We start from the raw sequence: 72089 nt of genomic DNA, 5'->3' as shown, positions 1-72089 counted from the left end.
TTAGTTTATCAATTTGGGAGTGGAGCGGTGTGGTGGAACTTTATAAATGGCCCATATTAAATTAAATGAAGTCAGATAGCCAAATAGTCAAAAGTCCCCAGATTAGTCCTCTAGTCAGATTAGCCCCCCAAATTAGGCTAGTCAATTTAAAAATATTTTACACAACCAAGGGGTCAAGATGGGGAAAAGAGGAGAACAAAATAGGTGCAGGGCTGGTGACCTAGAAAATAACTGAGATTGGAAGTAGGAATCCATCAAAAGACTAAAATAATGGCAATAATAATTGGTGATGATGATGACAAACAGATAAATATGATAGATATAGATAATAGATGATAGATAGATAGATAGATGGATGGATAGATAACCCCAAAGGTAGAGACCCACCCTTGGGCCTAGGGGAGCCTCAGCTCAAGTCCCTCAACCCGGGTCCTACTGCTTGTAAGTTTTGTTCTAACCAATCATTGCCATAACTTTATTCATTTTTGTACATTAAAAAAATAAGTGAGTTCAATAAATGAGAAAGATAGAGTATGTGATCCAGAAACTCTGAGTCAGTTTTTGCCCATTAACCGACATTATCATCTCCATATGTATTGTCTCATCTCTTGTCCCTTCTCATGGGATACCACCGTACCTAAGCTTTGGAGGAGTAATAAAATCAAGATTATCATCCAGCACAGCACTTTAAACCACATGTTTGTTGAATACCTATCCACAATGGGATGTCAGCCAACCAATCAAGCACAAACTGAACAATCTTTATGTCCCAGGATTGACTTAGAATTGTCTTTCCTGAATATCTGACCATAACCACTAGATCATATTAGTTAGATTCTGCCAGCACCACTTTACCTCCTTCCCAAAGATTTGAGTTGGTCAGTCATACAAGGTGAAAGTCTTTTGCAAAGATACCTAAAGGATGAAGGACAGATTTCCTGCACATCATTGCTTCTCCACATAATCAAGATTATAAAGAATATTACTCCACTCAGAGAAAGTCATCATTCTTTCTTCTTTACATGAAGTTAAAAAAAAAACAAACCTAAATCCCAGTTAAATGGACATGAGGGTGTCAGCTCTCCCAAAAGTAAAGAAAACCCCCGCGGAATCCAATGGGACATTAACATGCAATTGGTTTTAATAACCCCAAACTGCACTAAGACCTTTGGGACACCCTGTAAGATACCCATAAACTACATTCCCTCCATACTTTCTACCCAAGGCCATTCTATATTTACTCTGGGAAGTGTTGAGCTGATAGAGGCCCAGCCCTTGCCAAACATAGTAGAATAGTCATCAGGACTAAATAGGACTTAGTCTTAACAGAACTAATCTCTTCAGGGGGCCATCTATTACTCCAAGAGTTATTAGTTATCTAGATTATGGGGAAATAAAAATGTGTTCCCCCAAAAAAATGTTCCCACTGTTATGTTATCCTGATAAGTATAATTTCATCAGGCACTATCTAGAACAGGCAATGTTAATCTGGGTTCACCATCACCTAAGGATCTATGGATAGTTTTCAAGGGATCCATGGACTTGGGTGGGGAAAAAAAGACCTCTTTGTTGTCACTAACTTTTCCTTTCCTTTGTAATTCTATATATTTTATTTTATACATTTAACATCATTCTGAGAAAGGGTTCATAGGCTTTACCTCAGACTCCCAAAGGGGTCCAGGACACAAAAAAATGTTATGAACCTCTGACTAGAATATATTTTCCCAAGCTCTTTTCCATATAACCCCTAAAAAATACACATACAAATTCCTAATATATACCTTGCCTGGTTTTTCTTGTCTAATGATAAAGCAATCAAAACAATAACATGATGAAAATAATAAAAGAATAGTAGTAGGATTATAATACTAAAACAATAATAATTAAAGGAATAAAGAAAAAATATAAATGTTAGTTTTCTTGCTAGGCCCATATTATGTATCCCTCTAACTTTTTATCTTTAGCTTTTTTTTAATCTTTATTTTTTTAACTTTTTATCTTGCAGAGTACAATCCATATTTGCCACCATGCCTGATGATTAGGGATATGCAATGTTGATTTTTAAGTTCCCACACTCAAGCAAGTTCTTTGGCCATGGTGGAATGAAAATAGGGCCCCTCTCTAATTCCAGTACTCACAAAATTCCCCTCAAGCAAAACAGTTCAAACCTTTGTCCAGGCAGAGTTTTCTCCTTCCATCCTCCTTAGCTGTCAGGATTCCCTATACCCATTGGTAGATATCCATGGTGAGTAACTTTTTAGGAGCCATTTTTCACTCATAGGCACTATCTGAATTTAATCACCAGGCAACAATAAGGGTCTCTAAACTGATCTTTATTCAACAGGAAGAGGTAGGCTCTGATGAACTCCACAAGCACCCTGGAGATTATGACACTCCATCCTTATGAAGTAACATGCTGAAGAATTTCCAAATTGTCTGTTTCTCAGTGAATAGATGACATTCCTATTTGTTCTGCCTCAGTCTGGGTGTCTAAGCTGATTCACTCTTTAGCAAATTCAGATTAGTTCAAATTCAGTGACAATGAGCTCCAAGTTCCTACTGATATTCTATTTCACTGTATTAGTCATATGATTTAAGTAATGACAAAATGCAGGAATACCAGACTACATTCAAATTCTGGCAAAAATAATGTTTGAATCAAAGAACTTGGAACCTTATAGATCATATGGTCTCATTTTAGAGATGAAGAAACTGAGGCCCGATGATAATGCTTTTTCATACAATTAGTGACTGGAGTCAAACCCCAGTCTAAGACCAACCTTCTAGATAACCAGACCAATTCCCTCATTAGGAACAAGATCATCTTGCCTCTTACCTTTTGTCAAGGTTTGCGTCTTGGTCCCTTTGTCATTTCTTCTAGACATCAGGATAATTCTTTTAACTTTTTTTTCTATTCTCCTACTTCACAGGTAGATAATATTGGTTAAAAAAAAAAAGTACTTAGCAGGGAAGCTAGGTGGCACAGTTGATAAAGCACCGGTCCTGGATTCACGAGGACCTGAGTTCAAATCCAGCTTCAGACACTTAACACTTACTAGCTGTGTGACCTCGGACAAGTCACTTAACTCTCATTGCCCCCGAAAAAAAAAAAAAAAAAAAAACTCACAAAACAAAAAAAAAAAACCCACAAAGTTTTTAAAAATTGATGTCAAAATTTGTTTTTACGTGTTATTTAGAAAATAAAATTCTAAACAGAAAAAAGAGTACTTAGCATAATGCCATGCACATAGTAGGTACTATGTAAATGGTTTATATTTTTTCCTTTCCTATCTAAGATAATAATTTCCTACACAGTCTACCTTCCACAGGATGTATTCCAAAGAAATTCTGACTAATCTTGTATATGGATAGGTGAACACTAAAAACAAACAAACAAAAAACAGATTCTAAGAGACCTACCAAATTCTACTTGTAAATAAATATCTGAGGTTTTAGTTTCTACTCTGAAACGCAACCAATGAGATAAGAGCAGAAGCTTTCTTGGGGAAAATTTAGTTGGGGATGGGACAGAGCTATAGCAGCACAAAGGACAGCTTGACCACAAAAATCCTCACTAATCTTCACCCCCAAAAGAAGAGATAACCCATTTCTCTTTGGCACCCTCAGGATTAAAGGGAAAGATGGAATCTAAGTAAGGGAAACTATAGCAATGGATTACTGGCCAGGGTGTAGTCATGCTAGGTGGCACAATTGGATGAACAGTGAGGTGTGGGGATGGTGGACTAAACTAGCAAAAATCATGCAGCCAGAGGAGGAAGTATGCCACTACATATGCCAGCACACTGGAACAAAAAGCCCATGTTCTCCAACGTTAATTATGACTCTGGAAAATAGTTCCTGTCTATAGAGGAGGGATCAGTTATCTTTGTTAAGTGAATAAAAACATATTGGAGCCAGGTGGTGAAGAAACAGTACTGTAACTAATAAATATTAAGAGACATTTTAAACATAAGATCTAAAAGCATTTTGCATTCCATTCTTAGATTAAAAATGTAAGTTTCCCTTGATGGGAAAGTGTTCAATTTGGTCTTTTCTGCCAGAATTACACTAGTCTACAATCCTACTTAGTGACTATAATTAACCTAGTATTTCAATTCTTTATTGGAACACTCACTTTTGATTAACAATCCAAACATGACAGCATCCCATTTAACCACTCTTTGACCTTATTTCAAGAACCCCAATGAAAATACTTTACACATGCACATGACAAGCATAGGAGAACAATTCTACTCATCTGTGCTATTCAACTTCAGATTTTTTTTTTATCAATGACACCAAAGGAAAATATAATAAATTTATCTATCACAATTTGAGAGCAGTGGCCTTAATTAACAGCTTAGGTATATGGGAATTAAGGTTTTGTTTGACTTTAGTTCAGTTTTCATTCCCCTTCCAGGAATGCATACTTTTAGTTACTTGTGAAAAGCAAGGCCTCCTTAAAAATTAGGAAAAGCAAAGGTATCATTAATGCTTGGAATTTTTGGCTGGAAAAAAAAAAAACATGGCTTCCCATTTATGCAGAGTTGCACTGGTCATGTAAATCAAGCAAATTTTCTTTGGTTCTACAGATTTTTTAAAATCATGTTCTTTTTTTAATCAGCAGAACCCTATTTTCTCTCCCTTCTACCCCCCAAACCCATAAAAGGAAAACAAAACCAAAAGCTTTGTAACAAATATGCACAGTTAAACAAATCAAATTCCCTCATTGGCCATATCCAAAGAAAAGTCTCAGTCTTCACCCTGAATCCATCAACTGTCTGTCAAAAGGTAAAGAGCATGCTTCATCGTTGGTCCTCTGTAGTCATAGATGCATCCAGGTGGCATAGTAAGTAAAGCACCTGCTGGTCCTGGAGTCAGAAAGACTCATCATCACTATCCTGCATTCAAATCCAGCCTCAGACACTTACTAGTTGTGTGACCCTAGGCAAGTCACTTAACCCTGTTTGCCTCCATTTCCTCATTGTAAAATGAACCAGAGAAGAAAATGGCAAACCACTTCAGTATGTTTTCTAAGAAAACTCCAAATGAGGTCACCAAAAGTTCGACAAAACTGAACAAGAACAACAATGGATGATTATTGCCTTGATCAGAATTTCAAGGCCGTTTGTTTATATAGTGTTGTTGCTGTTGTATAAATTTTTCTCTTCTGATCATTTCATTCTTCATCAGTTCATAAGAGTTTTTAAAGTTGTTCATTTTATAATAACAATGTTATAGTATGTATTGTTCTTTTACTTCTGCTTACTTCATTCTGCCTTAAATCATACTCTTTCCATGACTCTTTTAAATCATCTTTCTTCTCACTTTTATAGCATAATACTATCCTATTACATCCATATTCCACAATTTCTTCAGCCATTCCCTAATTAATGAACATCCCCTTAATTTCTTTTTTGTTTGTTTTGCCACCACAAAAAAAAAAAAGAATTGCAATAAATATATTTCTATACTTAGAACCATTTCCTCTTTTCTCATCTCCTTAGCATTTAGGCTTAATAGTGGTATAACTCCATTGAGGAGCACAAACTGTTTAGTAAAATTTTGTATATAATTCCAAATTGCTTTCCAGAATGGTTGAACACATTCACAGCTCCAACAGTTCTTTTCCCTTGCGTACAACCCTTTCTTTCATATGTTTCTCCAACTTCAGTAGTCCCTCCTACAGGAGTTATGAATGCTCTTATTGTATTTTTTAAGAGGGAAGAAAACCTGGAGGAATTACAGTTTCACCATCATTCTGAAGAGTTTTAATTGTCATGGATGAGAGATTACATGAGACATTCATTTTTGCAAATGGACAATTTGAGAATTTATTTTGCCTGACTATGCTTATTTATTACAATGATTTTCTTTTGTTTCTCACTGAGGGAAGGAGTGGGCTAGAGAATAAAAACACTTATTTCATGAAAAGCCTTTAAAAATTTTAAAATAGATGTTCTGGAAAAGATATTCTAAAGAGAATTCTTGAGAGATTTTAAGTTACCATCCTAAGTGATCTGTGTTTCTAGAGTTAAGGAGAAGTCAGTGGCATCACTTCTGAGATTAATTGATTGTACATCTCTTTCCAAAGTTCTTGAAGAGTTCTTGGTGATCTGATTGTTAACTTTACTCATTGTAACACATTTTAATTAATATCCTAGGTCTTTGTTAGAATAAGTTTTATAAGCTAGAATAAATTTTATAAGCAATAACTAATGTTGCTTAAGGCTAGAAGATATATTGGAGCTGGGGTTTGACACTGAGATAGAGAAAAGTGAAAGCTTTTAGGAAAAAGTTTCCCCAGTCTATTTATAAGTTAGGAATGGGGCTTAGAGCTAATTGAATAATGAATAAGTGATGATATATTTTTGTTAATTTAAGAAGAAATATCTCTGATAATGGCCTCATTTCACACATATGTAGAGAACTGAGTGAAATTTATAAGAATAGGAACCATTCCCCAATTGATAAATAGCCAAAGATGAACAGTTTTCAGAAGAAGAATCAAAACTAGCTATACTCATATTTTAAAATAATCCAAATAACTATTGATTAGTGAAATGTAAATTAAGTCAACTCTGAGGTACCACCTCACACCTATCAGATTGGCTAATATGATAGAAAAGGAAAATGACAAATGCTGAAGGGGATATGGGAAATTTGGGACACTAATACACTCTTGCTGGAGTTGTGAACTGATTCAACTATCCTATAGAGTAATCTGGAATTATGCCCAGAAGGCTATAAAATCTTGCATACCCCAAAGAGATCAAAAGAAAAGAAAAAGGACCTATTTGTACAAAAAACGTTTATAGCAGCTCTTTTTCTGATGGGAAAGAATTAGGAATTATGGTAATACCCATCAACTGGGGGATGGCCAAACAAGCTGGGGTATATGATTATGATGGAATGCTATCATGTTAAAGAAATGATGAGCAGGATGCTTTCAGAAAAAACTAGGAAGACTTACATGAACTAATGCAAAGTGAAATGAGCAGAACAAAGAGAATATTGTATGTGGTAACTAATATTATACAATGATCAACTGTGAATACTATTCTCAGCAACACAATGATCCCACAGTTCCAAAGGACTTATGATGAAAAATGCTACCCAACTCCAAAGAAAGAACTGATAAGAGTCTGAATGTTGATAAAAGCATATTTTTTAACTTTATTATTCTCAGGGGGGTTTGTTCTATATTTTCTTTTGCAAAATGACTAATATAGAAATGTTTTCAATGACTGGACATATATAATATATATCACATTGCTTGCCTTCTCAAGGAGGCGGAAGAAGGGAGAGAGAAAGAATTTGAAACAAAAAAATGTTTTTTAAATGAATGATGGAAATTTTTGTTTACATGTACTTGAGAAATAAATAAAAAATAAATTAGATTTTAGAGAAATGGGAGAAAAGGCAGAATTTTCTTTTCTCTTATTTAAAATAATTCACATGAAAACTTTCATGGTTGTTTCCTTTGTAATTAATTACATAAACACAAGTATTTATCAAATTACTAGTCTCCCTGAGAAATCCCCACCTTTCCTAAAATTAGTCTAGAATTAAAATTTAGAAAAGAAAAAATCCTGCATTGGAAAAAGACAACTGGTGATTTATTTTCCCAACTCTCCAAAAGTAATTTTTTCAGCCTGTTTTTTGCCTTGGGGGAGGCATCTTTCAATTCATTAGACAAAATTTGTAGGGCATCATTTCATATCAAAAGAAAAGTGGTCTGATAACTTCTAGAAAGAAAAGTCATTCATATTCATCTTACTTCCAGCTGATTTTCATTCTTAAAGGAGGCATAATCAAAAATAAAATATAATTACCTTATCCATTTCTTGAATTCATTTTTTAAATTTTTATTTCTCAAGAATCAGTTTAAAGGAAAAGAGCTAATTAACTAGTTCTCAAGAACTAATTTAAAAGAAAAACAAAATCCTTGTAACAAATATGAAGTCGAACAAAACAAATTTCCACAATGGCCATGTACAAAAATGTATATTTCATTCTGCATCTTGTATCCATCACTCTTTTGTCAGGAGGTGGATAGCATAGTTCTTCTAGAATCATGATTGGTCATTGCACTGATCAAAGTCTTAAGACTTTCAAAATTGTTCATCTTTATAATGTCATTGTTGTATAAATTGTTTTCACTTCATTCTTCATCAGTTCACACAAGTCTTCCCAGGTTTCTCTTAACCCATCCCTTTGGTCCTCTTGGCATAGAATATTCCATTACCTGCATATTCTGTAATTTGTTCAGCCATTCCCCAGTTGATGGGCAGTCCCTTAGTTTTGATTTCCTTGCCACTACAAAATGGCTGCTATCTTTTTATACATATGGGTCCTTTCCCTCTTTTCTTTGATCTCTTTAGGGGTATGAGCCTAGTAATTGTATCACTGGATAAAAGGATGTGTCCAATTTAGTGCCTTTTGGGAAATAGTTGCAAATTTTTCAGAGTAGTTGAACCAGTGTACAGCTCCACCAGTAGATCATTAATGTGTCTGTTTTCTTTATTTGTTTAACTTTCTTTAAGCTCTGGAAACAGACTAGTGTATCAGTCAATCAACAAGCATTTCATATACAGGCATTGTGCAAAGCACTGGAGATAAAAAAAAAATAAAATAAAAACAATAGTCTTCCTCTCTAGGAGCTACAGTCTACTGGGGAGAGGACACACATGCAAACATGTACAAATAATATACACATGGGCAAAAGGGGGAAGGCACCAACAGTAAGAGGGATTGGGGGGGGGGGGCGGCCAGCTAGGTGCCGAAGTGGATAGAGCACCGGCCCTGGAGTCAGGAGTAGGTACTCAGGTGAGTTCAAATCCAGCCTGAGACACTTAACACTTACTAGCTGTGTGAACTTGGACAAGTCACTTAACCCCAATTGCCTCACTAAAAAAAAAAAAAAAAGGATTGGGAAAGGTTTCTTGCAAAAAGTAGTATTTCACCTGAAACATGAAGCAAGTCATGGAAGCTAAGAGGCAAATGTGAGGAAAGGGAAGAGTTACAGGCATGGGGAAAAAGTCATGGAAGTAAGTACATAGGAAGTAAGAAAACCGAAAAGGTGGGAAGGGGCCAAGTTATGGAAAGCCTTACAAAGCAAATAAAGGATTTTATAGAAGGTCCTAGAGGCAAAAGGAGAAGGTTCATTAATGGGAAATACCTACTTTATAATCTTTCCATTTCAAATGCTTCATCTTTAACAATTTTATCAAACATTAAGAAATTAAACAAAAGCACTTTCTTTTTCTGTCAAGTTTATTTAAGACTTTGAGGGTAAGGTCATTGACATAAAAGAACACTCCAGATACACCAAAATATCATCAGCACTTTTTTATTGCAACAAAGAACTGGAAACAATGTTCACCATCTGTGAAATGGATCAACCAGTTTGGAACATATAAAATGGAACACTAGTGCACTATCTCAAATTTTGAACTTAAGGAATTGATGCAAAGTGAATTAAACAGGGCCAGAAAAACAACAAACACAAAGACTACACACTGTAAAGAGAGAGAACAACCACCAAACAATCAAAACTGAATGTTTTCAATGATGAAACTTGTCACCAAAGAAGAAATAGGAGAAGATACCTCACCAGCCCTTCCTTTAGAGAGAAGGGATGAGGTAGTGGGGTATTATGTGTTTGAAATATTGCATTCAATATTATATATTTTCCAATCTGTTAACTAGTTTTGCTGATTTTTTTTCTCATCCTCTTACTTTTTTTTTTTTGTCATAAGGATAGCTCACTGGTAGAGGGCAAGGGAAGGAATAAAGGGAGAAATGTAAACAATAAAAAAAAAAAGGATTTCAATAGAGATCCATTTTTCAAAAAACAGAGTCCTTGGGGAGAAAACTAAAAAAGAATAGCATGCCCAAAATTACAAATAACATTCAAATATTAAGTAGTCTTACCACAGTGGATACTTGTTAATTAATGATGATCTGATTTTTAAATATCTTTAAGTATCTATCTAGCATGATTTGTGTTGACATCTATTTGGAAGAAATCCATATTTTTCTACGTTTATGATATTGACAAGCATAATAATAACCATCTAGATATTCTAAAGGATAGATTTAAATCTATCTTCTCCTAATAAATTACTGCTTATGGAGAAAGATGTGAGAGTGCTTGGACATTTTAGCTAGTTGTCATTGTACTTTCTAAAGTTGCCATTTTTCCCTGCAAACTCCATGACAAGTTTTTTGAACTGATAGGTATCAGTAGAATTCCCAATGATCTCAATACGCTTAGAATTACATTTAACCAGAATCTGGGGATACTGCGGCTTCAACAATTGGCATGCCAACAAAATCTGCTTCACCTCATTCATATCCTTTCCATCTAAAGATAAGGTCTCTTTTCGAAGCTCAAGGGAAAGAGTGTATGAAAATGCCTCAATTAATTCCTTTACTTTTTTCAAGTGATCAGAATGAGAATCGGTCTGAGGACCTCTTAAACATATGGTAGTGACTTCATCATCAACTATCTCTTGACTCACAATGTTAAAATCTTTCAAAGCCTTTTCATACATTGGGTTACCATACTTCATATATTTAAATACATCTGTATCAAGGACAATTATCTGTTCATTTCTGGTAGTATCTGACATTGTGGGCAGGATTGATGACATGGATGTGCTCCATTCTGGAGAGATTTTCTTTTTCTTCCTTTTTCTCAGACTGACACAGTTGGGGTTGTTTCCATGAAGAGAACTGGCCTTTAACAACAGAACTTCCCTCAGCTTCTTGATTGCTAAAAATGACCCTTTAACAATGACCTCTCCATTGCTTTGTATAGGGTAGAATTTCAAGGATGGGATTTTCTCCAGTTCTGTCACCAGATTTTCTAGAATAGCCTCATTTCCAAAAATGGATAAATCAAGGTGAACAGAAACACAACGAATAACCTAAATTAAAAAGGAAAGAAATTGAAATGGAACTATTCAAAAGAACTGTATTCAAAGTTCAACTTTTCCTTCTTATGTCTACTGTCTTAGTCTAGGCCCTAATTAGCTCTTATCTGAAGTAATGCAATAACATTCTTGTCACACTTTCTACTTCTAACTTCTTATCACATTGTAAATCAAAGCAAAAATTCTGAACCCATTTTAAAATCAAGTTGCCTTGGAAGATTGTTTCCCTTAATTCCTCCTAGCTTTTATTCATCTCTTCATCTTGTTTTAGGAATTCTTGCTCAAAGCCCCTATCTTGTATTTATGCAGATTGTGGTAAAATAATGGAATTTGTCAGATACACAGGGGTCCCCACCAGATTGATTTAGTAGTGTTTGAATTGGGTGTGAATGAGAAACTACTAAGTACCCACTTAAGATGATTAGATTTTGAGCCACACCTGGCCAGCCCTGTTAAACCTAGTTTAAACTTGGCCAACCCTGAGAAGGAGTGTCCTCAGAGGCTGTGGACTGTGTCATCAACAGGGAACCAGTCTCAGCCACATAACTTGAAGGACCTCCACTTTGGGGGAGGGAGAAAAAGGTAGAAAAAGGGGCCCCCAAGAGGAAGTGGCTGGCTCTCACTCTTGCCTTGGAGGAGCTTGGAGACTGGCTGCACAACTGACACCCATAGAAATTACGGACCCCTGGTGGTAAATTAATAAAATCCAGCTCTTTGAATTAGCTGAGCTGAAAGTGAGTTTGGGTTTTGAGACAGTCTTTGCTAGAGCCAGGGAGATTATCCATTTTCCTCTTTCCCTATTCCCTTGTCATTGGCTTAATTAATTTCACCTTTGCTGTGTATTTTATTCCCATTAATAAAACCTGATTTGTTTGTGAAAAGAGGCTGTCTATCCCCTTTCTTATTGGCTTGGGAGAAATAACTAAAAAAGGGCAGTTCGGAGGGGAGGAAACTTTGGACCTAGAAGTCCCTCATTATTTTCTGAACCCCAATATTATAGAGAGCCACCCAATTAACTCTCCCCATATAAAATTTGGCCCCTACAAGATTCTCTAGTCTTTTTTCAAAATATCACCTTATGCCAGAAATAGCCTTTTCCCCACCCAAATATTTACATATTGTAATTAACCAGTATAAATGGAAAACACATATGACAATATCTCAGAAGTATAAACCAATTTTTTAAAGACTGGAAATCTTTACTATGTATAAATTTTGCCCCTTACATGAATTGGGGTTGTGTGGATTGTCAGTCAATCAATATGCACATTGTCAAGCACTGTGCTTAGTGTTGGGGATACAAAAAAAAGGCAAAACATGATCCTTGCCCTCAGGAAGCTCACATTCTTGTGGGGGGGGGGAGAAACAACAAACAAGCAACTTATGTATATACAAGATAAAGAGAGAGAGAAGCTAAAAGGTAGTCAGAGGGAAGGTACTAACAGTTTAGGAGAAGGAGGAGGTATGGGGTGACATGGAAAGGTCTCCTGCAAAAGGTAGGATTTGAACTGAGTCCAAAAGACAGGCATGTGGAGGTAGGGAGTGAAACCATTCCAGTCATGGAATCATCAAATGAAAAGGCAGAGAATTGGAAAATGGAGTGTTGTTTTGAGTGAGGAACAACAAGGCCAGTGTCAGCGCATTGGAGAGTGCAAGAAAGGGAGTAAAATATAATACTGGAAAGCCAAGAAAGGCAAGGTTGTGAAGAGTTTTAAATACCAAAGAGGGCATTTTATATTTGATCCTGAAAGTAACAGAGAGCCACTGGAGTTTATTGAGTTAAGGGTGGAGGGGGGGGGGGAAATAACATGATCAAATGTGCACTTTAGCTGAATACAGAATGGATTAGAGTGAGAAATTTGAGTCAGGGAGAGTAATAGAAAGATTACTGCATTAATAGAGACAGGAAGTGATGAACAACTGCACCAGAATGGTGGCTGTATGAGTGGAGAGAAGGGGAAGTATATGAGAGATGTTATGAAGGTAGAAATGGCAAGACTTTGCAATATATTAGATATGTGGAATGAGCGCAAGGGAGGAGGCAAGGGTAATGCAAAGGTCTGCAAGCCTGGATGATTGGAAGGATGGTGGTAGCCTGGAACAGACTAGGGAAGTATGGAAGAAGGTAGGGTTTGAGGGAAAAAATAAATTAATTTTGTTGTGGACTTGTCCACACTATGAAAAAGGCTCATGGAGGGGATGAAATTTCAGGAACATGCTTAGCATAAGGCACATACTCACATTTTCACTAAAATGAGACACAGTGAGGCAAGTTGGAAATAGCCCATCCTCTGTTAGAAAGTGTTTCTCTTTTTTAAGGATGTTCTCAACACCTAAGTAGAAAAAACATATTTAGATTCTCTTACCTGTTTTTGCCAGTTTTCAGCTTTTCCCTCAAAAGTAAACATCTACAGGACAGCTAGGTGGTGCAATGGATAGAGCACTGGCCCTGGATTCAGAAGGACCTGAGTTCAAATACTGCCTCAGACACTTGACACTTACAAGCTGTGTGATCCTAAGCAAGTCACTTAACCCTCATTGCCCAGCAAAAAAAACAACAACACACACACACACAAAAAGAACAAAAACAAAACAAAAAAAAGTAAACATCTACAGGGCAGCTAGACAGTACAATGGATAAAGCACCGGCCCCAGATTCAGGAGGACCTGAGTTCAAACCCGGCCTCAGACACTTGACATGTACTAGCTGTGTGACCTTGCACAAGTCACTCACTGCCCTGCCAAAAAACAAAAACAAACAAAAGTAAGCATCTAAAAAGGCAGTTAGGTGGCACAGTAGATAAAGCACTGGCCCTGGATTCAGTAGGACCTGAGTTCAACCCAGCCTCAGACACTTAACACTTACTAGCTGTGTGACCTTGGGCAAGTCACTTAACCCTCACTGTCCCACCAAAAGAAAAAAAATAAATAAACATCTAAACTAAACGTTCATTACTTCTAGCAATTTGGTAGAATTTGTAGTCTCATTTCCAAAAGCATACACTGTATGGAAAAACCTTGGTTTAAAGAATAAACTTGTATTAGTATTGAAGTATCTACCTCAAAAGAAAAGCTGTTTTTATTTCATGAAATCATAGGATCTCAGTATTGGAAAGATCTTGTAATCAATTAATGTCTATTTGTTAAGCACATGACACATGCCAGGTATTACAGTAGGCAGGTTAGATACAATGACAAAAATCAAACAGCCTCTGACCATAATAAGCTTACATTCTGCTAGTGGTAACAATATGTGCATATACATGTATATTAAAAAATAAAAAGAGGTTGTTTGGGGCACAGGACACTACTAGCTGTGGGTATGAAGAAAGGCTTCGTGTAGAAGGTGTCCCTTGAGGTGCATCTTTAAAGTATGGATTCTAAGATATGAAGTCAAGGAGGGTGAATTCCAAGCATGGGGGACAACCCCATTTTGGGCCAATCTGACTGTTCTATAGAGCATGAAGAAGATTAATGTGTCATATATTTGGAAATGTAGATTGGAGTATGATTTTAAATGCAAACAACTTAGATTTGGACCTAGAGATAATAAAAATCTGTTGAATTAATCAATCAATAAATAACCATTTATTAAGTGCCTACTATGTGCCAGACACTGCTAAGTACCAGTAATACAAAAAGGGGGCAAAAGACAGTCACTGCCCTAAGAAGCTCATAAGACAGTCAAGTTTATTAAATAGAAGAGTGACATGATTGGGCCTGTTCTTTAGGAAAATCATTTTTACCAGTTAGTTGGAGTAGGGGAGTAGGGCAAGACTTGAGCTTGAAAGATTAATTAGAATGTTATTCTAAATGTCCCTGGAAATGGGATGAGAGCTTATTTGTGGCTGTATGGATTTGGAAATATTGTGAAAATAGAAATGACAAGATATAACAACAACTTAGATATGTATGGATAGCAGTGTGGTACAGTAGAAATGGTATTAGATTTAGAAATAGAGGACCCAGGTTCAAATTCCTTCGATGGGATATCCGTACCTGACAGGTTGGGTCTGACCAGGGTAGAATTAATTAGGACTATTAACTTTATTCTGAACATTTTGCTTTTATAAATGATTAAGGTAGCTTATTGCAGTGTTATTTTAGCTACCCCATCCCATTGTCCCAAGTTAAGTTGAACTTACCATACATACCAACCTGTAGGACTCCCAAAAATTTTTAGAGATTACTTGCAGTGGGTTATTTCTGTACCCTATCACGTAGTATCAGAAGTAACAAGGTGCTATCTTAGTATCTCCTCACTTACCTTGGGTTTCCATTTCCTGGTTAAACATTTTTGTTCTCCATCTCCCAGGCTGAACCATATTTCTTTAGTGTTCTCTTTGACTTAATTTAAGCAATTATATGAAAGAGGAATGTCATCAATGTTTTACCAAATCTACCAAAGCATTTCAATGTATTTTTCATTTTGTTATACTTTTTTTTAATTTGGAAGAGCTAAATTTTGAAATACCTTTAATTTCCTTGAATGTCACAAATGCAACTCCTTTGTTTCTTGTTGGATATGTTACATTTTCTACTTCTCCATCTTTGTTATTAGCATTCTGGAAATACCATTTCAGAATATCTGCCATGGCTTCATCATTAAAATTTCCAACAGGAACATTAGAAACCACAATTGTCCTTTCATATGCCTCAGGTTCCTTGACATTTTGAATTGATTCCTGTGTAAGAGATGGGATAATGTACCTTAAAAAATGCAAGTTTCAACAAAATGGCATTTGACCTCCTCCTTGAATTCTCTGTAAATGATGTAGACCAAGAACACAGCTTAATAAAAAGGGATAATCCTTGAAAGAAAGTGCAATTAATCTTACTGTTGAAAATAACCTCAAGATGGAGACCAACTATATCTACATTATTGGGGTACCATCTGGAGATTATGGACTGCTGGCCATTGGACTCCAAAGATTGCCGGCAGTGACTCATACACATACCCTTTAGAAATCAACAATCAACTACTATCAAGTATATAATGATTCTTCATCTTGTCCCTTCTAGAGCTGTGAAAACCTACAGTGCTTCCTTGGTGAAAGTTTCTCAAGTCAGTTGAAAATTAAGTCCATACAAAAATATTCATATCCTCTGACCCAACAATCCCACTTATAAGGTTTATACCCTAAGGTATAATCTTCCCCCCACTAAACTGCACTAGTCTGTCCTTCTCTACTATACCTAAGAAATCTTTTTATCTTTGAAAATCACTTCAGTCCTGAAACTTATCCCTTGGAAGTACCTTCTGACCTTGGGGGCTCTTTCAGATTAAAGGGCTCTTCCCAGGATCTCCATTTAAGTGGGATACCCAATCCAATCTGGACTTCTCTATCAGGCCTTCCCTTTGCCTTCTCTCTCTACCCCTTTTCAACTTCTAGAGGGCAGGACTGTGTTTTTGCTTGTATTTGTAAGCCCAGTGCTTAATAAATGCTTGTTAACTGACCCATTCACTTGAGGTTAGCGATAGGAAGAAAAAAACATCTGCAAAAAATAATAATAATTATTATAGCAATATTATTTGTAGTAACAAAAAGGGGGGAAATTATGTGACCAAGGATTGAGAAATAGCTAAGTAATTTGTGATATTAAATTAATGGAATATTATTTCACTATAAAGAAGGCTAAGTAGTGTCAACAGGGATTCACAACTTCGCTAAATTTAGGAGATCCCTTAACATTCCTTAAAAATAGAAAGACTACAAAGAATTGTGCAAAGATATTTATTAAGCAATGCTGAGTGAGCAAAGGACAACCAAAAAGCATCATTCACAACCACTTTTATGTGCCTCCATTCAATATATTGGGGGGGGGGGGGATTTACTAGTGATTTCCATTTTTGTTCTTGATTATGCTTTTTCTCTTACTATCTTTCTTTGGTTCTTGTTCATATATTTGAATACTTGTTGGGTCAGTAGAAGTTAAAACAAAATGTGTCAATAAAAAAATTATTTAAGAAGTGGAAAAACAAACCCAGAGCTTAGAAATCAGTTCAACTTCCCAAGCACTGCTAAGGAAATTCATTTCACAATAATTCTTAGATTGGAGAATGAGGAGGTGAGTTCATAAACAACACTTAAAACAAAAAAACCCTTACAGGATTGACATGACAATTAAACATAAACAGTAGGAGTTGATGAAGGGTCAGACTATGTAGGTGACTCTGGACAAGTCATTGGGCAGCATTGCCCCACCCAAAAAAAAAAAAAAAACAGTGTGTGTGTAGGGATTCTCAGCTTCTTTTTTTTTTTTTTGTCATGGAGCCTCTTAGCAATCTGGTGACGTCTTAGACTCCTCAGAAGGTTTTAGATAAATAACATAAAATACATAAGGAAATTAATTATAATTATAAATTATAAAGAAATAGTCATCATTTTTTTTGAGTAAACAGACCCCAGATTAAAAACACTTGAAGATAATAGAAAAGTGCCCCAGGATAAAAAGGATTATAGACTTGCTAGAGGAGATAAAGAAAAGGAATCCAAAATGGACGGCTATTTGTTATTTTATAACAGCCCCTAGATGGCTGTTCATATGGCTGCCTCCATAAAGGAATTATAAAAAAACAACAACAAAAAAAAAAACCACAGGATAGTCTCTGCCCTAAAGGAGATAACATTTTCAGCTGTAGGTATAGTTTAAAAGAAGCAAAGGATTCCAGGAATATTAAAGAAGGGAGAAAATACTTAGGTATGTCAGAGAAGGCTAACATCTGAGAAACAATAGAAGGAACTAATATCTGAGGTGAAATAATATATTATGGGCTTGTTAAATATAGATAGATAGATAGATAGATAGATAGATAGATAGATAGATAGATAGATAGATAGATAGATAGATACGTAGATGATGGATGGATGGATGGATGGATGGATGGATGGATGGATGGATGGATGGATGGATGGATGGATGGATGGACGGATGGATGGATGGATGGACGGACGGATGGATGGATGGACGGATGGATGGATAGATAGATAGATAGATAGCACTTTGGCACGGCCTTTCAAGAAGCACTGTGATGAGAAATTGGGCTTGCCTGATGCTATTGCAAATCACACACTCTCCCCCAGCAATTCTGCCCCAAATACAGAATGTTCAGACCTCCACCCCCACCCCCCTCCAAGCCTTCCAACATGATTTTTTGGCCAAAAATTTACACGGCTCTTTTCAGATGCGAAAAAGCCCTGGGTGTCCCACCCCAACAATGGCAGAGATCGTCCAGAAAGGGTTAAACTCTTAAAGGCACGGATGACCAGACCACCAATCAGAAGCATGATTTTGCAATGACAAATCAGGGGCCTTGAAGACAAGCTAAGCTGTAAATTCTTCCAGGAGTTGCCATTTTTGTTGTGTGCATATCATCTTAACAACCAGAGAACTCTAATTTAGAGAGCATTTGTTTGTCATTTTAAGACTAATTGAAATAACTACGGCACTATAAGGATTTTGCAGAGTGTTAAACACAACAGCAGGATCGCTCCCAGATCACTTAAAGGGGGTACCCATCTCTCCGCCCAAGATCCAAACCCACATCCAGGTGCTGTCAGGCTACGCACCGTTTAGGTGGCTGGGTACACTTTCCTTGTCTCCATCCCTTCATCCAATCTGTCTCCTGCCCTGTCTGCTTTGATCAAATTACGCCAAGGCGCTTTGCCCAGATCTCTCTTTTTTTTAATCTTTCGAGAAAGGACTGAGCTAGCACATCAGACAGGAAGAAAAGATAGTCCGTGCTGGGAAGGGTGGGGAGGGGGGAAAATGGAGAGAAAGAGAGGGAAGAGAGGAGAAAGCAAAAGGAAAATTCATTTACCATGGCCTCAGAAGCTGCCGATTCCCGAACGCGGCTGGTCTATGGAAAAAGCCTGCAGTCTGAGGCCCGAGGCGGAGCCTAATTTGGGCTTCAGTTTCGTTTTGCTTCCGTAATTTGGCTCCTCCCTGTCTCCCCAATTGCCGCAGAACCTGTCGTTCCTTTGAGGTCCCGGGCGCCGCCCCAAAGATCTAACCTCTGGAACCGCTACAGCTGGAACTGACAGGGAAACGCCTAACAGAAGGCAGAAGATGTTCTCTGAGCTAGAGAGGAATGATGCAGTGAAAGGCGGAGCTTTGTCCTCACTGGCCGCTCTTTCTGCGGCGTCACATTTTCCCTTCTCGTAGCATTTTAGAGATAGAAAGGACTTCAAATCTTTCTTTCTTTCCCCTTTTCTTCTTTATTCTGTGTCTGGAGAGAGAGAGAGAGAGAGAGAGAGAGAGAGAGAGAGAGAGAGAGAGAGAGAGAGAGAGAGAGAGAGAGAGAGAGAGAGAGAGGGAGGGAGGGAGGGAGGGAGGGAGGGAGGGAGGGAGGGAGGGAGGGAGGGAGGGAGGGAGAGACACAGAGAGACAGAAAGCTGGAGCTTCTTTGGATTGCCTCCCCTGCCTCCTTTCCTAGTAAAGCCAGGCACTATTATGTTATAGATTTCTAAATCTCGTGGGAAAGAACTTTCAAGTGTTGTAGAACCTAGCCACCCCTTTTTCAACTGAGGATACACAGACCCAGAAAGACTGACTTACCCAAGGCCACCTAACTGCAAATCAGCCGCTTTCCCTACGTCTCTATTTGTTTTGATGCCTGAACATCATAGGATCCTAGAATTTAGAACTGAAAAAAACAAACCTTAGAGATCACTTATTTAGAACACCTTCCTAATTTTACAGGTGAGGAAACCAAGGTTAAGTAACAGATCAAGAGCTGGAAGACACCTCATATTATCTAGTTCGAACTCCTCATCTTAGAAGTGAAGTTCAGGCCCATCGAGGTCAAATGACTCACCCGATGTCTCAAGTACTCAGCCTCTCATTGAGGATGGATTTGAATCTAGGTGTTTCAAACTCCTTCCAGGTTTCTCATTCAATATGCAGTTGTGTTTAAGGGCCTGGTATTTACTATAAATGGTCTAAGTTCTGAAGGGAACACTCAAGAAATTTCTAATCTAGTAAGGGAGAAGAGAAATGTATACAAACCAATATAATGCAAGAGTAAAATGCAAGAAAGATACAAAGGAGCGGCTAGGTGGCACAGTGGATAAAGCACCGGCCTCAGACACTTGACACTTAGCAGCTGTGTGACCCTGAGCAAGTCACTTAACCCCCATTGCCCCGAAGAAGAAAAAAAAAGAAAGATACAAGATGCTATGAAAACAGGCTGAAGAAATAAAAATGGTAACGTGCATGCCGTAGATTTGGGGAAAGGCATTTGAACCTAGCCTTGAAGGATAAGTAGAATTTCAACAGGTGGAGATGGTAATGGCTAGGAGGGGAAGAGAGGAAACTCCAAGTATGAGAAGCACTGAAAGGGCAGGAAGTGGTGTGAAACTGACTACTGTAAAACATGTGAAGGGAAACAGTCCCAGGTAAAATTGGAATCTGGTCAAAAACAGATTATAGAGTGGGGGCAGCTATGTGGTGCAGTGGATAAAGCACCAGCCCTGGATTCAGGAGGACCTGAGTTCAAATTTGACCTCAGACACTTGACACAGTAGCTATGTGACCCTGGGCAAGTCACTTAACCCTCATTGCCCTGTGCAAAAGCAAAAAAAAAAAAATCAGATTGTAGAGGACTTCAAATGTCGGGTTAAAGAAGATAATCAGGAGCTGATTTAAGTCTGAGCAGAGAAGTGACATGATTAGAGCTGCATTTTAGGAAATTTTATTTGGACAGTGATGATGAGGACAGATAGGGGAAATACACTACCAAAAATCTTTTAGGGTTTACAAAGTCCTTAGGGTGAGAGGTGGGAAGAGGTGTGGTTAGCTTCTAGTTTATGTGTTTGATTTCATATATTCTTTACATGTATTCTAAGAAATTGAATGTAAACTGCTGGGAGGGCTCTTGTTTTTGTTTTTGTCTTATGCTCAGTTCCTTGCACATAATACTCTATGGATGTTGGTTGAATTGAATTAAAGCATTCTAAAGAGGTTGATCTCCTGGGGCAGCTAGGTGGCGCAGTGGATGGAGTACCGGCCCTGTAGTACCTGAGTTCAAATCCAGCCTCAGACACATAACACTTACTAGCTGTGTGACCTTGGGCAAGTCACTTAACCCCAATTGCCTCACACAAAAAAAAAGAGGTTGATCTCCCTCTTTAAATCTGTCAATCTCAACCTCTTTCAATCTTTCTGTCTCCCTGTCCTTCCTTGTCTCTTTGTCCCTCTCTCTGTTCACTTACTTCTGTCTGTGTCTCTCTGTATCTGTCCATTTTTCTCTCCCATCTGTCCCCTCTACTCTCTCACATAGACCCTCTGCATCCCTAGAGAAAGAGAGACAAAGAAACAGAGAAACAGAAAATGAGAGAGATGAAGACAGGCCAACTGAGGCAGAAAGATAAGTACAAAGAGATATAGAAAAATCCTGACCTACCTCCCTTACCTGATATTCTAAATGGAAGGCAGGAACAATGATAGAACCAGTTCGTGTTTCTATATAATTTAGTTACATGTTATAAACCAAAGTTTTTTTGGACAAAAGGGCGATCATTAGTATGAAGGACTCTGGAGAAAACTGCAAAGGGCTCAGAGGGCACAAACCATGTCTCCCAACAGCTACAGAAGAGGAGGTGCAACTTTTGTCTCAATGTATCTGTCTTCAAGAGTTCTATAAAGCTCAAATAGTATCATTTTGGCTTTTTGCCTTTAATAAAAGTTCTTGAATTTAGATGTAACAGAAGCCAAGAGCACATAACACTTTTGCTTTTCCTAAGTAGGAGCACACTAGAAAGTCCAGACTGGGAGTTAGGAGTCTTCCATCCTCCAACTTTGACTAACTAGCTTCCTGAACATAGGCCAGTTACTTCTCTCTTGGCTTCAGTGCCTTCATCTAAGATGATAGATAGGTAAGATGTTTTATGTTTTCCAGAGGACTGCTTTTCTTGCTGAGCTTATCTTTTAACGTTCTGATGATACTTCATTGTAATATCTTTCTAGCGTTTAAAAAAAAAAAAGGAAATTCATTTAAGATTGTGACTCTGCATTGATCAAATATAGTAGCAAACGAAGTTTGGCCCTATCAATTTTGTTGTTGGAACTTCTGTGCCTATATAATAAGTAATACGTCCAACTGAATATAGCCTACCCCACATAAGCGGGACACCTAAAGGAATCAGATAGAGATTGAGGGATATAAATTTCTCTATAGATGGATGTTATCAATCTCTTTGTTATATTTGTATACATTAAAAAATAATTACAGCATACTCAGATTTTTAAGCAATCTATATTTGGGAGGTGTACCGATTGGAATGGCGCCACCTGCTGGAGACTTACTGTAGAAGAGTTCCGCCCATGAAGCAAAGGTCTTTGAGGGCAAGACCAGGAGTCTTTTATTTGGCATCAGGAAGTGACACCGGCTAGTGGGAGGAGGAAGGAAGAGACTGGCGCTCGCTCTCACGCTCTTTCCTCTGGACTCTGGTGGAGAGTGGAGCTAGAAATGTGCTCTCCCTTTAATAGATAGGAATCTAGGCCTTTCTCTCTTTACCAAATTCTTATTCTCCTTAATAAATGCTTAAAAGTCTAACTCTTGCTAAAGCTTATAATTTATTGGCGACCACTCATTAGATATTTTAGACAGTTTAGCTAGAATTTTAGCCCTTAACAGAGGGAAAAATGTAGGACTATGTTCTTATAGGCATAAGTATTGATGCTGCAATTTTGCTGATATACGAAATTCCCAGATGATGAAATTCCTTCTACCAATGTAGTTCAGCACCTTCTTTGAAATTTAAAGACTTTTTAAAAGTTATTATTCATCTATTTTAGTACCAGTTCATAAACATTTATCTTCTCTCCCTCTTGCTTCCTTCCTTTGCCCTATTTAAAAAACAAACAAACAATAAAACCCTTGTAACAAAAACCCATATTGGCCATCTTCAGAAATGTAAGTCTCAGGGGCAGCTAGGTGACGCAGTAGATAAGGCACCGGCCCTGGATTCAGGAGGACCTGAGTTCAAATCCAGTCTCAGACACTCGACACTTACTAGCTGTGTGACCCTGGGCAAGTCACTTAACCCCAAGTGCCTCACCAAAATAAACAAACAAAAAATTAAGTCTCATACTGCATCTTGAGTCTATCACTACCTTGTCAGAAGGTGGGGAGCATGCTTCACTATTGTTCCCCTGTATCATGGTTGTTAATTGCATTGATCAGAGAGTTAAGTCTTTCAAAGATGTTGAACTTTACAATGTTGTTATTATAAAGATTGTTCTCACTTCATTCTACATCAATTTATACAAATCTTCCCAAGTTTCCCTGCACCCATTCTTGCTTCTCTCTTGTGGCACAATAGATGTCATTATATTCAGATACCATAAATTGTTTAGCCATTACCCAATTGATGGACACTCCCTTAATTTCCAGTTCTCTCCCATTACTAAAAGAGTTGTTATAAGTATTTTTGTATATGTACCAACTGGACATTAATGTGCCTGTTTTTCAAGAACTTTTCCAATATTAGTCATTTCCCTTTTTTGTCAACTTTTCTAGTCCCATGGGTATAAGGTACTTCAAAATTACTTTAATTTACATTTCTTGAATATTATTGATTTGCAGTATTTTTTTTTCCTATGGTTATTGATGGGTTGGATTTCATTCTTTGAAAACCACCTATTCATATCTTTTGACCACTTGTCATTTAAACAATCTTGAAGTGTTTCTTTTTTTGTGAGGCAATTGGGGTTAAGTGACTTGCCCAGGGTCACACAGCTAGTAAGTGATAAGTGTCTGAGGCTGGATTTGAACTCAGGTATTCCTGACTCCAGGGCCAGTGTTCTATCCACTGCACCACCTAGCTGCCCCTTGAAGTATTTCTTATAGCACTGAGAAGAGGTTAAGTGATTTCTCCAGGGTCACACAGCTAGCATGTATCAGAGACAAGACTTAAAAGATCTTCCTGGCTCTGGTACCAACTTTCCATTGATGATATTGCATTGCCCTCATAGTACTTAAGTACTCATCTTCAGTCATGCTTATCCACTTTTACTTGCACTAAGTTCATAATCAGGGTATTTTCAGTATCACCCAATAAGTTTGATGACTCCAGATTGTAGAAGAGAGTTCTAGAGACTCCAGGAAATACAAAGTATATAGAGAAATACATTTTTGTTAAATTCTAAATAAATTTTGTTAGGTTAAGCCAAATGGCCTATAATCCTCACAGTCTTTTTCTTGAAAAATTGATAACAATTTAAAACATTAACCTTCATCACTATTTCAGTTATTAATAATTATTTCACCAACCTAGAAAATTTACTTTGGAGAACTTTAAGAGAATAGTTTCCTAATTGTCTGAACTGAGTTAGAAATGGTGCTCCCTAAGGCAGAGGACTTATCTGGTTGAGCTATAGAGTGAAATCAATTCCTAAGGTTCATAATCGTCATTTTTTAAGTTTATCTAATAATTATATTTTGATTTTAATTTTGCAAATTCCAGCTTTTACAATTCACCAAAGGGCCACAAGAGGGAGCTATAATTACACACATTAGTAGAAGAATAGCTATTGGAAGAATGACTTCACTGCATTTGATACTGTACAATGTCTTTTGTGTATTTACCAAAAAGACATGACTTGACACAAAATCAATCCTTAATACACACCTTTTCTCTGTTCTTGGTATAGGTAAATTGTTATGTTAATTCATATATGTAAAATGATTGTACAGATTCCTTTGCTCACTTTACAAACTTTTAAGGACCTTTCCCACAAGATATTTTTTAAAACTCTTAAGAATTATTGCCTGAAAAAAAAATAAATAAATGAGAAAGAAAGAAAAAAGAGAGAGAGAGAGAATTATTGCCTGCTTAATTTAATATTTGAAGCTATTTGAGATTCAGCCAGACTCCAAATGCTTAGAAGGGAGAAGAAGAATAAAAGGCCACAGACAAGTAACAATTTAAGTTGTAGCTTCAGCTGAAAGTTCAGGAAGAACATTCACCCTGTCAGAAAATCTCAGAAACAATTTCTTCTACCTATAAACCAGAAGAATCCATAGACTCTAAGCACCAGACATTTTTAATGACTTAGTAAGAGATAGTAGATAATATAACATGCTTTTAAATGTTTTTTTAAATACTTATCTATAGAACATTTTGAAGAGTCTTGTCATTTTCTTTTTATTTGTACAAATTATTAGTACCTATCTGACTCAAGGAAACAGCAATGTGAAGAGAACACAGGCACTCAAAAAACAGATAAAATTTATTATATATAACAGAGGCTTGAGATGGTTATATATTCGATAAAAATTAATTTAAAAACATTTTTCTAGGGTAAAAGGACAGCAAATGACTCTCATGAGGACAAAATTATTCCTAATTATCCAGCTCAATGACATGATGGATAGATCACAGGGCCTGAAGTTAGAAGATCTGAATTCAAATCAGGCTTAGTTGCCTCACCTGTAAAATGGGTTTAATAATGGTATTCAACTCACAAGGTTGTTGTCACCATCATTTGAGTTAACGCACAGAACTTCACAATCTACAGTGCTACACATGATACCAGAAGTTAAAAGAATGTCGATTTTACATTGTTTTGTTTAATTTTTCACTTAGCTCAGTATGTCCTGGTTTAGTACACTCTTGTGATCTATAAGTTTTCCTCTGGAACATTTATAAGGGAAGATGCTTCTTGATTAAAAAACAACGGCAGGGGCAGCTAGGTGGCTCAGTGGATAAAGCACTGGCCTTGGATTCAGGAGGACCTGAGTTCAAATCCAGCCTGAGACACTTGACACTAGCTGTGTGACCCTGGGCAAGTCACTTAACCCTCATTGCCCTGCAAAAAACAAACAACGATTTAATTTTTAAAAAAAGAAATTATGAAGAGGGTGGTTTCAGAGAAAACTGGAGCCAGATAGGATGGCGCATACCTGTAGATAGGCAAAGGCTGGCAAACTTTTTTATAGGTGACACTGTGGATAGAATACTGGGCCTGGAGTCAGGAAGTTCTAAATTCAAATCCCACCTCCAGACACTTGATAGCTGTGTGATCCTTAACAAGTCACAACATCACTTTGCCTCAGTTTCCTCATCTACAAAGCAAGGATGATTATAACACCAACTTTCCAGGGTTGTTGTGAGGATTATATGAGATTATAAATGTAAAGCATCGAGCAAAATTCCTGGCACATACTAAGTGTCATATAAATGTTAGCAATGATTAGATTTGTGAGCCAAGACAAAAAACATGTATATTATGTAGGGATTAATACAAACAAGAAAAAATTCTTATTGATAAAATTCAAAATATAATAATTGAGTAGAATTTTTTGTAATACAGGTCTACTATTCAGAAGAATTGAATTATTTGGGTGGAAGGGGAATAACATTTTATTTTATTAGAATTCTAAGTTAATGTTCCATATTAACAAAATTGAATGTAAATGTTCATGTGTTAATGCTAATCTATAATGAAATTTCATATAATTTCTCTTTGAAACTGTCTTTTCACACATATAGGTACTGCCAAATACTGATACCAATACATGAGCCTATATTTAATTGAGCATCACTTGGAAGGCATTTCTAGAATTCTATCAGATTCCTCTCTTGATATTTGCCTTTTAGCAAGTCATTACACTGCAGATTCTGCATTTCCATTTGAAGGTTAGGTGGAAGCTCAATTGCACAATTAAATGGATTTTGAAATATGGAAATTTCTTTTGCACTTGAATAGTGGTACAGAAAACACTACTGGAAATCTAGTTTGAGCTTGGAAAATCTATCTAATACAAATTTGTGAGGTAATGACCATCTCATTTCTTGTTCTAACTTTTAACAGCATAGGAAGTATATAAAGCAGCTTGACATTAGTCATGATTCAAACGACGTTAGTTATTATTGAATTGACTTTACCATTATATAAACTTTGCATTTAAGCTCTGTTTTGTCTTGTAATTTTAGGTTGGATTCATTAAGAAACATTGTTAAGTCTAAAGCAAAGTAATTTCCAAAGTCATTCAGTGTTCAATAATAGTGGTTAGTGGTTGGAGGTGGTTCTCATTTGGAAACATTTTAATCTCACCTTGTTCTCAAAAAATCATAATAAAGCTATTTTTCTTCTTTTGGCATTATGGGTATGCACTAGTAATAAAAATAAGATAAAATAAAATGTCATGGCACAACAGTCTGTATTGGTACTTCAAACATTATTGACTTATAACTGCACCACAGTAATTTGGAGTGTGCTAAGCAACAGTGCCAAGGTAAGAGAGCACCCTGTGGTCTCTCACATAACTACTCAACTCTGCTTTTATAGCTTGAAAATAGTCAGAGACAATATGTAAATAAATGAGTATGGCAATGTTCCCATTAAACTTTATTTTAAAATGTAAAAATTATTCTTAGTTCACAGGCCATTAGGAACATAAAAATTATTTTTAGTTCATGGGCCATTAAGAACAAACAACAAAAACAGGCAGCAGGCCACCAACTGTAGTTTGCCAACCCCTGATCTCAGCTATTGGAAAAGCTAAAGCTAAGGGATCTTGAGTTGAGGAGTTCTGAACTGCTGTGAGCTAAGTTGATGGGGTATCTGAAAGAAGTTTGGACTTAAGGTGGTAATACCTCCTCCCCTCACTCCACTGCCTGGGTGCCAGCCCAGTTAAAAAATGGAGTGGGTCAAAGGCTTCCTATAGGAAATGTAAGTGTCCTTTGTACTTCCAATTAGTGCAAAAGAGGGAGACCCAATTTTCAAAAATCATTTAACTTAAAAATTTAAGAAAGACAAAGAAACCTAGAAAGATTGAACTAACGCAGGGTGGAATGAATAGAACCAGGAAAAAAAATTATACACTAACTGTAACATTGTAAAGACAACTTTAAAAGACTTCAGAACTCTGATCAACTCAGTGATCAACAACAATTCCAAAGGACCCATGATGAAGCATGCAAACATGTAATCCACCTTCTGATAGGGAAGTAATAGATTCAAGATGAAGACTGAGGCAAATATTTTTTGGACATGGAAAATGTAAGAATTTGTTTTGCTTGACTGTAAATGTTTACATGAATGTTTTATGTGTCATTTGTTCCCTAATGATAGAGAGGGGAAGATGGAAGAGGTAAGCATCTATCTTCATTAATTGCAAAAGAATAACTGTTAAAAGCAAAACAAAAAAGAGTGATACTAGATATCATTCCAAATTCAGCAACACTTACATGCATTGATTTCCAAAATGACAATGCAAGAAACTAACATAAAACATGGATCTCATAGACTTTTTTTTTTCGGGGCCATGAGGATTAAGTGACTTGCCCAGGGTCACATAGCTATTAAGTATAGTCTGAGGCCAGATTTAAATTCAGGTCTTCCTGAATCCAGGGCCAGTGCTTTATCTACTATACCACATAGCTGCCCCTGATCTCATAGACTTTAAACACAAAATACAAAACAAAACTGATTGCCAGTCAAAAAACGTTAACCTAGTAGAATGCATCTCCAAATCAGTGACAGAGAAAACCCATCCCATCCATTTGCCAATTCTGACATTCTATAGTTGTTCAGAAAGCTAGTAGCTATCATTTTTCTAATTATCAACAAGGTGTGGCACTAGCAGTTACCATTCAAAACACAGATCAATTATGCTGTGAATTATATTTTTTCTCAATTAATTTATCAAGCCCAATATACATCAAAATTGTAAATTGCTCAAATTTTAATTACTATAAAATTCTAGATACTTTCCCACAGCCATAAGAACATTAGAATTTATGAAATTAAGCTTGGAAACAATGAGAAACATTAAAAGTAGCTCTAACCCCCAGGAAGAAACAAGTGGAGTTCATGGAGGAAGCATACCAATGTCTCCATTTTGCTCTTTACCTCTACTCTCAATGATATCTAAAAACTTCCTTAAACTTGCTACAATACTAGAATTAACTTTTTTCTCTGCCATTTTTTCTAAGTTGGCCCATGCTGGAAATCCTAATCACTAGCAAAAATGACAGTGACCCTATATGGTCACCGGTAGAAGCCAAAAATTGAATCCACTCATGCAGTTTCATTTTTGAATTTTTTTTTTTACTTTTAAGAGCACTTTTATATTACTTCTAATTGCTTTTTACATGTGTCCATGTGAACTATCTAATTTTTTTAAAAATATATTTAGCTACCAAATGATTATGCCAGAGTATTGCAAATTACAGATTGCATTTGTCTTTATATTGAGTCAATATTTCACTTTGTTTCTAAAACTCTGAATTTCTTAACTTTGTACCTCTCTACTTTAAAATCGTGTTTCATATTATATTTCAAATTTTCAAATCCAGTTTTTTTTTCTCTATGGAACCTGCCTTTTACAAATGAGCAGTTTTCTAATGAATCTTAAGTTCATTGCAAAACTTTGATTTAGGTGATTAGAGTTTTACTTTCAGGTTCATAGACAGTTTCACATTTTTTCCTATAAAGCACTGCAAATTTGATTTCTTAAGAACTAGCAAGTGCACAGTGTAATCTTACTCTGTTGGGTGACTTTGCTTTAATTACAAGGCAATTGAATTCTGCCAAATCATTCATAGAAATCTACCATGAATAATTATGTAAACAAAACTCTTAAAATGAAATTGTGCCCCTTTTTTTCCTAAAGTTTTTGCCTTTTTATGAGGCAACACAGAGGTTTGCTCAAGGTAATATAAACAAGCCTCCTTTCCAAGCTAGAGAGAGAAAATTTAGAGAAGGTACTTACTTAATTACCAGATAAGGTTTAGCTGAGGAAACTTCCACATGCAAAACCAACTTTTTTTTTCTTTCTCCACCTTTGGTGTCACAGGAAACTTAAAAATGTTTAAACTACTTTTAGTTCTGTGAAGGACTGAATACCTGTTTATTGGACAGATATAAAAATCTCATAGAGAGCACAAATATGTATTCCCATTGTAATAAATTCACACAACCAGGAATACATTGAATGTACTTACTTAAAATTAAAGGATCCTTAAAGAATTTTAGTCAATCCATTCTAATAGCATGTATCACTTTTCTTTCTTTCTTTCTTTCTTTCTTTCTTTCTTTCTTTCTTTCTTTTTTTTTTGGTGAGGCAATTGGGGTCAAGTGACTTGCCCAGGGTCACACAGCTAGTAAGTGTTAAGTGTCTGAGGCCGGATTTGAACTCAGGTACTCCTGACTCCAGGGCCAGTGCTCTATCCACTGTGCCACCTAGCTGCCCTGTATCATTTTTCTATTGGATGAACTAAAAATGGTGGGCTTTTTCAAGGGGCAAAGACATTTGCATGTGGTATATGCTCCTCATTCTGAGGTTCCTACTACTTTTCCCAACTTGAAAACTCAGAACTGACTGTACCAACATTGTGATCATTGTATACATTGTTCTCCTGGCTCTTCTCACTTCACTTTGCATCAGTTCATACATGTCTTCCCAGGTTTTTCTGAAACCATCCCTGTCATTGTTTCTTATGGCAAGTAGTATTCCATCACCTTTATGTATCATTACTTGTTTACCCATATAATTGAGGGCAACTCCTCACTTTCCAATTCTTGGCTATCAAAAGAAGAGCTGCTATAAATATTTTTGTACATGTGGGTGCTTTTCTCTTTTTTTGATCTCTTTGAGATATAGTAGGGATATTGCCAGATCAAAGAGTATGCACAATTTAATAGCTTTAGGAGCAGACTTCCAAAATGTTTTCCAGATTGACTAGACAAGTTCACAGCTCCAATAACAGTGCATTAAAATATCTATTTTGTCATGGCCCCTCCAGTATTTGACATTTTCCTTTTTGTCAACTTTGTCCACCTGATGGATGTTAGGTGGTATCTCAGAATTCTTTTATTTTGCATTTCTCTAATTATTAGTGAGTTAGAGCCTTTTTAAAAATGTCACTACTGATCCCTTGGATTTCTTCCTTGGAAGACTGTCTATTCATATCCTTTGACCATTTTTCATTGGTGGAATGGGTCTTACTCTTATAAATTTGAGTTAGAAATGAGACCTTTATCAGAGAAACTTGCTGCAAATATTTTTCCCAAAATTTCATACTTTTAATCTAATTTTAGACACATTGGTTTTGTCTGTGCAAAAACTTTTAAATTTTATAGCAAAAATGTCAATTTCACTTCTCTATCTCTTGTTTGGTCATGAACTTTTCCCTTATCTATAGATTTGACTGGTAATTTCTTCCGTGCTCCTCTAATTTGCTTATGATGTCACTTTTTATGACTAAATCATGGGCCTATTTAGAATTTGTCTTGGTGCACAGCATGAGTTGTTGGTCTGTACATAGTTTCTGCAACTATTTTAAATATTCCCAAAAGTTTTTGTCAAATAGTGAGCTTTTGCCTCAGTATCACCAGATTACTATGCTCATTTGCCTCTTTGTAATATATTGCTGTATTCTCCTAGGTGATAGTTTATTCAAAATGTTATCAATATTCATTAGTTATAGCTAAAGTTTGCTTTTTGTTTAGAAATAAGGATTTGGGTGTCAAAACCATATTTATTTCATAGAAGGAATTTTGTAGGACCTCTTCCTTACCTATTTTAAAAAAAAACAGTTTAGTGTTGGAATTAATTGTGCTTTAAATGTTAGGTAGAGTTAACTTGTAAATCATTCTACTTGAGTTTTTCCCCCCTCCCTTTGGGAATTCATTTATGACATCTTCATTTTTTTCTAAGAGTTATTTAAGTATTCTATTTCTTGTCCTATCAAAGGCACTTTAATGAATATAATTTTATTACACTGTGGCCAGTAAAGGAAACATTTACTATTTCTGCATTTCAGCATTTGTGAGTTTTTCAAACCCTAATACGTAGTCAGTTTTTTGTGAAGTTGAGGATACATATATGCTTTCCTATTTATATTCAGTATTCTACATTGGTCTATCATATAACTTTTTCTATTTTGGGTTAGCCTTATCTAGGTCTGAAAGGGCAAATTAAGTTCTTTTACTATTATAGTTTTATTATAGATAAACAATGTTACTGTCTCATTATAAATCATTTAACATTTCTTTTAAGAATTTAGATGCTATACCATTTGGTGTATTATATCATATTTATTCAGTATTAATATTCTATTATTGTCTATGCTACCTTTTAGCAAAATAAAATTTCCATATTTGTATCAATAGACCTAATTAGTCTGGTTTTGCTATTGCCTTTTTCAAGATCACAACTGCTACCCATTTTACTGTTTTTGTTTTTGTTTTATTTGTTGAAGCATAATAGATGCTTCTTTAGCCCCCTATTTTAACTATGTATCTTTCTGTTTCAAGTGAATTTCTTTTGTAAATAACATATTGTTGGATTCTTGTTTCTGATCCATTTGCCTATCCTCTTCCATTTTTCTTTTTCTTTCTTTTTTTTTTTTTTTTAGTGAGGCAATTGGGGTTAAGTGACTTGCCCAGGGTCACACAGCTAGTAAGTGTTAAGTGTCTGAGGCCAGATTTGAACTCAGATACTCCTGAATCCAGGGCCAGTGCTCTATCCACTGCGCCACCTAGCTGCCCCATCCTCTTCCATTTTTAATAAATTCATTCCATTCCATTCACATTTACAGTTATGATCACTAGTTTTCCTCTCCATCCTATTCTTTCATATTGTTCCTTCTTTTTTTCTTTACCTCCTCTTGTAAGGGTTTGTTTTGCCTCTGACCACTACCTCTTTCCATCAGCCCTCACTTTTACTCTCCCCTCCCTTTCCCTGAAGCCCTTTCCCTCTTTTTCGCCCTTTGGGTAAGATGCTTTTCTGTATCCCATTGTACGTAAATAGATTCTTCCCTTCTTTGACCACATAGCTCACAAGCCCTGGATTTAGGAGGACCTGAGTTCAAATCTGGCTGCAGACATTTGACACTAGCTGTGTGACCCTGGGCAAGTCACTTAACCCTCATTGCCCTGCACCCCCCAAAAAAAGATTAAATCCAGAGCCACATAGCTATGTTTTTCTTCCCAAACTTGTTCCTTGCTCAGTACACAGCTAGGACCAACACTCATGACTATTCCTCTCTTCCATGAATCTGTGACCTGGAACTAAGTAATGGACAACCAAGCTGCTAGATGATACATGTTTCTGTACCATGAACTAGTTCACAGATCCCTTGGAATCTCTTTCTGCCTTTGTGCTTGCTTCTCTAGTAATCAGGATCGGCCCTCTTTCAGTCCCTGGGCACTGGAATGCTTTGTTTGTGTGCTTCTTGCTAGACCCTGTCCCCACTGTCCATAGATCTGTGTCCCTAAACTGCTCTGAGCTTCAAAAATGACTCACTGTGACTTTTTTTTAATATAACTTTCACAATCAGAATGCAGTCTGGCATGTTTTCCAGATCTTTGTGGAAGAGGTTTAGTGGGGAGCTTGGCCATACTCCTTATCTGCATTGTTCTCAAAGCTCACTACCTGAGAGAAATCTAACTACCTCCACCCCTAAAACAAGGAGCCTAGTATTTTTTTCTGACAGGGGCCTCTCTAGCCTCATTGCTGAGCAACTGCTAATCTTCATATCAGCCATGTAGCACTTCAAAATGACCAGAAGGATCTCTTGAGCAAAAAATCAAGTACTTTTAGATCTTGGTAATTTTGTGGTTACCAACTCATTTTCTAGAGGGGAGTAGGGAGTGGGAAGGGCAGGTATTTTCATGATTTTAAGATTAACTACTCCTTAGGTCTTTCTATCTTTGAATACATAATTGTTTGTTTGTTTTTTGCAGGGCAATGAGGGTTAAGAGACTTGCCCAAGGTCACACAGCTAGTGAGTATCAAGTGGATGAGGCTAGATTTGAATTCAGGTCCTCCTGAATCTAGGGCTGGTACTTTATGCACTATGCCACTTAGCTGCCCCCCCCCATACATAATAGATTAATAGACACTAAAACAAGCCAACATTGAAGAAAAAAATTTACCACTTTTACCTATTTGGGAATCCCTGGGAAGAGAGCCACAGGGTTGTGGAATTCCCAGTGTGACTAACACATGAGCAAAAATTTTGATGTGTCAGTCACACTGGGAATTCCACAACCCTGTGGCTCTCTTCCCAGGGATTCCCATTTAGGTAAATTGGTAAATTTTGTTTTTTCTTCAATGGTGATGAAGATGTTCTGCATCACTGCATAAGTACGACATATTGAATTGCTTGATTTCATAGGGAGAGTTGAGGAGGGAGGGAAGAAGAAAATTTAGAACACAGAATAAGATCAAAGATCTTAATCTCATCAGAGTGGGCTCACGGAGGGAATAACATTCACACCCAATTGGGAGGAGTAATCCATTTAACCCTACAGGAAAGTAGGAGGGGAAGAGGATAAGGAAGGAAGGGTGAAAAAAGGGGAGTGCAAAGCAGGGGAGGGGACAGTTAGAAGTAAAACACTTTTGAGGAGGAATAGGTTAAAAGAAGATAGAAAATAGAGTAAATATCATAGGAAGGGAATAGGATGGAGGGAAATAGTTATGATGATTGATTATAATGGCAAAACGTATGGTACCTACTTTGCTGGGCTTTTATGAAGAAAATTCTCTGTCAAGTTTAAGGTACTATATACAGGTTATGATGAACAGGATACTATCAGAAAAACCTGGAAAGACCTACATGAACTGCAGCAGAGTGAAATGTACTGTATACAAAATAACAGCAATAGTGTAAGATGATCTACTGGGAAGCATGTGGTTATTTTCAGCAAGGCAATGATCCAATATAACCCTGAAGGACTTATGAAAATGGCAACCCATCTACAGAGAAAGAACTGATAGTATCTGAAAACAGATGGAAACACTTTTATTCCATTTTTTCCCCTTTTCTTTGACAATTCCTCAATCTGAAGTTTTGGGGTTTTTTGACTGTTTTCTCTCACAACCTAGCTAATGTGGGAATGTTTTCCATGACTACTCATATATAACTTATTTTGAAATGCTTGAATTCTAGTGGGTGGGGGGTGGGAATGGATGAGGAAGAGAAGTTGGAACACAAAATTTTTAAAAATTGATGTTAAAATCTGTTTTTACATATATTTTTGAAAATAAAATTCTATTCAATTAAAAAAAAAAACACTTCTGCTCATGAACCAGGCCACTATTCTCAGGTAATAGGTTGGCCAATGCTAATTGTTAGCATTCAAAAGCTCACCATATGCAATACAAAACATGGCTATCAATACAGATGTGCACAAATAGCCATGTCTGACAAACTCCGCCTTTTTCTCAAACAGATTGCATGAGCCTATTGAAAAATTAGCAAGGATAATGCAATTCTGCTCCAAAGCAATAAAAACTCTTTGGAGGCAGCTAGGTGGTGCAGTGGATAAAGCACCGGCCCTGGATTCAGGAGGACCTGAGTTCAAATCTGGCCTCAGACACTTGACACTTATTAGCTGTGTGACCCTGGACAAGTCCCTTAACCCTCACTGCCCTGCAAAAAAACCAAAAAACAAACTTTCTTTAAGGGTTTAAAAGGTCCCTTACCTCTATTTAGTTAGCTATGGAAGACTTTTAAATAGAAGTCTGTGCTGGTTTACTATTAGGTATCAAAATCTGAATGATAATGTCATTTAACTATTTAAGAAGAATATTAATACTGTATTTTACATTTTAGTTACAAGTCTGCTAGAAATCATTTTAATTTAATATTAATATCAAGTATTTTTAGCTTGGAGAAAAGACCAAACCCCCAAGTGCTCTGACACATCTCTTCCCTAAAGATGATTTGAGCTAACATATAGAGGAATCTAGAAGAATAAAATCAAAATAAGTAAAAATAAAGTTTTGAATTAACATTCTAGAATAGTAGAGTAACAAAGTCACCAGCTCATTGCCTTCTAAACCACTCCACATCCTGGATTATCTATTATCAGGAATATTCCCACATGCCAAGCAATATTCAATCATTTAATTTGAGTGTTATTTTAATGAGGACTTTTTGCTCAGCATCTTTTAAAAACTAACTTAATTTTTTAATTAACACATATTTATTTTCCCTCCCTCCAAACTGCCCCTACTCATTTGAGACAAGGGAAGACAAAAAATGTAAAACTCAGCAAATATGCAATAAAGCATTACAATAGAGCAAAATAAATTCCCGAATTGATCATGTCCAAAAATGTATGTCTCGTTTTGGATTTTGAGCCCATCTCTGATAGGTGGTAGAATCCATGCTTTATCTTCAATCCTCTAGAATTCTGGTTTGTCATTGCCTTGATCAGTGTTCTGAAGTATTCGATATCTTTAGAACCAATTAAAAATTTTTAAAAAATCAAAGTAATACAGTTTTTCTTTTAAGAGCAAGTAGATAGAGGGGGCAGCAAGGTGGCACAGTGGATAAGGCATTGGCCCTGGATTCAGCAGGACCTGAATTGAAATCCAGCCTCAGACACTTTACACTTACTAGCTGTGTGACCCTGGGCAAATCATTTAACCCTCATTGCCCTGCCCCCAAAAAAAGAGCAAGTAGAGGGGGAAGCTAGGTGGCAAAGTAAATAAAACACCGGCCCTGTATTCAGGAGGACCTGAGTTCAAATCCTGTCTCAGATACTTAACACTTACTAGCTATGTGACCTTGGGCAAGTCACTTAATCCTCACTGCTCCGCCAAAAAAAAAAAAATCTTATGACTTTGGTGCAGCTAGGTGGCACAGTAGATAAAGCACCAGCCTGGATTCAGGAGGACCTGAGTTCAAATCTGACCTCAGACACTTGACACTTACTAGCTGTGTGACCCTGGGAAAGTCACTTAACCCTCATTGTCCTGCTCCCCCCCCCCAAAAAAAAGAGCAAGTAGAAATTAAAAAGCAAAAGTTTTTTTCAATCGTTTTTAAGAACTTCAAAGCAATGTAAATATTTATAGCACAATCTAAATTTGTGTCTAGTAGCTGTAATTTCTTATATGGCTCTCTCAAGAATCAGGGATTCTTAACCCTTTTTTGTAAGGGGGAAGGGGGATTACAAGACCCATTAGGCAGTCTGGTAAAGTCTATGGCCTCCTTTTCAGGATAATGTTTTAAAATTCATAGTATTGCAAAAGAAACCAATTATATCGAAAGTTATCCAAAAAAGTTAACAAGCTCACCCCCAGGTTAAGCACCCCTGATTTAGATCAGCCTCAAAATATGCCATTTGAGGTTGTTTGAGAGCACATTTGACAACTTCTACATCCCCTCCCCCTTTTGTCCCTTTCTGAAAGTGAATATGAATTTCATCTTCTACACTTTCTTCATCTTCTTGAACATTTTTAAGTCCCATCAGAAGGACAGTCCTCTTAGAAATTCCTGAAAATACCTAGGAAAAAAAAAAGCAAAGCATCCGTGAGGTACTACTATACTTTTTTATAGTCCATACAGGTTTGCAAGGAAAATATATTTCTGCTATTAACTTGCATTTGATTTCCAGTTTTCCTACCACAGTTCACCAGGGCATGACTGAATCATATAGTCTATAAAAATGATGACTTACTTTCTCTTTTATTAGGAGAGCAGATTATTCATGTCTATGATCAAATTCTTTTAAGAAGACATTGACTTCATGGTCTCGATAAATAAGGCTAGTTCCTAATGAGATACATATGAACATTCTTTTTCTTTTAATTTTTATAACCTAATGATAATTTAATAAGATCACATGGTCTTATTAAGTATAAAATCATTAAGTATATTAGTAGTAGTAATTAACATATCATATCATTATTAAGTATAAGATAAAATAATTACCTGGGAACAAAATGGTTATGCAATTCTTGCCCATTTTTGCCTTTTCCAGTATCTGCTACTATGTTTTGCATCAAATGACTTTTCGATAGGTCTTTAATGAGTAACCACTATACACTGAAAAGTACATTTGGACTAATACCTAGTACAGTTACTTTTCCGCAAATATCAGCATAAAGAAACATCACATCAGAGTGGAAAGAGAGATGGTCTAGCAGCAAAGAAGACCTGGGTTCAAATTCTGTCTCCAACACAGCCTAGCTATGTGACCTTTGGCAAGTCACAGCTTCTCAATGATCTATGAAATTCTGTAAGATTCTGTGTTGCAGAGAAGAGGCCAACCTACATTGGTAGAGGAAGTTCCCTCAACCAAGAGTTTTCCATATTGATGAAACCATGGGCTCAGTCACTGTCCCCCTTGATATGTCATACTTCATTTATATAAATGATGACATATATAAGATTTTATTTCTGAACTTCAAAGAAGTTTACTATCACTCTAGTAAAAGTAATGCTGGGAGGGGCAGCTAGGTGGCGCAATGGATAGAGCACCGGCCCTGGAGTCAGGAGGACCTGAGTTCAAATTCGGCCTCAGACACTTAACAATTACTAGCTGTGTGACCCTGGGCAAGTCACTTAACCCTCAGTGGCCAGCAAAAAAAAAAAAAAAGTAATGCTTTAAGGTAAATCCTGATCAACAGCTAGTAGATAGATGATATCTAAGCCCTATCTAGAGTATAATATGTGAATAAAAGTATCATTATCATCATTATAACAATCACAACTTAATGTAACACTTTATGGTTATGAGGTATTTCACGTCCATAATCACATATGGGCCTCACAACACTGTATAATTCCCCCATTTTAAAGGGGAAGAAACTAATATTGAGGTTAGGTGATTTACTCAAGTTCACAACACCTTAAGTGAAGCTAAGAAATATAACCCATGTCCATACTTTTAGTGAAGTGAAGACTGGTATCATTTCCTGAATAATTCAGGAGAGAAAAATAAGTTTTAATTAATTAATTTTCTTTTAAATTTTATAAAGGGATCAATGTAATAAAGGATGAAAAACTTAAATTCATTCTAAAGAATTAAAAGTCTTAAAGAACACTTGATACTTACTAGCTGTATGACCCTGGGCAAGTCACTTAACCCTCATTGCCCCCCCCAAAAAAAAAAAAAGGTCTTAAAGAAATGTCAAAACCCCAACCAGATAGAGTTATTTATCATGGTTAAAATGTATACTTCTACTACCTGATTATTCAAAATGTGGTATTGTATGTTTGTTTGTTTTAAGATTTCCTTACCTGTAGTTTTTCTATATGTTTTTCCATATGTGGGGAAACAACAACTTGATAGCAGTTGGTATTTGTATAAAGAGGATATTCCTTGCGTTTGAGAATATTATCAGCAACTAGAAAATAATTTTAAAAGGTTTTCTTTATAATATGAGAAACTTTCATTTACACAAAAATATTAAACTTATTCCAAATAAATTATTCAGAATATTACTGCTAGTTGAAATTTTAGAAATTTATCATTATCATTTTGAGGTACCTAGCAATGTCTTGGCAGTAAGGTTCAGAAAGAGTGATACATTTCCAGGCATGACCAATGCATGAATTTGTTTTGTTTGACTCTATTTATTTGTTACAAGGGAGGGCCTTTATTTATTTCAGTAAGGGAAAGAAGCAGGGGGAAAGACAGTGCATAATTAAGTGATAAAAACCCTGGGAAAAATAGAAAGAAAAGAGCATCAATAAAACACTAAGAAAACAGAGAGGACAATGAAGAGAAACTCAGAAGCTAACACAAGCAGAACAGTATTAGAACTATCACATTCAATTTTTAAAATTAATTTTTTTCAGTGAGTACGAAGCAATTTTCTCTTCCTTCTATAATTTCCATTAGAGAAAAAAGAAAGAAAACAAAACCTTTGTAACAAACATACATAGCAAAGCAAAACAAATTCCTTCACTGGCCATGTCCAAAAACTATATGTCTCAGTCTACACCATGAGTCCATCAGCTTTCTCTCAAGAAGTAGCATGCTTCCTACCATGTTAAGTTTAATATGTACTTTAAAAATGAGACAGAGGGGCAGTTAGGTGGTACAGTGGATAGAGCACTGGCCTTGGATTCAGGAGAACCTGAGTTCAAATCTGGCTTCAGACACTTGACACTTACTAGCTGTGTGACCCTGGGCAAGTCACTTAACCCCAACTGCCTCATCAAAAAAATAAAATAAAATAAAATAAAAATGAGACAGAATAGATATTCATAGTATCACATGTAATTCTCTTTTTTCTGTGCTTTAAGAAATTTCACATTTGTTGGTTTCTCAAGTTCATAATAATAGGAAATGAAATAAATTTCAAAAATAAAGTACCTCTTTCACGGGAGGCAAATAAGAAGGAAGAAAAGATAATATCGTGGTCATTTTAAAGAGTAGGTAAATCGACTCAATTCAACAAGCATTAATCAAGAACCTGCTATTTGTAAGATCTTCAAAAATATCCTATTTAAATGGGACTAAGAGGTGACCCTGTGTTCTTGAAGAATTCCCTGGCCATGGCAACATAGGAGAAACAAAGCAAAATAATAAATGATCTTCTATCCTATATGTCTTCTCCCTCTCCTGCCTTTTGCTTCTACAGGGACAATCTCAGAATGGCCAAAAAATAGAGGAGAGTATGCTCTACAGAAGCTTTGAAGCTGTCTATGAATGTTAAATTAACGAAATGTGAGATCCTTCTCAAGTAACTATGAAACAAGTTGAAATACCACTGGAAGACTTGAATCATATTCTTGACATTCTTGCTTTAAATGAAAGGATGGCTCACAGGTTTTTCTTGGAAAGGCAAAAAGAAGTAAGTGTGGGTGGCTTTATCTTGTGTCCATTAATGACAAATTCATATGATTTTATGAGACACTTAGTCATATCACATTTCAGTGTTAATAATCAGCATTTGGGAAAAGGACCACCACAAAGATAAGTGTAATCTATGGGCCAACACTCCCTTCAGAGGATGACTCAGGGGAGAAATTCAACAAAGAATTCAACAAGGACCTCAAATTAAAACAGAATATAGTTTGATATTCAAAATTTGACAAAAGACAAATGTTAGACAAAAATACATTTTAAAATGTGGTCCTGATGGAAGAAATTGGAAAAACCCAAGTCTTATAGATTGTACAGAAATCTCATGTATATCCTAAATACTTTCTTTAAGACAGTAATGAGGGGGGCAGCTAGGTGGCGCAGTGGATAGAGCACCGGCCCTGGAGTCAGGAGGACCTGAGTTCAAATTCGGCCTCAGACACTTAACAATTACTAGCTGTGTGACTGTAGGCAAGTCACTTAACCCCAATTGCCTCACCAAAAAAAAAAAAAGACAGTAATGAGGAACACTAAGCAACATCACAAAAAATGAAATGTATTCCTTTCACAAGCAGGAAATAACTGACTATATCTGTGGAAGTAATTTCCAAATCATTCTTTGTATACAGTCAGACCATTGGCTAGTTAGAGCAAGGATCAAATCAATAAAAAAGGAGAAGAAAAATTAGAATCAAATATGGTATGCCACTTAAGCAAATTTTTGAAGCCAAAAAACAGAATATGTAATACAATAAGAGCAATCAACAAACCATCACCATCTGGTAAGGAAGTTTCCATTGATGTTAAATCAATCACAAGAGTGAGGTGACCCAAAGAGCCTTAGCTGGCAACACTAATTTAGAATATAAACTCATTTGAAATGCCTCATTGAAGAAGGTGGTGGATCAGCAAGAAGAATCAGAGGGGAAATGTTCACAGGCAGCTTGGCAAGAGACCCAGTTAAGACAGATCATTACCCTTGTTCCAAGGCCTGAGCATTTAATAATGAAACTGCAAAGATAACAAGCTGATATAAAATGGAAAAAATCTGTTATGATTTCTGTAACAAACTCTTTTCTCCATCAATGCCAGTGATACTATGACAATTAGACTGCTAGCCACTGAAATGCTCTAAGTAGAGATGGCACAAAAGAAAATAAAAATGACAAAAGCAACTAGACCAAGAGGAAGTCCATGCTAAAGCAACTCGGTTTGGAGGAGACCGTGAGTCAGTATAATGTAGTGGGTAGAGTTCTGAACTTGGAATCAGGAAGACCTATTCCAGACTTACTAGCTATAATCCTGAGTAAATTATTTAACCTCTCTGGGCCTTACTCAATTTCCTTATCTGTAAAATGAGGGAGTTATACTTGATGATCTCTAAGTTCCCTTCCACCTCTAAAACTACATTATCTAAATGAGCCTATCATTGATTCAAAATATACTAAATTCTTATAGAAAAAACAAAAATATAAGTCAAAAATATCAATAACTACTGACTCATATTCCTGATTTTTCATCTACATGAAATCTTTATAAGATTAATCTTATGATTATGTTATATTATTAAAATTAATAATAACAAATAATAATTATAATAAAAACATTGAGTATATCTTTGAAATAAGGGATGAGAAAGGAATAAGCCAACTTACACAAGAGAAATTCCAAAGTAGATCTGTAACACCAAGTAACATCAATGAAAAGGTATAGAGAATAAAATATCCAACTGTGTTTACTATCTGCTGACTAAAAAATAATTTAATTTGGTAAAGCAAAATGCTACCTGGAAGACCCTTCCCCAATATGTCTACCATGCATATGGTGAAATCACATGAGATTTCTTTAAAGATATAACAAGAGAGATAATTTTGTTCAGAGCTCTCCTGGTCATTAAGTGAGGCATAAAACAGGAAGATATGCTCAACAAATATATATGCCACTGTGATGGAAGAAGTTGAACTCAGACTCTAAATCAAAAAGGAATTATCTAGAGATAGTAAAAATCCTATGGATTCTCCTGTTTGTGGATGCCATTGAACTAATTATATCAAACCCTAAGAACACTGATGGGCATCCTATATGAGATCTATAGTTAACACACCAAAAAAAACCAATCTAACTACACATGTGGATAAAATTTAAATAAAGAATTTCTATTGTCCAAACTAGACTGTTAAAGTAAAAATGGTCCAGGTTGTGTACTGAATAAATTCATATATTGGATATACAACACCCTTAAAAAATATTTAGTCGCTGTCTCATATTACCTTTGATCATATGTCTGGGGCTAGAAGAGACTCTTAAAAGTCATCTAGTCCAATCCTTTCATTCTAAAGATAAGGAGCAAAAGAATTTTTGAAAGGTCACATAGCAAGCAAGTGGCATGCCCAGGATTTCAATCTGGATCCTCAAAATCCAATTACAATTTCCATTATACCATCCTGCTTCTCCTGGAGTGATCATTTTAAATCTCTATTATTATGCTAAAGAAAGCAATTTCAAAAGACATTTTTTATTTGGTCTACTTATAATTTCAAGCTTGTTAGTAAACTCCACACACAAGTACAAATTGGAAAGCCCCCATAAACGATTCCCTTTGAAAACTATCTGGGGGCACTGAACTGTTAAGCAGCTCCCATGATCACATACCCACAAAGCTAGTCAATGTTAGAGGCTAAATCTTTCTGATTTCAAGGCCAGTCCTCTCGGCATGATACTAAGCTGACTCCAATGTTTAGTTTAATAAATCCTAAACTAAAGAGATAAGAGGAAATTTTTTTCAGAGACTGAGGCATCCTGAAAGAGAAACAATCATTATGAACTTCCCAAATGACTGTAACCATACATACCTCCATTCTCAAGGAATGTAATGACAGCTGTTTGGGAATTTTTATCATATTCCACATGTTCTACTTCTCCACCCCCATGCCGGGATTTACTGAAGCTCAGTGCTAATTTGTCTCTCATCTGTTCTTCAGGTAATTCATCAGGTATTTTAGCAACATCAATCTTTTTCTTAGAAATCTTTGTGTGAACCTGGAGACAGAAATTCTTTTATTCAATCAACCAATTAGCATTTATCAGGTGTCTGCTATGTGTTAAAAACTGGTGACACCAAAATAAAAAGGCAACAAGCCCTTTCCCACAAGGAGCAATTTATATTATATTAGAGGATATATTCAAAATAAATACAAAACAATTTCAGGTGTTGGGGGGGCTGGCGGGGGGGGGGGGGGGGAAGGTATGCAACAGGGTAAGGAAGAGGAAAATGACAGCTAGGGGAATCAAGAAAGGCCTCTGGGAGGAGGTAGAACCCTAGTTTAGCCTTTAAAGAAAAGAGGGGTTCTGAGAGGTAGAGGGGAGGTAGTATTCCAGTTATTCAAGAGAGTTTGTATAAAGAAAAAGAGAGGGAAGTGAAATTCCATGTGTGAGCAAGAGAAAATGGACCAATTTGGCTTGAATTTACAATGTATATCTAAGGTGATGCCCCTTTCTTCTTTTGCCATTTTTATTTATTGAAAAGGGCAGGGGAAAAAAGAACATTTATCTAAAAACACTGGGGCAGCTAGGTGGCACAGTGGATAGAGCACTGGCCCTGGATTCAGGAGGACCTGAGTTCAAATCCGGCCTCAGACACTTAACACTTATTAGCTGTGTGACCCCGGGCAAGTCACTTAACCCCAATTGCCTTACCAAAAAAAAAAAAAAGAAAAGAAACTAAAAACACTGACAAAAGCAGTGCCTCATATTTAGACAGAAACAAAAACAGTTCTGAAAGGACCTAGGAGAAAGCAACCTCTCTCAAAAAGGACTTACTGATGGCAAAAATGGAAAAAAGTGTCTTCTTTCCCAGAAGTTAATCTGTGTGTATGTATATACATATACACACACTATTTATATTTATATATGTATGTATATGTATACACACATATATATCCATGTGTGATTATTGTATGGACTTTGGGATTGATAGCTAACAAAATGATAACTAGAATTTTTCTGTAGTTATAAGACAATTGTACGTTGCCTTAACTGTTGTACAGTGTATAGGAGAAATGTTCATTTTGATTTTTCAACCTAAAGTAGTTACTTACCACAAAGAATCACTACTTTGATGAAGGAGTCAGTCAGAAGCCAAATCAGAGACCAGAAAAACAGAGAAGACAGAAAAAGCCAAGAGAGGAGAGAGAGAGGACACACAAGCAGAACAACTTGAAGCAGAGAAGAGGAAGAAGAAAAGAGAATCTGCTTCCAGTTGAGCAGCCAAGAACAGCTGAATGAAGATGGATGAGCCTTGCAAGTGCTACTAGGAGGTGTTCTGACTGGAGAAAAATACTGATGTTCAAAAGTACTAATTAGAGGAAAGGATTTGTTTGTTTGTTTGCTTATTTATTGATTAATTAGTGAGTAATGTATTATCAGCCTGAAAATATAGACTAGATCCAGATTGTGAAATACTTTAAATGTCAAATAGAGGAATTTGTATTTAATTCTACAGACACTTGGGAACTACTGAAGCTTCTTGATAAAGTAAACAATGGTCATATTTTGGAGAATCTTAGAAATTAATGGAATTTAAGAATTTAGCTTCCTCATCTATTCAACTTCACATCTTTGCATTTTAATCTATAAACATGGAAGATAAGAAATATTCCTGAGGGGCAGCTAGGTGGCGCAGTGGATAGAGCACCAGCCCTGAAGTCAGGAGTACCTGAGTTCAAATCTGGCCTCAGACACTTAACACTTACTAGCTATGTGACCCTGGGCAAGTCACTTAACCCCAATTGCCTCACTTAAAAAAAAAAAAAGAAATATTCCCGGAATTTACAGATTTCTTAAAAAACATTAATTATTCATTTACCTGAAGACTTACACCTGTTTTTAGTGGAACAGGTTTAGCCAGCACATTCACCTTCTTATTCTCAAGCTGTACAGAATGTTTTCCTCTTTTTATCACATTCTGTGCAACTGAAAAGAAATTTGAAAAACATTAAACTCCTATATTTCAATATTTTGATATGGTTTTGATATAAAAAAATATCTGAAAGATTTAAATTCAGAGCCAGAGGACCCACAGTCACATATAATCTGCCATTTACTTACCTGTGTAACCTGACACAAGTCAATTTACCTCACTTTCATTATCTGTAAAATGAGGTTAGACAAGATGGCTTCTGAAAATCCTCCAATTCCAAATGTAACATCCTTAGATCTTGTATTTTTTTGTTGTTCTAAAGTGGATTTTTTGAACATTTTTGCTTTTACATCACCTAAATTTCCTTCTTGTTTGCAGTTCTTTGCTATAAGGGTTGTAAATATTTTTATGTATTTAGAGCCTTTCTTTTTTTCAATTACCTACTTGGGATACATGTCTAGCAGTGAATTCTCTGGGCCAGTAGATACGGACATTTTAGTCACTTTATTTGCCTAACTTCAAATGCTTTCCAGAATGGATATACTAATTCACAATTCCACTAACAATATATTAGTGTGCCCATCTGTCTTTCCATACTTCCTCCAAAAGTCACTATTCCCATTGTTCATCATTTTTGCTACTTTGCTGTGTGTGAAGTGAACCTTCAAGGTTTTGATTTCCATTTCTCTTATTAATGATTGGGAACATTCTTTCATATGATTGCTGATAGTTTGCTTTCTCCCCAATGAAACCATAATCCTCCCCCACCCCCACCAATTGCCCTGCAAAAAGAAAAAGGAAAAAAAAAGAAACCATAATTTCCTAAGTTTAAAATTTTTAACACTTAGAATAGGATGTATTTCCCTTTAAAATATTTTTACAATGATTACATATAGAAAATTCTCATCAAGTTCAAAATTACTTATTCATTTTTTACTAAGAAGTTTGGAAGAACTTCAAACAACCCCTCTGTTCATTACTAAGCTGTCATACACTCTTTACTGTTTCCAATAATGCAACATTATTTCCACTAACTGGGCAAAGTAGAAATTCTTTCTAGTTGAGAGATCTGAGGAAACTTTTGTGATTAATGACACTTCTATGATACTTTTAAATTATTATATTTATAATTTTAAGCATAATTCAAAAACTATACAAATATTTCTTATGAAACACAAGGTATATATATCATAAGTTTTGATCTGAAGTATCAAAATCCAGAAGTAGTAAGGATGCAACACGAGCAAGCTTATATTCAGAATTCTTTTATGTTTTATTGATGCTTTTTTTAACATCATATTAATTTTTAATATGCCTCTTCCCCCCTTTCCTCCTCACCCCTCCCCAACCATGGTGTAGCAGATAGAATATTGGAATTAAAATCAGGAAGACAAGGCCCAGGTACAAATCCCATCTTATATATGATTACCAGTTTATGACCCCAGGCATATCACAACTCTAATGGGCCTCAGTTTTCTCATTTATAAATTGATGAGATTGGAATTTAGGACCTGGGGGCAGCTAGGTGGTGCAATGGATAAAGCACCAGCCCTGGATTCAAGAGGACCTGAGTTCAAATCCAGCCTCAGACACTTGACACTTACTAGCTGTGTGACCCTGGGCAAGTCACTTGACCCTCATTGCCCCGTGCAAAAAAAAAGGGGGGGGGGATTCAGGACCTCTAAGGTTCCTTCCAAATCTAAATCTATTACCCTATGATCCCTCTCCCAACTTTTTAAGAACTATTCCTATTCTTTGACTTCATTCCTATTGAGGAATGGCTCAATCATATATATTTGTGTTGATTCCCTATATATTTTGGTGTGGGACAACTGAGAATTTTTGCTATCTAAAACACAACACCAAAACCATCAGGCTTTGATGCTGACAGATATGTACAATAAAAACAAGAAGTAGGCTTGGAGAATAATTACCTTGCTTCTTTTGTTATTTTTGGTTCTGGTTCAAATTTCATTTGCATGCTAAAGGAAAAAGGATCTTGGGAAGGCCTAAATTAGAGTTACTTAGAATAAACCTAGAAAGGTTGAAAAGACTTACTTAGACTGGGGACAGTCTGCCAGGGTGTGTTGGTTATGACTAAAGAGTTGTCATCCTGTCCTTAACAGGGAGGGTTTCCAAGTCTTATCAGACAGAAGCTAAAAAGTCTTGGAAGGCCTGAAGGAAAGATTAACCCACTACACATTGATCTAAGCTAATAATTGGTTAGCATCTTTCAGCTTCATTGATTGACATGACTTGGGGGTGGGGGGTGTCAAGGTGTGTTTCTTCCCCTAGCTAATCAGAAAGGTCAATCTGCATTCCTTTTGTTAAACTGAAGGCTCATCCCAGGCTGGGGAGGGGGAGAGAGCAGCTTACACTAACAAGTCTGGGTTTCTTCTAGAAATCCACCACTAATAATTATTTTCTCACACATGATCAGTCTAGTTCCTCCAGTAAAGTCATGAATTACCTCCACCAATGCAAAAAATAAACTGATATTTGATAAAGATATGCTCTATTAAAAATAATAAAATAACAAGCATTCAACTCTTAATTATCCACCCAAATAGAAGAACACAAAGACAGGTAACTCCAAATGAAAGAAAATCCATTGTCTCAGTTGTATTCAGCTTTGAGATATGCCTTTTTACTTTGAATAAGGGCATATCTGGTCTTCTAGGACACCACAATGCTTGGATATGTTAATGCTACACTGATCACTCACTATAGAATATTTGGGATAGATTGTGTGCAAATCATGTACTCAAACCCTTTCATTTTGCAGAAGACAAAACTGAGGACTCACCCAAGGTCACACCAAGAGTGAATGACAGAGCCAAGATAAAAATTCCTATCTCCTGGCTTCTGGGTCAAAGTTTTCTGCACTTCCACTACAGGAGGAGCTGAAAAGTTGACCAGTTCCCCAAATCTATTCTCTTCCTCAGAGCCATTCCCAGGTGGACTTAACAGACAATCTCCATCTCTAAAGCACCAACTTGACATGAGCTATTCTACTTATGGTTCCTAACTTTTAGAGAGTAGATGGGGCGGTATAATAGTTAGATTCCTCTACTTGGAATAATAAAAACAAGGGGGTTAAATCCTATCTCTGACACATATTAGCTGTGTGATCATGGTCAGGGAGCCTTTTTTCATTAGCCAGTGCCTTATTTTGACCACTTCATAATTTGAGTTGCTACTAGTAATATATGTATTTCTACCTAAAAAAAAAAAGTGGAATATTAAATGATGGATTAAGCTGACATTATTCATGCCATTGCTATTGTGATTATGATTAACATAGTGCTACATGATAATACATCATTTCATACAGTTCCTGAAAGCACAACTTTATTTTGAGAGACTTCTTTACTAAAGAGAAGAAACTTTTGTATTTAGGACAGTTTGTAAATTTGTAAGTTTGTAAAGGATTGTAATCCTTTTTTGCTTGCATGTTAAGGGTTAATAAGTTTCTTTGACGTATATCTGCTCAAAAGCCTCATAAAGTTGTATTCCAAACATTCAACAAGTGTTGGGTTTTGTTTTTTTTTACTATAACTTTTGCAAAAATCTTCCCCCAAACACACACACACACACACACACACACACACACACACACACACACACACACACATTTCTAGATTATCAGTAGTTTTTGTCAGGGTCATCCCCAGGATTGACACTAGCACCTAAATTGAGAAGACTACCCTTCCTGATATAAACTATGCTCCCAAAGTCACTGTGTATATCATCCTTGTGTTTCTTAAAAGAACCAGCACATCATAGGTTTCCCCCAAAGATAATAGGCAACTGAAGCCAAGGCCTCCTAGGATCCTGAATATGTATGTGTCCAAGCCACATAGCATCAGGGAATTGGTCTTCAATTAGTCTTCATGAGCAAGTTGATTTCCCTATCTGAGACTATCTGTGACAAAATTAGAGGTCCTAGGGATATTGACATTCTCTGGGTTGGAGGATGTAATTAAGTTCTTTGTTTTAAAATGCCTCTAAGGGCAGCTAGGTGGCACAGTGGATAAAGCACTGGCCCTGGATTCAGGAGTACCTGAGTTCAAATCTGGCCTCAGACACTTGACACTTACTAGCTGTGTGACCCTGGGCTAGTCACTTAACTCTCATTGCCCCACCCAAAAAAACTATATCTGTATCTATATCTATATAATAAAATAAAATGCCTATAATAGGCTTGCAAACACCATTAAGAGAAAACATAAATGGGGGCAGCTAGGTGGCGCAGTGGATAAAGCACTGGCCCTGGATTCAGGAGGACCTGAGTTCAAATCCGGACTCAGACACTTGACATTTACTAGCTGTGTGACCCTGGGCAAGTCACTTAACCCTCATTGCCCTGCAAAAAAAAAAAGAGAGAGAGAGAGAGAGAGAACATAAATAAAAGATAATAGTGTCTGACCTTGAGCTTGAAAGCAAGATTTCCTGTAGATGGAACTCTTCTTCCTATAAAATTTTTATGAATACCTCTCTACTACAAAATCAATGGTGTTTACATAGAAAAATTCTGGACATCTCCCCCATCCCCACTGTGCTTCACAAAGGCTACTTAGGCAGTAGATACAACTCTACTTAGTTTAATGTAAGTGTATTTGTAAACATAGCTAAATTAGAGACATACTGAATTGCTACCTTTCCCTCCTCATTCCAACCTACCAACTCTGAATTTTCTCTTCAAATCAGTTTGAGAGGGGGAAGAGAGGAAAGGAAACAAGCATTTATTAAGTGCACAGTGCTAAGTGCTTTACAATTATTATCTCATTTGATTCTTACAAAACCTCTGTGAGGTAAATGCTATTATTATTCCCATTTTATAGATGAGGAAACTAAGACAGAAGTTAAGTGACTTGCCCAAGGTCACATAGGGAGCGGAGCTAAGCTCCTAGGTCCAGTGTTCTATCCACTGCTCCAACCTGCTGCCTGAGAAAAAGAAATTATCTAAACAATAAAGCTAGCAACTTGGTAGCTTTTAAATGAACAAATAGGCTATTAATGGAATTATCAAAAATTAATGGTGATTAATTCAATAAATTTACCAAAATTAATCAATTTTAATTGATGAATTAGTATCAAAAAACTATAACTAGGGGGCAGCTAGATGGCGCAGTGGTTAAAGCACTGGCCCTGGATTCAGGAGGACCTGAGTTCAAATCCGGCCTCAGACACTTGACACTTGCTGGCTGTGTGACCCTAGGAAAGTCACTTAACCCCCATTGCCTGCAAAAAAACCCTAAAAAATTATAGCTTGAATCTGAAAGTATGCCCAATTGTACATACTACTAGTTCATGCATGAGTCATCCCATATTTTAAGTCTAGGGGCCAAATTTATATTCAGAATTCAAGGAAGCAAATTAACTCTTTTTTTTTTTTTTTTTGCGGGGCAATGGGGGTTAAGTGACTTGCCCAGGGTCACACAGCTAGTAAGTATCAAGTGTCTGAGGCCGGATTTGAACTCAGGTACTCCTGAATCCAGGGCCGGAGCTTTATCCACTGCGCCACCTAGCTGCCCCACAAATTAACTCTTTGCAACATAACTCACAGAGGGAGAATTCACAGCAATGAAACAACTAGATATTCCTACTACAGCTTCAGGATCAAGATAAAAGGAAACGGCTACATCTCAATGTCCTGGTCAATATAATTTGGATTTCTATTTTGTTTTTCTCTAGGGAAGAACAACAAAAGGGAAAATATAATGAAGTCAGACTCTTGTAATAACATGTTCTCCTAAAACATCTGGTATTTCATTGCAACTTGGCAGGCATCATTTTTCTTCATTTTATGTCACTACTGACTGTCCAGAACCAACTCCTGTTTGGTTGTGTTTGAACTTCAAGTAGTCTCAGAGGGGTGGGACTTCAGGGTGGGGTTAGTGTAGATGAGAAGCCACTGCTAGCTGGTGAACAAGCACCTGACCCTGCTCCCAGCCAAGTCCTAGACTTTCCAGCTCAGAACTTCTCTAATGGCCAAAAACTTTTTTTGTTATTATTATTACTAATGTTTATGTATGGCTTTAAGGTTTTCAAATTGCTTTGCATATATTCTCTCATCTGATCCTCATAACAACCCTATGAGATAGAAGCTATGATTATCCCCATTTTACAGATGAAGAATTTGAGCGTGACTGAGATGTGGCTGAGTGACCTGTTAGGAGTCACTCAGCTAGTAAGTATCTGAGTTAGAATTTGAACTCAGGTCTTCATGACTCCAAGCCAGTGCTCTACCCTCTACACAATCTGCTTGACTTGAATGGTTTTTTTCTGCTTTCCACTCTCTTCTCCCAACAGCGGCCACTTGTTTTGGCTGCCTCTGCCTTGGCCACCACTACGGGTACCTTCTTCTAAGAAGCCTCCAGAGCTGGGTTGACAGAACAATAGTATGTGTCTTGATTACACATGATAGTTCCACTGGAATGCCTTTATTTTTCAAATCCCACCTTCTGAGGGAGGGCTTTCCCAGTGGTTCTCCTTATTCTCTCCTTCAGTGCCTTCCCACAGAGGTGATTGCCCATCTACTCTGCAAGCATCTTATATGTACGTAGGTTTTTGTTTTTGTTTTTGTGGGGCAATGAGAGTTAAGTGCCCAGCTAGTAGGTGTCAAGTATCTGAGGCTGGATTTGAACTCAGGTCCTTCTGAATCCAGGGCCCGTGCTTTATCCACTAAGCCATTTAGCTGCCCCTGTATGTAGTTTTTTGCATGTTGACTCCCCCATTAGAATTTATCCACCTTGAATGCTAGGACTCTTTTTGCCCTTCTTTGTATTCCCAGCTGGTACATTGTGCTTAATAAATGTTTTCTGACTGATTTTCACACTGTCTTTAAAAATATTAATGATACCTTGTTCATCTTCAAATGTGATAAGTGCTTGTCCTTGCTGCAGTTCATATTCAAGTTGTGTAGTTACTTGAAATGAACAGGAGATATTTAAATACTGGCTGTCATCCTCAGGGTTCTCCATCGATGTGAACTTCATTTTCCTTTTAGGAACATTCTTTTTAATCTAATTGAAACAGAAATGTTTTATTAAGGACAAGACAAGGTAATTCATAGGTCTTTCCAGTTCTCATTGTGGCTTTCAAAAAAATCACCAAAGAGCTGAAGTATAGAAACTTTCTCCATTGGTACAGATGAGCAATTCATGAATATCTTACAGCCTCAAAGAATTGTCTGGTAACACCAAAAGGTTAAGTGATTTGCCCAGGATCACAAAGCAAGTATGTGTCAGAAACAAGATTTAAAACGTTTCCAGATAAGACTAGCTTTCTTTACACTATCCCACAATGCATCTTGTTATTACACCATCAAATTGATTCTCCCTCTACTGTACCATGGTTCTCTATGAGAGGTATGCCAGAGCCAGGACAGACAACCTCAAGAGAAACAACTGTTAAATTTTCAGTGTGAGCATTTACACCTTTGTTGTTTATTGTTCAGTCCTTTAAGTCTTGTCTGACTCTTTGTGATGCCATTTGGAGGTTTTTTGTTTGTTTTGGGTTTTTTTGGCAAAGATACTTAGAGTGGTTTGCCATTTCCTTCTCCAGCTCATTTTACAGATGACAAAACTGAGGCAAACATGAATAAGTAACTTGTCCAGGGTCACACAGCTAGTAAGTGTCTGCAGCCAGATATGAACTCAAGTCTTTCTGACTCCAGGCCTGGAACTTTATTGACACCTTGGAAATCAGCAAATGTTACAAATCAAGGTTTGATTTGTTGTTTGAGTAGACATGAGAAAGTGATGGAGAAAATAGTACTAATGCAGATTAAACTTAAAAGTGTATCAAGGGGGCAGCTAGGTGGCACAGTGGATAAAGCACCGGCCCTGGATTCAGGAGTACCTGAGTTCAAATCCGGCCTCAGACACTTGACACTTACTAGCTGTGTGACCCTGGGCAAGTCACTTAACCCCCAATGCCCCGCAAAAACAAAAACAAAAACAAAACAAACAAAAAAAGTATATCGAGTTGGGGGCAGCTAGATGGCGCAGTGGATAGAGCACCAGCCCTGGAGTCAGGAGTACCTGAGTTCAAATCCAGCCTCAGACACTTAACACTCACTAGCTGTGTGACCTTGGGCAAGTCACTTAACCCCAATTGCCTCACGAAAAAACAAAACAAAACAAAAAGTGTATCGAGCATATGTAATCTTGCCTTAATATATTTTTAGCACTGTGGTGGTCACTGACTCTGCTATCTGCATGATCATGGAATACTCATGCCTTGAACTTTGCTTTTAGCTTAAGCCCCTGCTTCTCAAGAACCAGCTTCCTCAAGTTGCTACCCACAGTTTCATAGGGATAAGGCCCCTACAAACCACTTTCCCTATTCCCTAACTCCACACTAAAGATACTCTGTCCAAGGCCATCTCAGGAAAGATAAATCACATAGTCTGGAGGCAAATTAATTAGCACTGAAGCCTGGGCACTCCTTATTTGTGATGATAAATGATGTGCTTCATATTACTTCTCTTTCAAAAATTCATCTTACATGCTGTTAATTAGTAATACCAAAATTTATTGATTTATGTACTCATCTAGCTTTCCAAAACAAAATGAGAAAGAGGCCTAATTTTCCTCACTGGCCAAGAGATGATGGAACATGCCAGAGACAGACCTAATATAGAGTCACAACAGGGGCACTTAGCCCAAGATAGAGGGCCTTGGAGACTGAACAATAACCACATCAAAAAATGATTTGAAGTGACTAGCTAGTACTTCTCCAGTGGTCCTTAAGGGAGACTAGCACAGCTGATACTAGTGAAGCACAAAGCATACTTCAGAGGGAAAGAATGTCAGGCTCAGGTTCTGTCAGATTCACAGGATTACCATTTTCTACCAGATTCATTCTTCAATCTCAGGGAAGTGGTTGAATGAATGGTTGATGCAACACCTTCTTAATATTCAACCTAACAGCCTCTAATCATCACTATTGGGAATTATACTACAAGGTGATCATCCATAGTAAATGTTAATATGATGACAAAATCATTAAAACCTTTGCATATCTATTTCCCATTTTTACTGTGCATGCTAATATCCCAAAGAGATGCTATTTAATAGTAAATATAATTTTACTACTGACAAAGTAAAATTTAGACTCCCCGTTTCCAGAGCTAAGGCCCAGTAAGCAAGCTGTGCCCTGAGTTTAGCAGGACAACAATCCTTTGAGATCATCCTCTGGATGATCTCACTCCTTGGGCTAGTCACACAATTCACCAGACAAACACTGGACAAAATTGGAACGTCCTGCAGTGAATCAAACTTGTTACATGCTTGCTGCTCCCTCATTTTTAGGGCTACAATTCACAAATGAGGAGTGACCAAGCAGTCACTAGTATAAGAATTGAAATCTCCCCACACTACCTCAGGTCCCCCCCACTAAAGGTGGGGCCCCGGCACATATGTCTATAGCTCCACCTTACTTGCAAGTCTCTTTCCTCACTAAGAAAATAAACTTTCTTATTCCTGACACCTGTCTCTGGTCTATTCTGTGCAGCTCCAGCCATATATAGGTTAGAGACCAGTTCTGAAAAAATCCGGTTGACACTACCTAAATAGACAAATATAATTTTACTACTTAATGGTGAACATAATTTTCTATTATTCATCATGAACCTGTTCTCAAATGCAAAATTTTGATAAAGGTCCCCATTAAGCCTAAATGGGATTTCGATAAATTATGGGATTGACTTTGCAAAAATAGCCTCAGAAGCTTCAGAAGAAGCAAAGGGTTTTGAAAGTGAGGCATTGTGGGACAGAAGAAAGAGTGATAGCTTTGGAATCAGAAAATATGGTTTCCATTCTTGTCTCTGCAACTTAACTATCTGTGCGACCTAGAGCAAGTTACTTAATCTGTGCAGGGCTCAGATTTTTCTCTATAAAATGGAATGACCTTTAAGTTCCCTATGATCCTGGGATGAATGAATGAGTGAAAAAATGAAGGAAGTGAAAAAAAGACCCTCCTTTGAGTGGCTTCACCAAAAGAGCTGTTTTACATCCATTCACAATGGTACCTCAAACTCTAAACTTCTCTTGATATGATAGCCCATACACCGCAATATGCAGGAAACAAATGCAACAGTTCTAATTATTAAACTAATGTTTTAAGTAAGGGGCTTTTTTCCTTATTAGTAGAGGGTGCTGCTGAGAAAATTTAAATACTAAAGATTAAAATTATATCCATGTTTTTATCTTGTTAAATATGTGCTCACTCTTTTTACAGAACTAAATTTAAAGTACATTTCATACATGAAGGAGTTCACTGCATCAAACCAGATTTAACCAAATTTTGCCAAAAAGCATTTAGTACATATTAAAATGAGACTTAAAATAATCATTGTGATGTTTTTAAGTAGATTTTTGTATAATAAACCTAAAAGTTTTCATTTTAAAAAAGGTATTGACTGAAAAAAATGGTACATAAAACATTTAAATACAAAATTACCCCATAAGATGATGGTCGTTGTGATTCTGTTTCAAGTTTTTTAATCTCCATCTTTAGCTCAATATTTGTTTTTAGCATTTCATCAATGATCTGAAAAATGGTGGAAAGAACAAATAGAATCAATTTTTCACATTATGCAAAATGTTTATCATCATAGTTTCAACCTGGAAAATTTGCAGTCAGAAATGCTCTTTCTTCCCTTGGGTCTCACATAGCACTTTGTGCTTCTTATGCATTTATCATGTTCTATTTTGCATTATAGCTATTTGTAAGTTCCTCAAGGGCAAGAAACCTGTCATTTAATTTTTGTATCTCTCCTGTAACCTAGCATCAGTGCTCTCTACACATCAAATCTGCTTAATAAATATTGGCTTACTCTTATTAAATTCATGTATGTTTAAAAATAAAACTAAAGTTAACATTTTAAAATGTTTTTTACAAAACCATATATTATAAACTATCACATTTCTGAAAGGACAGGTTATAAGAAAATAGATATAAAACTGGCACTGAAGCCAAATTTATTAACTTATACAAGTTTTCCAAATTGATACTTATACCTTTTCTATGTCATTTTTGGGGTCTTCTATTAGTTGTTTCAATTCTTCTTCTATTTGCTTGTTATTTTTATCTTCAAGGAACACGTCAAGAAGCAGCTGCAAGTCTTCTTCCTGAGACGTTGCCATTTTTTCCTCTAGAAAAGAATTATCCTTTGAATATTCACAATGACTTTAAGCTTAGGAATATTTAAGTTTCCAGGCAGAGGGAAACAAAATAATAATTGTTATTTTTTTATGGAAGACAAATATAGTTGTTGGGTTTGTTGTTTTTTTCTGGGTGGTAGGTCAAATATAGTTTTAAGAGGACAATGCTTCCTTCCTTCTATTTCCCTGGGATTTTTCCTTATCAGTCATGTGTTTCCTTCCTCTAGATCACAGAAAAAGCAAAATAAATTCCTCAAGTTATTTCCAGGATTAAAATAATACTTAAGTTCCAATGTTTTGAATTCTCTGCCTAATGTAATGAAATTGTGACAGCAAAGAAAAGAATAAATATGGCAGCTAAGCATTCCTGCACTGGAGTAATTTTCATAATCAATTAATTCTCTGGTACAAGCAACAAGTTGTTACTTGATTGGTGTCCTGGAATGAAATCACTTAAGATTTCAGTTTCAATATCCATTTATTTATACGGTGGAGGAAAAGGGATAGGTACCCTCTCTATTGCATGGTGTAACGATTGGAATGATGCCACCTGCTGGAGACTTACTGCAGAAATGAGGTGAACGTCTCTGAGGGCAAGACCATGCGTCTTTTCTTTGGCGTCAGGAAGTGACATTTGCTGGTGGGAAGAGGAAGGGGAGCCTGGCGCTCTGTCTTGCACTCTTTCCTGTGGACTCTGGCAGAAAGGGGAGTGAGAAATGCGCTCTCCCTTTAATAGATAGATGAATGTAGGCCTTTCTCTCTTTACCAAATTCTTATTCTATTTAATAAATGCTTAAAAGCCTAACTCTTGCTAAAGCTTATAATTTATTGGCGACCACTCATTAGATATTTTAGACAGTTTAGGTAGAATTTTAGCCTTTAACAATGGGATTATAAGAAGGTCCAAATGAGGGAACTACAAAGTACAATCAAAATGTAAGGCATTATAATCTCGTAGTATTCTCTTCATGGTTTGCAATTTAAGTAGGAATTTTTCCTTTTTTTAAGGCTAAACCTCTTTAGTATTCCCTTTTGTGTCCCAAAACAAGTATTTCCTTATATATGTGAATAAATGAGACTTTTCCACCCAATATTTATATCCCTTCCTGATAGTCTGAACTGTCTTTTGTCTTCCTATCCTCAGTACTCAGCACAGTGCCTAGCCAACAAGGGATACTTGACAAATGTTTGTTTAATACAACTGAATATGATATTTGCCTTCCTGCTCAAAGAAAATAATAAAGGAAAGGAAGATCTTTTTTGGGGTTGCATACTTAGTAACTAAGCCAACCAATAAAATCTCTGAAGATTTTGACTAATTTTCTCAATTTTCTTCTGTGGCAAGGAATGGAGAGGTACAAATGCCCATGTTTGACAATAAAACTGAAGTTTAGAAAAATTAGTTACATGTTCCAGTGACTAAATGCATAGGTAGTATCACAAATAGTAAAAGGAGCTTCCAATATTTTTTTCATAGCTCTATATTTTACTAATTAAATTAAAATTCAATTTAAAAACATAACTTATGCCTTTTGGTTTTGTGTTTGTTTCTATTCTCTAGACTTAGCACAATTTCTGGTACATAAAAAATGTTTGTTGATTGACTATCTATTACATGTCAGACAAAGTACATGGAAATTAAATCAGGCAGAGTGGGGAACAGGGATAGAATGTTGGACCTGAAATCAGGAAAACCCGAGTTCAAATCTTGATTACTAGCTTTGTGACCCTGGGCAATTAACCACTCTTAGCCGCAGTTTCCTCTTCTTCAATTGAGGATAATACCACCTGCTTCAGAGGGTTGTTATGAGGATTAAATGAGAAACAAATGTAAAGCTCCTTGCAAACCTTAAAACACTATAGAAATGCTACCTACACTATAGAAACTACTGTGAGGAAGATAGAAATAATAATAATAATAATTACATTTCTATAGCACTTACTTTGCCAGGCATTGTGCTAAGTGTTTTACAATTATTATCTCATTTGATCAAGTCTGAAGTCAGGATATAGGTTGGAAAAATGAGTAAACAACCACAACAAAAAAAGAATCACCATAAAAAGCTATTATGATGATAGGGATACTGAAGACACAAACACAGAAGAAGATAATGACTCCCAAACATTGACAAGCAATTATTCAAATCATAGGGTGGGTAAAAATTCTACTAGAATTCCTAGAAAAGATGAAGTAAGAGGCTTTTTTAAAAAAGAGTAAAAAAAAATTGTTTTATCAATGAAAAGGGAGTGCTAGAGTAAAAAATTAATGGAAAAGAAAGGAGAACTATAGAAGGAAGAAGTAGAAAAATAATTAACAGCTTGGTACAAGTACAAAACTTATCTAAACAACAAACTCCTGAAAATTGTAATAGACCAAATAGAAGCCAATGACTCCATGAGACAAAAAGAAATACTAAAACTACATCAAAAGGCTAAAAAAAAGAAATACACACAAAATAGAAGAAAATGTAAGGTATGTAATAGTAAAAAAAAAAAAACCCTCTGTAAAAGAGTAGAGAGAAAAAATTAAGAATTATTGGGCTCTCTCAATGCAATGACCAAAGAATAGCCTTAACATCATATTTCAAGATATCTTAAAAGAAAACTTCCAGGATTTTCTAGAACCAGAGGTCAAAGTGGAAAGAGAAAGAATTTCTGGGGAAAAAACACCAAATGAAAGCTCCCAAGAACATTATAGTCAAAATCCAGGGCTTCCAGATCAAAATAAAAACACTGCACGCAGTCAGAAAGAATTCAAGTATGGAGGAATCACAAACAAAACACACACAATTTGGCAGCCACCACTATAAAGGGTTGGAGAACTTGGAAGAAACATAAAATGGTCAATGTGAATGAACAATGATAAAGGACTAAATAATGATAAACTGCTTACATTCAAATATAGAGAGATGATATATGTATGCCCTCTGAATCCTATCATCATCATCATTGAGTATCGTAGAGGAAATCTAATTAGACAAAACTTGGGATTGATTCTGTTGTTTCTTGATTATCTTAAGAGAAGAATGAAAAGGAAAGGAAAGAGAAACACAGTGAGGATGGGAGAAAAGGAAAGGTACCTTAGGGGAAATTATCCCACATAAGAGTATGCAAGTAGACATCTACCCAAACAAGGAGGAGATATTCAAGGAGAGTTGCTGACACTTGAACCTCACTCTCACCTAAATTGGTCAAAGAGGGGAAAATGCACACATGCACACAGAGAGAGAGAGGCAGGCTTAGGTACAGAAATAAAAGGAAGAAGGAGGAATTAGAGGGAGAGAAGATTAGGGTTTGGTTCTAAGCAAAATAAACTTTAAAATATACAAAAATATTTATAACTCTTTTTGATGTGGCAAAGATGTGAATCTGAGGGAGTCCCCATAAATAGGTGAATGGCTGAAAAAGTTATGGGTAAGAAATGATGAAAGGGATAGTTTCAAAGAAACTTGGGAAAATTTAAATGAATTGATACAGAGTAAAGTGAACAGAACCTGGAAACTTATTTATACAAAGACAATAATATAGGAATGAAAACAACATTGAAAGAATTAGAGACTCTGCTCAGTGTAATGACCAATACCAATTACAGAGAACAAATAATTTAACAAGCTAGCTACCTGGTAGAGTGATAGAGAGGTGAAGAACCCAGAGTACAGAATAAGACATATTGTTTTTTGGACACAGTCGGTATAGAAAATTATTTTGCTTGACTACACATGTTTGTAACAGGAGTTTTGCTTATCTTTCATTCTCATTGTGGGGTAGAGAATCAGAAGGCAAATTTCTGCTGATTGAAAAAATAAAAATGTTTTAATTTCCAGGGGTTGGGCAAGGAGTATATTCCAGGAATGGGGACACATCTTTTGCAAAGGCACAGAGACTGGCCAGGAGATGGAGTATCTTATACAGGTAATGGCAAATATGGGCTACTTTGTCTGGACTTTAAAGTGTGTAAAGGAAAATAATGAACAACATGTCAATCACTCAATTAAAATGTATTTATTAAGCTCTTACTATATGCCAGGCACTTTGTCAAGCACTGTGGGTACAAAGAAAGACAATCCCTGCCCTCAAAAAACAAATTCCACTGGGACAAACAACATATAAACAGGTTCCTACAAGATACATAGAGAGAGAATAAACAAAAGGTAAACATTGGGAAGAAGCCAGGAAAGGTAGACTAGAACCAGATTGTGAAGGGCTTTAAAAACCAAAAGAAGAGTTAGTGTCTTAGACTAGAGGCAAGAGAGGATGACTGGGGTTTCTTAAGCAGAGAAGTGAATGATATGGTTGAACGTTGGGAGTATCAATTTGGCAGTTACATAAAGAGGATGGATTGGAGAAGGGTTAGGCTAGATAAGTAAAGACCAACTAGGAGTCTATTGAAATAGGCCAGGTAAGAGGTGATAAGGGCCTGTGTCAAGCTGGTGGCCATTTGGATGGAGAGAACAGATCAAGTGCAAGATATATTGTAGATATATATTGCAAGATATAAATCTCAACAACTGTTTGTACAAGAGGGATAGGGGAGAGTTGAAGATAACTCTGACCGTGGTTTCTTAACATAAAGACAAATTGGGAGGAGGGAAAGAGAAAAAATTCTGTCTTGGACATATTGAATTTTAAATGTCCATGGAACACTCCATATGAAAAAATGCTCTAAATCACTATTGATTAGAGAAATACAAATTAAAACAACTCTGAGGCACCACCTCACACCTATCAGATTGGCTAATATGACAAAAAAGGAAAATAATAAATGTTGGAGAAGCTATGGAAAAATTGGAACACTAATGCATTGTTGGTGGAGTTATGAACTGATCCAACCATTCCGGAGAGCAATTAGGTACTATGGCCAAAGGACTGTGGGACTGTGCATACCCTTTGACCCAGCAATACCACTACAAGGTCGGTATCCCAAAGAGATCATAGAAAAGGGGAAAAGATCCACATGTACAAAAATATTTATAGCAGCTCTCTTTGTGGTGGCAAAGAATTGGAAATTGAGGGAATGTCCATCAACTGGGGAATGACTGAACAAATTGTGGTATATGAACGTAATGGAATACTATTGTGCTGTAAGAAATGATGAGTAGGCAGATTTCAGAAAAACCTGCAGAGATTTAAGTGGACTGATGCTGAGTGAAATGAGCAGAACCAGGAGAACATTGTACACAGTAACAGCAACATTGTGAGATGATCAACTGTGATAGACTTGGCTCTTCTCAGCAGTGCAATGATCCAAGACATTCCAAAGAATTCATAATGTAAAATGTTCTCCACATCCAGAAAAAAGAACTGTGGATTCTGAATGCAGATTGAACCATACCATTTCTACTTTTTTGTTGTTTTTTCTTTCCTGAGGTTTTTCCCCTTGTGTTCTGATTCTTCTTTCACAACCTGACTAATATAGAAATATGTTTAATGTGATTGTGTGTGTGTGTGTGTGTGTGTGTGCGCGTATATAAAACCCATATCAGATTTCTGTTTTGGGGAGGGGGGAGGGAAAGGAGAGAGTGAGAGAAATTTGAGGCTCAAAATCTTTTGAAAACAAATGTTGAAAACTATCTGCATGTAACTGGAAAATAATAAAACACTTTTATGATTTAAAAAAAAAACAGCAATCTAATACTATAGACACATGTGGTTGCACCATTCCTGCTCATGTATTGGAAAGAACAGTCAAGTGGGTACCAGTAGGCCTGGGTTCTGACTTCTTCATAGAATTACTTTGAGGAAAAAGCTTTCTGACCCATAAGAACTAAGCATATGTAAGTAACCATTATCAGTCCCAACTCTACCCTTTACTGGCTGTGTGGAAATAGAAAAGTCTCTTCATCTCTCTGAGCCTGGCCAAAATGAAGGAATTGGACTAGATAGTCAGAGGCTTTCCTTTCATATTTGTATTTGTTAGCAACATTAGGAAGAGTTATGTCAATTCAATTACACAAAATCTCTTGCATCTATCACCTTCTCCCTCTTCATATGGCCACTCCACTGTTCCAGGGGCTTATCACTATTTGACTGGACTGTTGCAACAGCCTCCTAATTTAAATGGAGTACCCACTTCTAGCCTTTCCACCCTCCAAACAGCTGCCAAAATAACCTTCCTAAACTATAAATGTGATGCGGTTAGACCATGCCACTCCCCTCCTTAAGAGTTTTCATTGGAAAAAAAAAAAGTTTTCATTGATTTCCTACTGCCTTTAGGATTAAATACAAACCTTCTTCTTGTGGTATCATCACCATCATCACCAAGCACCTAACATTTATATAGTGATTTAAAATTTTCAAATCCCTTTGCATATATTATCTAGGTTGAATATCACAACACCCCAGTGAAGTAGATACTATGATTATTCTCATTTTATAAATGAAAAAAAAATATGAGTCTGAGAGAGGTTAAGTGTCTTGCCTAAGGTCATACAGCTGGTGTCTGAATCAAGAATCAAACTCAGGTCTTCCTGAGTCCAAGTCTATCATTCTACCAACTTGGAATACAAAGCCCTTCACACCATGGCCCCCACCTATCTTTCCAGACATACTTAACATTACTCCTTTTTATGCATTTTTTATTCTGGTCAAAGTGGCCTAAAGGCTATTTCCTGAACTCAGCATTCCATTGGCTATCTTTCCATGCCTTTTCAAATCATCCCTAATGCCTTCAGCATCTCTTTCTTCCTTATCCTTCCTGATTCTCCTACCTGTTATTGGTCTCTCCTTCCTTAGATTATCTTGTATTTATTTGGCTAATTAATTGTTGTTACACCCCCAGTAGAATCTAAACTCTTTGAAAACAAAGACTATTTTTTGTTTTGTCTGAATTTTCAGCACTTATCACAATATCTTACATACAGAAGGGGCTTACTAAATGCTTGCTGAAAGGATGAATAAATGAAATTTTAATTTACTCCTTGAACAATTAGTGTATGAATATTTTTTGTTGAGTTCCTTGAGAATAAAGACTAATTTAATCTTTGTACCACCTCCAGTTCTTAATAAGTGATTGCTGAATCAAATTATCTAAACTTTGCTTTGTCCAATCTAGACATGAAACACTCATATGATATTGGGTAAATGAATTTATTTCTCTGGTCATCAGTTTCTTTATTTACAAATGAGAAGAGATGGAGTAGATGATCATTAAGGTTGTCTCCAACTCTAAATATATGGTGCTGGGATTATTCCTTTCCTCTTCTAACTTTGTGCTCTAAAATATATTTATTATTAATCTGCATTTGAGGTATGTCTTCATATTCATGTCTTGATTTAATGCCTTTATTCTACTAATGGAATGCCTTAATTCTACTAGTGGAATACCTTTTAAAGATGCCATCATCTTAACAGGTTGTAAATTCCCAATAATAATTCTATGCTGAGGCATAGAGCAGAATGAGATAGTGGAAATCTTATTTCTAGTCATGGCTCAGTGTGTTTGGGTTAATTCAGTGAAAATGGTTCTGGACTTAGAGTAAGAATGCTTAGATTTGAATTCTAACTCTTCTGTTGACTACCTGTGTGACCTTGGGCAAAAACACCACCTGTCTGAGCCTGTGCTTTCTCTTGTAAAATGAAAGGTTTGCTACTTTCTGCCAAAGAGAGAATGGACTTAAAAGGCTCAATGAGACACATTTTTTTAGACATGGCCAATATAGAAATGTGTTTTTGCTATTCAATGTATATTTGTTATGAGGGTTTTTTCTTTTTTCTTTTTTTTTTTAATCTGTTCAATTGCAGGGAGGAGCAGTGGAAAGAGAAAATAAATGCTTTTTAAAAAAGAATATATAGGGGGCAGCTAGGTGGCATAGTGGATAGAGCACCGGCCCTGGAGTCAGGAGTACCTGAGTTCAAATCTGGCCTCAGACACTTAACACTTACTAGCTGTGTGACCCTGGGCAAGTCACTTAACCCCAATTGCCTCACTAAAAAAAAGAATATATAGACTTGATTCTTCTCAGCAATACAATGGTACAAGATAGTTCCAAAGGGCTCATGATGGAAAATGCTCTCCAAATCCAGGGGAAAAAAAAAATGGAATATGGATGCAGATTGAACCATACTATTTCTTTTGTTTTTCTTTTTTGAGGTTTTTCATTTTTGCTCTGATTCTTCTCTTATAACATGACTAATGTGGAAATATGTTTAATGTTATTATACATATATAATCTATATCAGATTAATTGCTGTCTTGGGGAGAGGGGGAGGAAGGGCAGGGAGAAAAATCTGAAACTAGAAATCTGATAAAAATAAATGTTGAAAACTAAAAAAAAAAGAAGATATAAAGACCTCTTAAAACATAAAATGAGGAAGTTGAACTAGATGATTTTCAATGTGCCTTTAGTTCTAGATCCTTTGGTCCCATATCACTTCACCTTCTAAGCATCAGTTGTCTTAACTATAAAATGGGGATAAAGCTTCCACAACTCACTATACAGGATCTTTGGGGAAGCAGGGAAATACACACACATATGTTATATATAATATACATATATGTGCATGTGTGTGTATATGTACTTTGAACCTTAAAGCTAAGTAATACAACTGCATAGAAAACTTGGCTTGGGGTCAGGATAACCTGATTTCAAATCAGACCTCAAACATTTATTAGCTGTGATACCCTGGTCAAGTCACTTAAACCTCTGTCTGCCTCAGTTTCCTCATCTGTCAAATGGGGATAATAATAGCACCTACCTTCAGGATCAAGTGAGATGATATTTGTAAAGCACTTGGCAAACTTTAAAGTGATATATAAATTCTAGCTAACATTACTTAAATACCAATTAAGTGTCTATTACATGCAAGGTACTATGCTAGGCATTGGAGATGAAACAGAAAACATGATCCCAGCCCTGGTGACATGGAACTTGGAATTGAGTAAACACTATACAAATAAGCATGTTCCAAAAGTGAAGTTCAACAAAGCACCACGAGAAATATGAAGTAGAGATAACTTGCAATTAGGGGTTAGGGAGGGCTTTATGAACAATCCCTCCATAAGGCTCCTTGTCAAGGGAAGGGACAGTGATAAATGAAGTTAGAAGTTGGAGATGGAGGGCAAAAATCATAAGGGAAAAGGGAAAAATAGAGTTTCTGGTTTGGTGAGAGTTGGGGAGTATGTGGAAGGGACAATGGGAGGGGAAGTGGCAAGCCATTTGAGAAGTGTCTTAAATGCCAAAATGTTTTTTGGGGGGGGAGGGGTGTTTTTGGTTTTGTTTTTTGCCAGGCAATGAGGGTTAAGTAACTTGCCCAGGATCACACAGCTAGTAAGTGTCAAGTATCTGAGGCTGGATTTGAACTCAGGTCCTCCAGAATCCAGGGTCGGTGCTTTATCCACTGCACCACCTAGCTGCCCCAAAAATGTTTATACTTTACTAATTAGGCAATAGAGAGCTACTGAAGGAATTTGTCAGCAAACACAATATGGAGGGTAAATTAGGAAGATTACTTCAGTTTCCTCATTTATAGAATAAATGGTGAGCTACATGACACAGTAGATGGAGCACCAGGCCTGGAGTTAGGAAGACTCATCTTCAAATCTGGCCCCAGACACTCACTAGCTATGTGATCCTGAGCAGGTCACTTAACCCTGTTTGCCTCAGTTTCCTCATCAGTAAAATGAGCTGGAGAAGGAAATGGCAAACCACTCTAATATATGTGCCAAGAAAATCCAATGGTTCCATGAAGAGTTAGACATGACTAAAAATATTAAACAACAACAGAATGAATAAACTAGGAGTCAACCTGAGGTTAATGAAACTTTTAAAAATATTTTGATAACTGTATTTCAGTATAATTGGTTTTCTTGGTAATGCTATGTATTTCAGTCATGGATTAAAAAACAACCTTCTGACACAGGATCAGCAGGCTTCATCAGATTGCTAAAGGGGTCCATGACACAAAAAAATTAAGAACTCCTGGACTAGATTATTGCTAAGGTCCAGTCTAGCTCTAAAATTCCATTATTTAAGCAATAATTTTCTATTTAAGGGGTTCCAAGACAGAGTTCATATGGGGGACTATCCCCCATTCCTGGAATGCATTCCCTCTATATCTCACCTCTTAGAGTTCCTCTTTTCCAAGTGGCAGCTCAAACACCATGTTCTACATGAAGATTTTCACAATCCTCCCACCCTCCAACAAATATTAATGCTACGTCCTCCAAAACTGTTGCATTTAAGTAATTTAATCTATATTTATACTTATTCACCTTATCTTTATACTGTTTAATTTTGTGTATATATATGTGTACGTATACATATATATGCAAAATAAACAGTGCATATATATGTATGTATGTGTATATATGTGTGTGTGGAGAGAGAGAGACAGAGAGAGAGAGAGAGAGAGAGACTCGTCTCATTCATTACAAACAAGATAGTTTCATTCTTTGTACTTGAACTCCACTGTCTAACATGGGGCCTGGCACATAGAAGATGCCTAATACATACTTACAGACTGATCAATTTGTAGTCAAGGAACCTCAGTTCCAATCCTGGCTCTGTCACTTACCACCTTTGTAACCTTGGGCAACCCCCCAAAACCCCTAGTTTCCTCCTCTATAAAATAAGGATTTTGGATAAGATAGTCTCTAACACCCCTTCTGACTCTAAATCTATGGTCCTACAATAAGAAATATTTATTAAATACATGAGAGAAGTTAGAAAGACAAGACTGTGCAAAGCATAAGTAGGCCAGTTAGGCTAGGAGTTCCTTCTTAGAGAGTAACAGGAAATAAGTATGGATAGGCAGGTTGTAGAGCCTTTAAGGTCAAGAGTATAGTTTTTTTCTATAGGTAACAGAGATCCATTGTAGGTTTTTGAGCTTGGGATTGACATGATGAAAATGGAGTTCAGGAAAGATTATTCTTCTGTGGGCATATGACTAATGGGATAATATACCATAAGAAATGACAAAAGGGTTGGTTTCAAAGAAAACTAGGAAGACATTTATGAACTGATGCAGAATGAAGTGAGAACCAAGAGAACAATAGATACAGTAACATTAAAAAGTCAATGACTGGGGGCGGCTAGGTGGCTCAGTGGATAAAGCACCAGCCCTGGATTCAGGAATACCTGAGTTCAAATCCGGCCTCAGACACTTGACACTAGCTGTGTGACCCTGGGCAAGTCACTTAACCCCCATTGCCCCGCCAAAAAAAAAAAAGTCAATGACTTTGAAAGACTTGAGAACTGATCAATGAAACAGGCCAACAATAATTCCAGAGAACTAAAGATGAAGCTTGCTACTTACCTCTTGACAGAAAGGTGACAGATTCAAGCTACTGAATAAGCCGTACATTTTTTGGATACAGCCAATGTGGGAATTTGTTTTACTTGGCTTTATTTTTCTTTAGAAGGGCTTGATTTTTTTTTCTTCTTATTTCTTCTCAGTGGTGGAGAGTAAAGTTGAGGGAAGAGCGACAGGATGGGGTTATTGGAGGGGAGGGGGGAAGCAAAATCATAGAGGTATTTTTAATGGCAAAGAAAGAATTGAAGGAAGACCAGAAAGAAGTACAGAGAATCTATAGACCAGCTACAAATTTGAAAGCTACAAATTGAACTTACTATATACTTAAAAGATAGAAGCAAGCTGTATATACTAAAGCATTTCATAGACAATCTTCTTTTTCTCTTCTACTATATATAATACAAATGCTCATTCTATTTGATGTTTGTTCAATTAAAAACTTTTTTTAAATTAAAGTATTTCCTCACAAAACCTTGTGTTCCTACTACCATATAATTTTGCATGTCGCTTTTTTCTCTATGGATCTCAGCTTCCTATCTGTAAAAAAAATCTCTAAAGTCCCTTCCAATCTCCAAATCCTATATCATTTTTCACTAGTAATAACTATGCAACTGTAACAACCAATTACTGAGATTCAAATTGACCTTAATTCTAGCTGAGCAATTAAAAAGGCATTTTGATTTAAAAATATGTTGGGGGAAGAGCCAGTTTACTTTTATAAGCTTTTCCTTTCAAATATGTGTGCAATAAATAGCTATTGTAAATATAATAAAATAAAAAGATCCAAGAATTAAATGGGGCCTACTTTGTTCCCATCTTTAAGAAATGCAGTTTTTAAAAATATTTTTTAAGAAGTCAAATGAGTTGTACAGATATATCCTGGCAAAGCTATTAATCAGGAATCCCCAATCCTACTTAATGGAATTACCCTGATCCAGTCAATGAAATTAAGGCCATAATACCTCATGGTGCCTGTTATTAGCATCCTCCCCTCCCCTCTTTTTTGATGGGAACTGTGATTTAATTTCATTGATGTAGGAAGTTCTCAATGAAGAACTTGATATAAATTGGCACCTTCTTTGCAATTTATGGTCTTGAATAGGGAATTCTTAACTTGGGATACATGAACTTTAAAAAAAAACATTTTGATGACTGAGTTTCAATGTAATTCATTTCCTTTGCAATCTTGTATATTGTTTTATGCATTCAAAAATATTATTCTAAGAAGAGTCCTATAGACTTCACCAAACTGTAAAACAGGGTCATATGACATTTTTAAAAAGTCAAAAATTTTGACTTTAGAGAGTTTTCTACAGGCTTGAGAGGTTAAGTGACTTGGCCAGGATCACACAGCCAGTATGTGTCACAAGCTGCCTTTGAACCTAGTTCTTCCTAAAATTTCAAGAGGCCAGTAAATGTTCAACCTGTTAAGAAGAACTGACCACTTGCTCTAGGTTTCTACTAGGACTCCACCAATAAAAGGATTTATGTAATTCTCTAAGAACACATTTTGACAGACAAAAGAATCATGGAGGGGATTTCTTTTGGTTTCACTTTCACAACTGAAATAAAACTTAGGCTGTTGAGACGTCTCAGAGTCATGATGGGGGAGGGGTGCTCTGCCAAAAGGCAGTTCAGCAATGAGGGCACTTAGCAAAGTGTCTCTAAGACAGATGCGTTCCCCGTGTTGCAGTTAGTGCAGAAAGGGGCTGGCCACCCCACACCTGCCAGCGCTCTACTCCCGGACAGTTATACCTGGCCAACACTGTATCTGTGCAGAGATCAAAGGATTTACCCGTCCAGGCGGTTCCCCAAAGCCTCCCCCATTACCTGTCTGTCCCATACCTCCCAATCTGAGATCCTACACCTTGAGAACGCAGATCAGGGAACGGCAGGGAAGTGACAGCAGAACCGCAGCAACAGCTCGGGCCACACAAAAAGTCACTCCGAGAGGCAATCACACTGAGGAGGTGGGACCTACGTCCAAGTCCAGGCGGGGCCTTTTGGCACCAAACAGCCTCTCTCCTCTTCCTGGAAATCACGTGAAGATCTGTGGGAGGGGAAGGGAAAGGGAGAGAAACACCCCGAAGTACGCACTAGTCTGTGTCTCCTCTGAAGCCGCTCCTTCCCAAAGGGACGTTATGTGCAAACGGAGTTTCCCAGCTTCCCAAAGAGTCGGTAGTTCAGTTAGTCCACTTTGGGGCTTCTCAGTTCCCTAAAGGAAGTGCCCAGATTGTGCAGCGAGTGGTGGGAGGGAAGGGGAGCAACCAGGGTCTGGGAGGTTTTGTTTGTTTTTTGCATTTATAAATTGCAGGTAGAACTATTACTATGCTTTCACTTTACAAAAAGAATGACTGTTTCGAAACAGATTTGATTTTGGTTTTTCTTAGTTTGTCTTAATGAGTGTATATAAGCAGGATGACTTCAGAAAGGCCTGGGAAAACATGTATGAAATGATGCCTAGTGAAGTGAGCAGAACCAAGAGAACACTGTACACAGGGACAGCAATATTGTTTAATGAAGAACTGTGAATGACTTGACTATTCTCAACAATATAATGATCCAAGACACTCCCAAAGGATATTGATGAAACATACTATCTACCTCCAAAGAACTGATATTGATAGAACAGACTGAAGCATGCTATTTTTCACTTTCATTTTTTTTCTTTTAATCAAGTTTTCTTGTAAAAAATTACAAATATGATAATATTTTACATAACCATACATGTATGACACATATCTGATTGGTTGTTGCCTCAGGGAAGGGGAAGGAGGGAAAGAGGGATAAAAATTGTAACCCAAAACTATAAATAAATATGTTTATTACAAAAAAAAAGAATGTATAGAATATTGCCCTGGAGCTGTCATTACTTTAATAACTGAACTTCTCTTTTTTAAAAAAAATTAAATATTTTTCAATTATAGTGAGTATTTATTTTTCTCTTCCCCTCCATCCTCCCATTGAAAAAGAAAAAAAAATGCAAAACTTTTGTAACAAAGCTACTTAGTCAACCTAAACAAATTCCCACTTTGGCCATGTCAAAAAATGTGCTTGTCATTCTGTATATTGAGTCCATTACCTCTTTTTCAGGTGTGGCCAGCATTATTCATCCTTAGCCTTCTGGAATGGTGGTTGGTCAATGTTCTTAGGATAGACTGTAACTAGCAAGGTATTTCTTTTTCTTTTCCTTTCCTTTTTTTTTTTTTAAGATGCCTTTTATATCAGCAAACATGGAAAGAAATCTCAAAGTAGAACCATAGATTCAGAGCTGGAAGAGACCCCAAAGGTAATTTAGTCCAATTTCCACTGATGTTAGGTGGTGTCTCCCCTTATTAAAATGTAAGTTTCCCAATGCCAGAGACTCTCACTTTTCCATTTTTATACCCAATATTTAGCACAGTGCCTAGCATATAGTAAGTTCTTAATAAATGCTTTTCATTCATTCTTTCTACTTTCATCTTACTGATGAGGAAAATGAGACTAATGCTGGTTAAGTGAGATGCCCAAGGTCAAATAGGCAGTAAACATCAGGGTCAGGATTTTCAGTTAGGTCCTCTTGACTCAGAACAGTGCTCTTTATGAATCAGGAAGCATTAGTCAGTCAATAAGCATTTATTGTGTGTACTATGCCAGACACTGTATTAAGCACTAGGAACAGAAAGGCAAAAATAGTTCCTGCCTTCAAAGAATTCACATTCTAATGGAGAAGACAGAATGCATATAAGGCATTAAGGTTTGGAGGGATCAGGAAAAACTTCTTCCTGTAGGTGAGATTTTAGCTTATACCTGAAGGAAAGTCAAGGAACTAGGATATGGAGATGAGGAAGTAGAGCATCCAAAGCATGAGGGACAGCTGGTGAAAATGTACAGGTGTCAAGAAGATGATGTGTGTGTGTGTGTGTGTGTGTGTGTGTGTGTGTGTGTGTGTGTGTGTGTGAGAGAGAGAGAGAGAGAGAGAGAGAGAGAAACAGTAAGGAGGCCCAGGTAACTATTACAGAGTATGTGGAAGAAGGTAAGTAGGAAGGGGAAAGATTATGAATAGCTTTAAAAATCAAAGATTTCCTATTTGATCCTGGAGGTCATTAGAAAACTGGTCACATTTATTAAATATGACATGGTCAGATCTGAACTTTAGGAAAATCAATAGAGCCTTTGAGTAGAAGAGTGACTATAGTGAGGAAAGACTTGAGGCAGAGGGACCAACCAGAAAGTATTACAATAGTTCAGGTAGGAGATGAT

General features: G+C 36.6%; 2 protein-coding genes across 3 annotated transcripts; both read right to left on the bottom strand.

Moving 5' to 3' along the window:
* Positions 1 to 9336: 9336 nt before the first annotated feature.
* On the bottom strand, positions 9337 to 19054 carry RBM43 (RNA binding motif protein 43). Its single transcript, XM_043995056.1, has 4 exons — positions 18763 to 19054; positions 15415 to 15625; positions 13182 to 13273; positions 9337 to 10934 (listed from the first exon to the last, which is right to left on the bottom strand). Exons 1-4 carry the CDS (start codon positions 18763 to 18765, stop codon positions 10170 to 10172), a joined length of 1071 nt encoding a protein of 356 aa, XP_043850991.1. The 5' UTR covers positions 18766 to 19054; the 3' UTR covers positions 9337 to 10169.
* A 17672-nt stretch (positions 19055 to 36726) lies between these two features.
* NMI (N-myc and STAT interactor) lies at positions 36727 to 69887 on the bottom strand. Of its 2 annotated transcripts, none has more exons than XM_043995588.1 (8): positions 69678 to 69887; positions 56454 to 56587; positions 55894 to 55983; positions 52289 to 52451; positions 45370 to 45476; positions 43358 to 43544; positions 38933 to 39039; positions 36727 to 37193 (listed from the first exon to the last, which is right to left on the bottom strand). In XM_043995588.1, the coding sequence occupies exons 1-8, from the start codon at positions 69688 to 69690 to the stop codon at positions 36981 to 36983; spliced, it is 1014 nt and encodes a 337-aa protein (XP_043851523.1). In that variant the 5' UTR covers positions 69691 to 69887; the 3' UTR covers positions 36727 to 36980. The 2 variants fall into 2 exon arrangements, with proteins under 2 accessions (XP_043851523.1, XP_043851524.1); XM_043995589.1 differs by having other exon boundaries at positions 69693 to 69884.
* Between the last annotated feature and the right edge of the window lie 2202 nt (positions 69888 to 72089).

Source organism: Dromiciops gliroides, chromosome 3 (genome assembly GCF_019393635.1).
Source record: "Dromiciops gliroides isolate mDroGli1 chromosome 3, mDroGli1.pri, whole genome shotgun sequence".
Lineage (NCBI taxonomy): Eukaryota > Metazoa > Chordata > Mammalia > Microbiotheria > Microbiotheriidae > Dromiciops > Dromiciops gliroides.
Note: the sequence above shows the minus strand (reverse complement) of the source record. Positions and strands in the feature narration are given on the sequence as shown.

Bases quoted from the DNA above. Each gene is read 5' to 3' on its own strand.
- RBM43 (XM_043995056.1), bottom strand. The intron at 13,274-15,414 runs GTATTTCAAAAT...TTTTCTACTTAG, and splicing joins GACATTCAAGGAAATTAAAG to GTGTTGAGAACATCCTTAAA. The intron at 10,935-13,181 runs GTGAGTATGTGC...TTTTTAATTTAG, and splicing joins TGTCTCATTTTAGTGAAAAT to GTTATTCGTTGTGTTTCTGT.
- NMI (XM_043995588.1), bottom strand. The intron at 55,984-56,453 runs GTATAAGTATCA...ACCATTTTTCAG, and splicing joins CCAAAAATGACATAGAAAAG to ATCATTGATGAAATGCTAAA. The intron at 39,040-43,357 runs GTATGTATGGTT...ATTATTTTCTAG, and splicing joins TACATTCCTTGAGAATGGAG to TTGCTGATAATATTCTCAAA.